The 72,089-nt window shown below is 39.7% G+C and overlaps 3 protein-coding genes and 1 long non-coding RNA gene across 5 annotated transcripts; 2 read left to right on the forward strand and 2 right to left on the reverse strand.

Moving 5' to 3' along the window:
- Positions 1-23,899: 23,899 nt before the first annotated feature.
- On the reverse strand, positions 23,900-24,978 carry LOC137733373 (LOB domain-containing protein 11-like). Its single transcript, XM_068472526.2, has 2 exons — positions 24,699-24,978; positions 23,900-24,519 (listed from the first exon to the last, which is right to left on the reverse strand). The coding sequence occupies exons 1-2, from the start codon at positions 24,879-24,881 to the stop codon at positions 24,184-24,186; spliced, it is 519 nt and encodes a 172-aa protein (XP_068328627.2). The 5' UTR covers positions 24,882-24,978; the 3' UTR covers positions 23,900-24,183.
- Positions 24,979-25,857: 879 nt separating this feature from the next.
- Positions 25,858-29,635, reverse strand: LOC137735543 (protein KINESIN LIGHT CHAIN-RELATED 1). Its single transcript, XM_068474969.2, has 3 exons — positions 28,269-29,635; positions 26,556-27,464; positions 25,858-26,264 (listed from the first exon to the last, which is right to left on the reverse strand). Exons 1-3 carry the CDS (start codon positions 28,862-28,864, stop codon positions 26,030-26,032), a joined length of 1,740 nt encoding a protein of 579 aa, XP_068331070.2. The 5' UTR covers positions 28,865-29,635; the 3' UTR covers positions 25,858-26,029.
- On the forward strand, positions 29,414-29,868 carry LOC148695873 (uncharacterized). The gene is made up of 2 exons (XR_015964015.1): positions 29,414-29,524; positions 29,634-29,868. It is a non-coding gene; the product is annotated as an uncharacterized LOC148695873 (long non-coding RNA).
- Positions 29,869-58,655: 28,787 nt separating this feature from the next.
- LAC6 (laccase 6) lies at positions 58,656-66,552 on the forward strand. Of its 2 annotated transcripts, none has more exons than XM_068472456.2 (7): positions 58,656-58,917; positions 59,072-63,793; positions 63,892-64,043; positions 64,246-64,490; positions 64,615-64,743; positions 65,058-66,002; positions 66,197-66,552. In XM_068472456.2, the coding sequence occupies exons 2-7, from the start codon at positions 63,671-63,673 to the stop codon at positions 66,325-66,327; spliced, it is 1,725 nt and encodes a 574-aa protein (XP_068328557.2). In that variant the 5' UTR covers positions 58,656-58,917; positions 59,072-63,670; the 3' UTR covers positions 66,328-66,552. The 2 variants fall into 2 exon arrangements, with proteins under 2 accessions (XP_068328557.2, XP_088552615.1); XM_088696489.1 differs by having other exon boundaries at positions 58,656-58,752.
- Positions 66,553-72,089: the final 5,537 nt, after the last annotated feature.

The following is a 72,089-nucleotide window of genomic DNA, read 5'->3' on the forward strand; positions in this document are numbered from 1 at the left end:
ATGAGCATAATCCCTTTCCCTTGAATTTCAAGATGCCTAACTTTTAGTGGGGAAGACTGCAATGTGTCCTCTAAAGATCACATCTTCAGGTTCTCTAACTACTGTGTGGCATTTAAAGATAACCCTAATTATAAGTTAAGGTTGTTTGGAAATTCGTTGGTTGATTTAGCATCTCAATGTATTCTCTGTTACCCTTCAATTCCATTGCCAACTGGGGGCAAATGGAGATGGTTTTCCACGAGCATTTTTATAGGGTGGAGCCCGAGATGATTATCAAAGATCTAGTGGAGGTCAAACAATATGAACATGAGTTGACTGAAGACTTCATGATGAGGAAGATATGGATGAGGTGCCAGTTCCCTATCAACCATGCTCGACTTATATCTATTGCTTAGAAAGCCCTAAGATTGCATTGAGGAAAAAGTTCTATGATGTTTAGTTCAGTAAGCTGCAAGATTTGGTAATGGCTACTATAAAGTATGAGAAGCTGTTAACAGAAGAGCAGCAAGGGAAACACTCATCTAAGGTGCCTCATTTCTACAAGAACAAAGCAGTAATTCACCAGTTGGAGTTTGAGGGCTCAGGGCCAGTAGAAAATGACAACAATGAAGGAGAGGGAATATAGATGTGTGTAGCAGAGATGATCACTCCCTTCAAACCTTTAATGGTGAAGGGTTTGGTCCAGCTAGTTAAAGACAAAAAAGTAGTGATGAATGACCAAGGAGGAATGAGACATTGCCCTATATTATCCTAACTCCCCAACACCAATGATATCAGAGCAAATGAGGAAGGACTAAGTAGTTGCAGTTATGCCTTTAATCAAAACACAGTTGGTATATGGAAGAAAGAGAAAAGAAGTAAGAGAGCTTAATCAAGGAGGAAGCAAAATGGGAAATAGACGCTTTAAGTGCCAAAAACAAAGAAGAAGAAGAGTTTTTGGGAGAAGAGGTAGAGCCAGCCATTTGCATGGCTGAGTGTATATATGACTTGGACTGGCCAGAGGATGTGCTCGAGGGTCTAAAGTCAATTGAATTTTTGTATATAGAGCCTGATAAACTAGCACCAGAGGTACAAGTCCCCTTAGAAACTATTAATTTAGGGACTGAGGAGGATCCAATGCCAATATAACTCGATAACTTGTTGGAAATCGAAGATCGTGCAAGAATAATTGACCTTTTACATGAATTTAAAGACTGCTTTTCGTGGCACTACACAGAGATGCCAAGTTTAGATCCCAGTTTATTAGAGCACATAATGCCTATTAAGGAAGGATACAAACCTATGAACCAAGCTCCAAGGAGAATGTCGAATGAGATATAAGAAAAGGTCAACGAAGATATCGATATGCTGGTGAAGGCATGATTTATTAGACCTGCCAAGTATGTCGAGTGATTGGCCAACATTGTACCCGTATTAAAAGCTGTAACTAATGTTGTTTGATGTTGTGTTGACTATAGAAACAATAATGAAGCCACACTTAAAGATGAATACCCCATGCCAATGGCTGACCTATCTATAGATGCAGATGTAAAACATAAAGTTTTATCTTTTATGGATGGGAATACTGGTTATAATCAAATAAAAATGGCTAAAGAGGATATACATAAAGCAGCATTTAGATGCCTCGGACATGTAGGAGCATATGAATACGTAATTATGCCATTCGGGCTAAAAAATGCTGGTGCAACCTATCAAAGAGCAATGAATACCATTTTTCATGATTTAATCGGGCATAGCATGAAGGTGTACATTGATGACATTGTGGTCAAGTCTAAAACTAAAAAGCAATACTTTAAAGACTTCAAACATGCCTTAACCAGAATGAGGACCCATAAATTGAAAATGAATCCAAAGAAATGTGCTTTTGGAATTAGATCAGGCAACTTTTTGGGATTCTTTGTTCATCAAAGAGGTGTGGAGGTAGACAAAATCAAGACTTAGGCTATTATGGAATCACATTCTGTTTGGACCCAAAATGTTATTTTGGGCCGAGATCAGAAACTTAGGCTATTATGGAATCACATTCTGTTTGGACCCAAAATGTTATTTTGGGCCGAGATCAGAAATATTCTCGCCTTGTAATACTTATTTAGAATCTTGTCATGGACCGGCCTTGTCGAGGTTGGCCGAATCCTACTACGAGGAGGATTATTTCGGATAAAAGTGAAGTAGTCGAGTCTTCACATAATAAGGAGTCTCAAAGCTAAAGACGTTGGGAATTCGAGAATGAATATGATTCATTATAAAGCTTGGTTCAGAGACCTATTGAAACTAGGATTAGCCAAATCCTAATCAGATTAGATTTGGGAGTTTTACTCCAGATACATCTCTGGTTCGGCCAGGAATAGGTTCGCTGCTATATATAGAGGGGAATGCATCATTTGAAGCCTTTTCTAATTCAACACACAAACTGCCCTGGGCAAACTCTCGCTCTACGTGAAGCCTTTCAACAACCTTGAGATTTTTATTTTCTTTTTCCGCCAACACATCTTCAGTTTGGATAAACAGCATTGTGAAGGCAACCAGCGAACATTTTCAATTTGGATAAACAGCACTGTTGCCGTAAAATTAGCCGACTGCGGAGTACATTTAGTTTAGATAAACAGCCCTGCATCAAAGCTGACTGATTACCTATCAAAGTCTCAGTCGACAAAGATTTTCAAGTTTTTGTTGGTAGAGGTCATCTCATTAGCCTTCTCGACGAAGTGAGGTGTTACAAGTTATTGGGTTTGACACATTGAACGTCGAGTTGTTCATGATTAGATATTCACAAGTAAGTTTTAAAGTTCGACATTCTGACGGCCGAACGACATTCACCATCAAGACATACATCTCTTTTGAGTGCTTGTGTCCATATAGTTTGGTGCCAGTTCAACGTGTTTATACTCTTACGAATATAATCACCATGACCGAACCCTGCACCAACGATCCTTGAACTTCGCAAGACTAGCAGCCTTGTCTTCAGTCTCTAAAGCCCGAAGGCTGAGAAGTGTTCCTTCCTCGGCTGCAGTCGCAAGATCAAGAAGTTAGCAGCACGCTCAACGCAACATCAACACATTTTACTCCCTGGCCAAGCTCGAATGACGAGTTGGCACTCCCCGCACACAACCAAATGATGCTGTTAGCTTATTAATTACTTGGTATGCGCGCTACGTAGGCTTGGTAGTTTTTAGGGTTAACATCTTGGCACGCCCAATGGAACCAAATGCTAAAAGTACGAAGTTCATGCCAATTAAGACATGGTCAGTAAAAAAGAAAGCAGTTATGGGAAAATCAACAATCGACCTACCAGTCCAGAGTCTAGGACAAAATTTACCACAGGCACAAAAACCTCTTGCTACACTTGAGGCTATAAGGTCATTGCACCGAGAAAATGAAGTTTGTCTCGGTGGACAACCTTGTAATATAGAATCCCTAACAAAACCAAACGCGTTTTCATTGAAGGGATAGTGGAATATTATGATGAAGATCGTGGTGAAGGCTTTGATCCACCGACTAAGTTGTTTCTTCGAAGACGACTTGATGAGCAGTCCCGGCAGGTTGAACAGACAGTTAACCGAGAAGTAGACAGTTTACTTGAGGTGATATGCAATAATGGTGATACACACACTAGATTGCTCGAACTATTAGTTAGTAAAGCCTACGAAGGTGGACCCGCCGATCATTCCCGACCATTTCCACCGAAGAATAACCCTTTACCAACAGTACATGCCTAGCCAGGATTTGCTCGCTTAAAATGATCGACTTGGAGAAAAGAGGGGGATCAATTAGTAAAATGGATCAATCTAACCAGAGCATGGAAACAACATCCATCAATATGACCGAAGTCTAAAAAATGATCGATTCGGCTTTAAAGAAGGGGCCGAAGTTTCCAAAATTCATTCATCCATATTCTACCTTCATGGAGAAATTCGAGTATCCTAATGGCTTCAAAATTATGGACTTCAGCCTTTTTGCCGGAGAAGGATCCTTATCATCATTAGAACACATAGCTCATTTCACTGCTCAATGTGGGGATGTTAATAGCGATTTTCATGAGCAATTCTTTCACCCAACTCTATCCAGAGTTGGTTGGAATTAGTGGAGAAATTGCATGAGTGATTCTATTGGCCAGGGATGGATGTATCAGTGTCCTCTTTAGCCAGGATGGCTTAGGCATCTGACGAATCATCAATGGAATATCTTACGAGGTTTAAATCGACCAGAAATTGGTGCCGAGTACCTCTTCCTGAAGTCGAGTTTGTTAGGATTGCTCTAAACGACCTCGATATCGAATACAAAAAGAAATTCCTGGGGGAAAACTTCCATGACATGTATGAACTAGCTCAACATGTCGAGCAATATGACTATTTACTCTGAGAGGAGAAGATTTCGAAATCCCCGTCCCAAAGAACAATTTACAAAAACCCCACGGTCAGTTTAACGTCAGTCGAAGCTGAAGAGTATGGCATTATAGACGCAACCGAGATAGTAATCGACAAACCATACATATGCAAGGCGTTAGCTCATGCCAATCCCAAAGATGCCAAAACTCACTCGCCCTAAAGAATCTACTGTAAAAAAATCAAAAGTTTATACTTTCGACATTACTAAGGTCGACGCCATTTTCGATCAATTGTTACTTGCTAAAGTTATCAAACTTTGGTCGAGGCATAATATCCCCATGGCTGAAGAACTGAAGGGAAAAATGTATTGCAAATACCATAACCCAAGCAAACAAACGACAAACAACTCCATCATTTTTTGAGACGCTATCCAAAGCTAGATCGACAATGGTAAACTTAAGTTTCCAGAAAAGAAAATGGGTTTTGACATTGATCCATCTCCTATAGCGACGATGAGCATGGTAGATGCTTGTCTACCTAGGGATAAAGGAAAAAGGAAGGTCGAGTTCATTCCAATGCGACACGTCCCAAAACAGAATTGTCGATCACGATTAAAAATCGATTTGTTCTCAAACGAGCCACCTCAAGATTTAATCGGACCGGCCGTTGTTGAATCAATGTCGAGCTCCACTGTTGAGGAAGCCAACGAGCCGACAGTCCTATGTAGTTGTTGCAAAGTAGACGTCGTTTTAGCTGAGTCAAAAGAAGAGCCATAGCTGATGACAATACCGCAAATGCCCACAACATTGGTGACATCCCAAAAACCGCTTGGAACAAGCTAATGCATAAGGTCTTCAATAGGCTTGGTCCCCAAAAGCAAAATACTAAGCCATCTTTAACTAGGCAACGCCTTGATTTTGACGCGCTGTTCTATAACTAAGATTATTACGTGCGCAGCTCTGGTAGTTTAAGTTCACCCGTGAACCAGCGCATATTCAGGCCCCCTGAGCCATGTGACCGATGTTGGTATACCTATCATTCCCCTAATGGTGTATACACTGTGCTGTTTAAGTCGCAGAAACGTTGGCGTCAAAGAATAGATTGTATGGTCAGCCGACAAGCAGCCCAGGAAACTTCGGCCCCCAAGTGGCAGCCAAAGGAAAAACCCAGCAATGACGATGAATGACAATCTCCAACTATTATGGCAGAGTTGCTTCAAGGAAAACATGTGATTAATCGTGATTTTGAAACCACAATTGAGGAATCCAAAAAGTGGATCAAACTCATTCTTTAGCCCCGGGAAATGAAAGCTCGCCTCGAATACTTCCAGAAAGAAGCCAAGAACAAGCTTTTTCCTCCACCCATACTGAAACCATTGATCAAAGTCAGATGAAATATACATCCGTCGTTCCTCGGGGAGGCTTTAGAGTGCATGCGAGAGTTTCACAGAAAGCACTCGGCTAATGACTTATACGGTTTGCCAAAAGCATACCAAGATACTATTGATCTCGTTCTAACTCGTCCAGATGCTGAACGAATCATCCAAAAAACTTCGGATCCGAGGTTAAAAGCTAGGTTCCAACATATACGCGAGGCTTGAGTCCTCGACTTTGATGTCGATCCATATACTGATATCGATACAGCCGAGCTTCATTTCTCTCTCGAGGACATTGGATATTTGTGATACCATTTTGAAGTCTTTTCAGCCGTCTCCCTTTTCGATCTTACGATCGATGAAATAGAACGTGTTGCACGATTAGATGCTTAGCTTGACACCAGAGATGCCCGTATTATGTATCAGGAGTAAGCTCATGTCACGACACAAATCCCGGACCCAGTTCCGATTTCAGATGAACTCGAGATCGATGAATGGAACGAGAAAACTCTTGCAGACATATCATAAGAACATACTCCGGCGATAACCGAGGAAGGAGAAACTAATACTCCCTATGCAAATCCAGAAGAAAAGGATCCTAAAGAAGAGGATCCAGAAGAAGAAGAAGATCATGACCCGATGGGCTCTTCCGTCCTCAACAACATGGAAATCAGTATGGTCCATGTCTTGTCTGCCAATTTTCAGCCAATCGCGTCCCAACCAATATCCAAAATCTTCGTCGACTGCAGCGCGACGATCAATATCATGCCCGTTTCCATCATGAAGGCACTACGCCGCTCTAACGACAAACTTATTCCATCAGGGATCACCATAAGTAATTTCATTGATGACAAGTCCCAGACCAAGGGGGTACTTTCGTTAAAAGTAAAAATCGCAAGTCGCAATCACATGACCGCGTTCTTCATAGTCGATTCAAAGACTGAATATAACGCATTGGTCGATCGGGAAATGATTCACCAAACAAGTTGTATTCCATCATCTTTATATCAAGTCTTCATTTTTTGGGACGGCAAATCGGTCGTGGTTCATCCGGTCGATAATCAGCCGTTCAAAGCTAACATGATGCATGCACGTTACTATGGTGACCACGTCGGTTACATCACCTTGCACGGTTTCAACGATGAAGGGCGGCCAATGCAGATTTCAATTCAGAAAGCCATTGAGGTTGGTGCCGAGACTGTACACTAGGATTCGGCGAGACTCGAGTCGGCACTAAGCTCGATGTCTAACACCAAACAGGCCGAGCGACAGGCCGCGGTTTCATCTACCATGGAATGACCGCTAGCCCATTAGTATACTATTTCCAAATAATCGAATTCAGGCGTAAACCTCGTGAAGTTTCTCGCCGAATGAGATAATGACCCCATCCTTTCCTTTGACAAAGTTTAAACTGCCCCGGTCGAGCTTGAAGACAGTCGGCCCCAAGTCAATGACCCACTAGAGGAAATAAATGTTGGAACGGCTGATGACCCTCGGCCATTATTTATTAGTGCTTTGTTACTTCAACCCATGAAAACTGACCTTTGTAAGGTACTAAATGAATTTAAAGATTGTTTTTCTTGGAGTTACCATGAGATGCATGGTCTAGATCAAATTCTCATCAAGCATAAATTATGTATCAAAGTTGCTTGTAAGCCTTTTCGCCAACCCCCTCGGCGATTCTTGATCGAAGTACAACTCGGCATAAAAGACGAACTAGTTCGACTTTTAAAAATTGGGTTTATTCGAATCGCTTGATACGTCGAATGGTTGGCGAATGTCGTACCCGCGTTAAAGAAAAGCGTCGTTTTACGCATTTGCATCGATTTTTGTAATTTGAATTTGGTAACCCCCAAAGATGAATATCTGATGCCAATATCAAATTTGTTAATTGACGTCGCAGCCAGTTATGAAATGTTGTCCTTCATGGACGGCCATGCTGGCTACAACCAAATCTTTGTTGCCGAAGCTGATGTTCACAAAACTGCCTTTCGTTACCCTGAGGCACTCAAGACTTACGAGTGGGTAGTTATGCTATTTGGCCTTATATATACTGGTGCCACATATCGACATACTATGAACACCATTTTTCATGACCTGATTGGTACAATTATAGAAGTATATATTGACGATGTGGTAGTTAAATCGAAGAGCAGCTGAACGCATCTAGATGATCTTCAACAAGTTTTCCTTTGTATGGGCCAACATAATCTTAAAATGAACCCAGCCAAGTACGTCTTTGGTGTATCAGCCGGTAACTTGGGTTTTCTTGTACACCATCATAGTATCGAGGTGGACACAAATAAGGCTCGTGCAATTATCAACGCTCCACCCCCGACGACTAAGAAGCAACTCCAGTCTTTACTCAGCAAGATAAATTTCCTCCACTGTTTCATGGCTAACTCAGTGGGAAAAAAGAAGGCGTTCTTTACGCTTTTGAAACTCAAGGATTTGGATAAGTTCAAGTGGCGCGAAGAACATCAAGTGGCTTTCATGCAAATCAAGGTTTCCCTTACAACCCCACCGGTCCTTGTACCACCTCGGTGTGGTAAACCTCTTAAGCTTTACATTTAGACGGCCGAAGAGTCTATTGGTTGCCTCCTTGCACAAGACAACGATGTCGGGCGTGAACATGCCATCTTTTATCTCAGTCGGAATCTTAATTCACCTGAAATCAATTATTCAATGTAGAAAAACTCTGCTTGGCTTTGTTTTTTGCTACGTCTAAGCTCCGGCATTACATGCTCATTTCCCTCACTCAGGTCATCGCCCATACCGATGTTATTTGGTATATGTTCACCCGACCAATGGTCAAAGGCCGAATAGGGAAATGGACAATGGCACTGTCTGAATTTAGTTTGCAATACGTGTCACATAAAGTCGTCAAATGACAAGCATTGGCCGATTTCTTAGCTCAACATCATTCTCCATATGGTTTCAGGGCCAACGACGTTGAAATCGGTATAGTGGAAACACGTGTTAATTATTGGACGATGTATTTTAATGGCTCCAGTACTTTAGCCTCGGTCGGTATAGGGATCGCCATTCAATCCTTAGATCAACAATGCTGGTATTTTTCTCTCAAGCTTGATTTTGACTGTACAAATAATCAGGCTGAATATGAAGCTTTTATCATCAGCCTCAGCGTCCTTCATGACTTGAGGGTAGCCCGCGTACTCATCCTCGGCGATTCGAAACTTGTAATTAACCAACTCAATGGAACTTTTCGTTGCATAAATTGTACTCTAGCGCTCTATCACATGGTTGCCAACTATTTTGCGGAGTCGTTCGATGGTATCACGTTCAAGCATATCTCCTGCGTTCAAAACATCGACGCAAATAAACTGGCTCAAATAGCCTCCCGAGCACAACTCCTGAGGGGCGAGCTAGGCTGGGCGGTACCTGTAGTACGACGATCACACCTAGCCTTGGCTAATCAATAAGTTCTCCAACACGACCATATGATCCGTACACGAGTCAGGCCCCTACCTTCGTTGTTAGAATGAAAGGTTTTTGTAGATGTTTGAACTATCCAAACATTACCAGACGATTGAAGAAGGTCGATTATGCGATATAGGTTCATGCCCTAAACTACATGTCATACCATAATGAGTTGTATCGAAAAGGTGAGGATGGTTTATTGTTACTATGCCTCGGCCCGTAGGAGGCTACCCAAGCAATTACACAAGTGCACGAAGGAATTTACGAGGCTCATCAATCTGGACGTAAGATGCATTGGATGCTTCGCTGACACAATTATTTCTGGCTGAGTATATTGAAGGATTGTATCAAGTCTGCAAGGGGATCTGTACAATGTCAAATTCATAGGCCTATACAGAGAGTCCTAACCGAATTACTCCACTCGATCCCCAAACTGTGGCTGTTCAGAGGATGGGCGATGGATGTAATCGGTAAAATTACACTATCTTCTGGAGTAAGAAAACATTCATGGATACTTGTGGCAACAAATTACTTCACTAAGTGGGTCGAAGCAAAATCATACGCCGAATTGACATCCAAGGAAGTTTTCAATTTTGTAGAAAAAAACATAGTGACCAGATTCGGCGTACCAGAAATGATCATAACTGACAACGACACGATCTTCATAGCTGAAAGGTTCAAAGAATATACGACAAACTTGAAAATCCAACTCGAACAATCTACGCCGTATTACCCACAAGCAAATGGACAAGCCGAAGCAAGTAATAAAGTTCTGATCGATATTCTTGAAAAAATGATAAAAGAAAAACCTGATATGTGGCATTTGACGTTAAACGAGGCTTTATGGGCATATCGGACCTCACTCTGATAAGTAACTAGGACAACCCCATATGCATTGACAAATGGGCACGACACGATGTTACCAGTCAAGCTGAGTATAAACTTGTTGCGAGTAATTGAGCAAAGTATTTTATTCAGTGCTGAATATAATCAGGCCGTGAGGCAAAAGTTAGAGGATTTAGAGGAAGCTCGGCTTGATGCTTACAATTTATTAGTAGTACAAAAAAAAATCATCGAACGAGCCTATAATCAACAAGTCAGACAAAAAATGTTCGGCGAATGAGAGTTAGTTTGGCAAACCGTGTTGCCCGTCGGAATCAAAGATCCTAGATTCGGAAAATGGTCACTGAATTGGGAATGACTGTTCATCGTCCGTAAAGTTCTTGGTAATGGGGCATACCAACTTAAAGACCGAACCTATCTAATTCATACACTACCAATCAAAGGGAAATTTTTAAAGAAATACTATCCAGTCACTTGGGAGATGCAAGAATAAAAAGTTCATTTCATTAATTTTGCAAAAGGACATACAAGTGAAGTTACAAAGGATTCCTAAAGCCAAAATCCTAAGGGGTCGAAGGAAGGAAGGCTTCAAGAGCGACCTTCAGTTCCAACCATTTTACTTTGCCCATTATGACTTCGCCTTGCCTTGTTCTTTTATCAAGCTGAAGTTGCTGTATCTACTTTGCACCAGCCGCGAAGTCTGTTAGTCGAACCCTATTCGCTTCAAAATCCTTTTCGAGTTCTGAAGTGACAACCGACCTTTGTCGTTGAAGCTTGGCAGTTTGACGTTGAAGTTCGGCAATTTGATGATCAAGGCTGGCTAGTTGCATTTTCTTTACTTTTATGGCCTCAACCTCCAGTTGACTGGCTTCATGAGGGATCTTTGCAGCCTTTAGGTCATTGTTAGCCCAGAGAGATTTTTCAAAGGTAGTAAAGTACTGCAAGGTCTGTTCCAGGATATTGGATAAATGGATGACCCTTTCGGTGCTCAGCAAGCCATTGGTTGCAAGATCATTTAGGCACTCTCTTACAGAGTCGAAGCCTTTACTTTGAAGGACTTGTGAGGCCGAAAGGGATAGGAGTTCTTGCAACTTGGCGAAGGCATTGGATTCGACCGTGGTCGTGGAAGGCTCGACCGACGCGGAAGATGGCCTAGCTACTCCAGAAGTACTCGAGAGGAGAGCGTCGAGCTCGACTTCCCATGAAGGCTGTACATGAAAAAATTTTAGAACAAAAAGGAAAATCATAAAGAAAATAGGAAAGAGAATTTGTTTTATACTTGCTGAGAGGAGACTTCGGCCATGTCATTTGGTTCATTGCTCGAACCTAGAGAGCTTAATCGCCAAGCCCAGTGTTTAAGACTGCTTCTCAATTCACGCGGCCGATGAAGGTTATCTACGTTCCACGGCCACTAAGTTGGCCAGGAAATATAGATAACACCCTTTTGCGCATAGAATTTTCGATTAAACGAGTAATTGGGCACCTGACATTTAATATTTTTTGGTTTAGAATTCAAAAGCAGGAAGTTAATAAAGGGATAATGGAGGTTCTTACGAAGGCCGAAGTACCCTCATATGGAGGAATGCCGAGATTCTGATCTTGGGGATGAATTGGCGTCTTTACCGTCGCTTCCGTCTCGATAGTAGGTACTGCTTCATGCCCCTCGTTTGCTTCGGCAGCAGGAGAGTTAACTTGGCCAGTCGTTTTGATCACTAGCTGAGGTATGATAAGTGGCAGCTTGGCCGGTTGAGGGTACTTCACTAACAAAGTTTCTTCGCTCTCATCTTCCTAGACTGAAAAAGGTTGTTCATTAGTTCAGAGGTCCAATTAAATAGAAAATTACTAGCAAAAATGGTTGTACCTCTTCTTTGACGACGATTATTGGTTTCTTTTTTGGATTTGGGGATGGGTTCTTCTCGGCCAGAGTGGCCACTTTCCCCACAGCGGTAGCTACTGGGTCGAACACAGGAGTAACAACCAGCCTCAGAATTATAGGACCTTCGACCAATGGAATGACGACTAGTTAGATCATGGCTGGAACAGTGTGGCGAACTTCAGTTGTCTGAGTCATCGGAGGATTTTGCAGTCCTCTTGCCAAGACCTCGACAACATGAGAAGGGAAAGATACGCTAGGAGTAGTTGCTCCTATTGTTTGACTTGAGATCACAAGAATCTCTCGCTTCCCTCTTTTTTGCCTTCTTTTTTATACGTTTTTGGGGTGGGGCAACGTTACCAGCCACTTCTATCTCTGGGCGAGGCCGTTTACTCGGTGTGACTAGTACAATAGTGGTGGCCATTGAAGTAGGAGAGGCCGCGAGAGCTCGAATAGTTGCAGCCTTCTTTGCAAGAGCATGCTTCTTTTTGGCTGTAACCGTCGCGACTGTGTTGGCCCGCTTTGTTGGACAACTCACTGAAAATAAACTTAAGTTAGGTTGAAAGTTTTTGAGCAAGAGATAGAAATAAATAAAGGACGTATACCTTGGGCTGCTTCTTAGATTTTGGGGCGGGAGCTTTCTTTGGATGGTCGCCAAAGACCTTTATGACAACATCCTCGACCAGTGTGCCAACGAACTCTTGGATGTATGCGTCCCACTAATCAGCAAAGGTGTTGGTGCTATGAGTTTCAAGGACGTTCGACTAAAGGCGGAATTTTGTGCACATTTTTTGAAATTCTCGCTCTGCCTCTTTACACTCTCTTCTGATGAACCATAGAGACGTTCTCGACTTAGAAGAGATTGAAAAGTGAGTAGAGGCACATGGCAACCTTGAAGGTAGCCGAGTGAGGAGGAATTGGTCTACAAACTAATTGGAGGCCTAGCGCTTTGGAAGACTTAAAATTGGGGATTTCTGGCCTCAAGGTGGCAAAATAAACTTGCAACCAGAGCTGGAAAACCCAGAGTGGGTCATTCTGGTGCGGTTCAATTTTGGAAATGGTTGCTTAGGCTAGGCAGTGCATGAGTTTGGTGAGGATGGCCGAGCTAAGAGCTAGGGCATGACCATTGGCTAGGGCTTCGACCACTGGCATGTTTTCAATCAAACACTTATTTAATTTGGTATAAGTAATAAATTTGTTGTACTAATAAAATAGGAAGGCTTCATGTTCCCCCTTTCATAAGTCTTCTTTCCCTCGGCTAGCAAAGTGTTGGATGAGAGTGTTATAGTTGAAGAAGTTCTTGTGAAGCTTCTGAACTTCTTCTTTTAGGACTTCTTGGTCGTTCTTCTTTAATGCCTCGATGGTACATTCGTTGAATAATGATTTAAAGTCCAAGTCAAATTGATACCCAGGAAGAACGACATCAACTGGAAGACCAGATGGAAAACTGCCAAGGATGGCTGATATGTCGAGCACGGTCGGGCCAATGGGGCCGAAAGGGAGTGCCATTGTGTTGGTGGCCGAGCACCAAAAACTTAAGGCTACCGTGAAAAGCTCTCGGTCCATGACAATTTCAACAATTGAGAGCTTAATGGCATTATAAATGCCGAGAGTTTTCCATTCCATGCTAAAAAACTATTCCATTCGTTCGACCCAAGCTGCCTAGGCTATAGTGGTCGAAGGCAAGGCTCCTTGAGGCCTGGCTGAATCCCACTTCGACCAATCATACCCTTGGAGTAAAGGTTTTAAGAAGTGGGTCTTGAGCATTTCGGTAATGATTTTTGGGACAACGTCCTTGAAAAGCGATCCCAAGATTTGATGGGTGTCATCTGAGTCGCCTTCAAACCGTAGGGTTTGGATAGTATTTCGATCGATGAAGTCATTGCATTTGGCGCACTTCTCAGAAAGTTTGGTAATAAAGGTGTTGGAGGCCATTGTTGAAGATTTGAGGAATTTTCTAGGACTGTCGAAGTTTTCTGGGTTTTGAAATCTTCTGGGTTGTGAGAGCAAGTGGCAAGAAAGATTCAAAAATTTTGAAAGCGTAAAGTTTGAATGAAGGAGAGTGGGGTATTTATAGCCATTTTTGGAGGAAGATCAACAATTTTATTTTAATTGGGGATGAAATCGACCAGAGGATTTGGAAATCATGATGGATATTCAAAGAATCCAGGTGAAAGGACCGAAAAATTCACGGATCGAGATGACACGATGGCATGTGACATCGAATTTAATGGTGAAAAGACGCCTTAGTGTCTATAGGTCTCAAAAAGGCTAAAAAACTGGTGGATCAAGGTTGCAATGATGACGTATGGAAGAAAGTCTAGTTATGAGGGGGCGTTTTAGTATCAAATGTCATCATTGACGATAAACATGCCAAGGAGATGATGCATGGTAGGAAGTTTGATGAGTTTGAGATTATGCAGTCATGCCTCATAAATGTGTCTAAGTGGTTGGGACTTTCAAGGTGTTTTAGGGATATGCTGAAAGATTTGTTCACTTCTTCAAGGTCAATGCTCAGCCAGGAGTTTTAGGTTGAAGATCTCAGAAGTAAGAGGGCAATGTTTGGACCCAAAATGTTATTTTGGGCCGAGGTCAGAAATATTCTTGGCCCGATAATGCTTATTTAGAATCTTGTCATGGGCCGGCCTTGTCGAGGTTGGCCAAATCTTACTACGAGGAGGATTATTTCGGATAAAAGTGAAGTAGTCGAGTCTTGGCATAATAAGAAGTCTCAAAGCTAAAGGCGTTGCGAATTCGGGAATGAACCTGATTCATTATAGAGCTTGGTTCAGAGATATATTGAAACTAGGATTGGCCAAATCCTAATTAGATTAGATTTGGGAGGTTTAGTTCGGATACATCTCTGGTTTGGCCAGAAGTAGGTTCGTTGCTATATATAGAGGGGAGTGCATCATTCGAAGCCTTCTCCAATTCAACACACAAACTGCCCTGCGCAAACTTTCGTTCTACGTGAAACCTCTCAACAACCTTGAGATTTTTATTTTTATTTTTCGCCAACACATCTTCATTTTGGATAAACAACACTATGAAGGCAACCGACGAATATCTTCAGTTTAGATAAATAGCATTATTGCCATAGAATCAGCTGACCACAAAGCACTTTCAGTTTGGATAAACAGCACTATGTCAAGGCCGACTGATTACCTATCCAAGTCTCGGTCGGCAAGGATTTTCAAGTGTTTATTGGTAAAGGTCATCTCATTAGCCTTCTCGGCGAAGTGAGGTGTTACAAGTTATTGGGCTCAGTACATTGAATGCCAAGTTATTTATGATTAGATATTCACAAGTAAGTTTTAAAGTTCGGCATTCTGATGGCCGAACGACATTCACCATCAAAACATACATCTCTTTTGAGTACTTGTGTCCATATAGTTTAGTGCCAATTCAACGTGCTTAAACTCTTACGAGTATAATCACCATGACCGAACCTGATGCTGACGATCTGCGAACTTCGTAAGACTAGCAGCCTTGTCTTCAGGCTCTAGAACTCAAAGGCTGAGATGTGTTCCTTTCTCGATCGCAATCACAAGATCAAGAAGTCAGCCGCATGCTCAACGCAACATCAACACATTTTACTCCCTAGCCAAGCTCGGCCTACAAGTTGGCACGCCCTGCACGCAACCGAATGATGTAGTTAGCTTATTAATTACTTGGCCTGCGCATCACGTAGGCTTGGTAGTTTTTAGGGTCAACACTTTATCCCACCAAAAAATTACAATTACAAAGGCTATTGGGGAATATCAACTTCTTCAGGAGATTTATTGCTAACTTGGCGGGTAAGATTCAACCGTTGACTCCTTTACTAAGACTGAAGAATCAAGAAGAGTTTGAGTAGGGCCCACAACACCAAGAGGCTTTTGATAGAGTGAAGGCCTGCCTAGCCTCTCTACCAATGCTCATGCTCTCTTATAAAGGGAAACCTTTAAAGTTCTATATTTCCGCATCTGAGAAGTTAATAGAAAGCTTGCTAGTTCAAAACAATGAAGGAGGAAATGAGCAAGCAATATATTACCTCAGTAGGATCCTTACTGAGGTAGAAACAAGATACACCCCAGATAAGAAGCTATGTTTGGCTCTATACTTTACTGCCTACAAGTTAAAACATTACATGTTGCCTTGCCACATCCATATCATTGCCAAAACTGATGTGATCAAGTATATGTTGTCAAAATCAATGCTAACTTGGAGAATTGGAAAGTGGATTCTAGCACTTTCAGAGTTTAGTCTTCAATATGCGCCTCAAATAGCAATAAAAGGGCAGGCAATTGCAGACTTCTTAGCCGAGCACCAAGAATTACAAGATGAACTTGTTAATATCCCAAGAACTTTGGAGGTGGCCAGTCTTTGGATCTTACCAAGTAAAGATCACTCGGGTAAGGAAAGATGGATCTAGAAAAAGATAAGAAGAATAACCAGCCTATGGATCACTCATTGGAGGTTATATTTTAATGGATCTTGCACCCAACATGCTACTGGAGCTGGGATTGTCATTTTTGATCCCAAGGGAGTTCACCATTGTTATTCGTTCCTTCTAGATTATCAAAATACCACCAACAATCGAGTAGAATATGAAGCACTGATAATTGCCTTGAACAAAATCCAAGAAGGGAAGAAAGTTGTTGCCTGAGCCTATAGCAATAAAGTGAAGCTGAAAACCTTAAAGGAAGGAAAGTTGGTGTGGAAGGCAATTCTACCCTTGGGAGCTCAAGTTAGAGGCTTTGGGAAATCGAGTCACACTTGGGAATGAACTTTCACCATCAACAGGGTGTTAAATTGAGGAGGCTACTACTTAGCAGATTTAAAAGGAAACTTGCAAAGGTATCTAGTTAATGCTAAGTTTTTTAAGAAGTATCAACCAACTTTGTGGAATATTAGAGATTGTTATATCGAAGAAGTCCAAACATTTTGAGAAGGATTGTAGTTAGTTTATGCATTTGCCACAGTTAAGTTTCAAAGTAAAATAAAGCAAGTTAAAGTAAAGAAGGAAGTCAGTTCATTTCATTAAGAGAGGAAGTTACAAGAACCCTAGCCTAACAACTTTACATATTTTGCCAATGTAGCTATTCTAGAATGATATGTTTGCATAATTGTAAAAATCCTGCCAGGTTCTTCTAATTACATGTTGCTGTTGGCTAGTTGGGCTTTAGAGTATTCTACTTCTTGGTTCACCTTCTTCAGTTCTTCAATTTTCTTGTAAAGTTGGCTTGAAAGGGTCATCTGCTCGGCCACCATGACACGGTCTTCCATGGCCGAGCCCTCTTCCACCAGCTGCTACAGATAAGCTAAAGTTCTGGAATGCTTCTCTTTGTAACACTTGACTCTGTTAGATGCCCACTCTGCCTGTTGGTGCTGATCCCTCAGAGCTCTCAGATTCTCAAAGAAGTTGAGGAATGACTCAAACTGAACCTTTGACACTTGTTGATCCTTGTACAGCTCAATCAAGGCCTTCTTAGCATCTTGGAGTCATTTGAGGCTGCAGGAGGCATTAAAATCCCTTTGCACCCGCGCACTGAAGATCCAGCGTTGATCTTGGAGATTTTGAGGCTCAGAGGGGTGCTTTGGGAACCTCAGCTTAGTCTTGATTTGCCTGAAATTTCTGACAAGTTTGGGCAATGAGTGAGGGCATCACTTCAGCACCCCCAGAGGCAGCTTCACTAAAGATGTAAGGAGAATACCTAGAAGTGAAGGAGGCACCAGCAGCATTTGTTTTCTTCAGTCGAGGGATGGGAATCTCGGTGATCCCAGAAGCCTTGGAAGGCTGAGGAATAGTTGCTTTGTGAGCCACGGGCCGATGAGATTGGCCTGAGCCATCGCCAGAAGCCTGTTGCAAACTAAGGAGGAATCGAGTTAAGGATTTAAGTCATGATTAAGATAAAATGAGAACAAAAGTAAGAATACTTATATACTTACGATGAAGCTTGGACTGGTGGAGAAGGCACTTTTGTCACCACGTTTGCCCTAGGAGAAGCGGGCCGGCTGGCCCGAGAAGTAGCCTTAGAAGCCCTTGGACTAGTCATTTCTGAGACCATGGCGATCTTAGGGACTATTGGCTCCCCAAAGGTTGTAGACGACTGTTTGATTTCCTCATGCACTGGAGAAGACTAAAAAGGCAAAACAAATTATAAGTGCAATTTAAGAGATGACTTATAATTAAAAAAAGATTAAGGAAATGGTACCTACTGAGTTGTTATCGTCGTCGACGTAGTGCAGCATCTCTTTAGTCTTTGGATTAAATTAGGTGGTGGGAGTCACCACCACTGCTAGAGAAAGAGTTGAAAGAGTAGGGGTTGAGCTTTGCCCGATTGCAGGTGCAGAGGCCCCAACCTTTGCCCAGAAAAGAACGAAGTTGGTCATTAGCTTCAAAATGTGGAAGATCACAAATGTGACCAAAAGTAAAATAAAATTATACCTTGGAGGGCTTGGCCCGAGAAAGGGAGAGTTACGCTGCTCGGGATGGAAAAAAAGAAGTCTCGAGCTAGGTGGTCCATTCGCCTTTAGTGTCATATTTCAAGAAAACAAGTAAAGAGTCAGTGCAAGTATTGAGAAAGCAAGTTTCAAGAATGTTAAGGGCTTAAAGAATGAGAATTATACCTTCAACTTATCGAGAATGGTATCAAGGACTGCCTGATCCTTTGGCCAGACTTCAGCGCCCTATTGCAGCTCTTTTGGAGTAGGGGCATGCCTCTTGGTTGCTGGAGGCCCTAGTTATAAGAAAGAATGAGGTGTTAGTTCGTGCCTCAAGATAAATTGAAACTGCAGCTAAGAAAAGAAGATTAAAGCTGAGATCACTTACTGGAGGTTTTTTCTTTCTTCCTGCCCGTTTCAACTTGAGGGGCAGGGGAGGATTTGGAAGCCTTAGAGGTTTGAGCTTTGGTCTTCTTGTGAGAGTTTCCTTCAGGCCAGGTAGAGCTAGGTGGGGCTGAGGCCGTTCTTCGGGCTCGGACTCGGAGGACTCCACCACGCCAATGTGCCAGAGTCTACACTTCAGGCTCAACCTCGTCTTCGGAAACCCCAAATAGCTCGGAGATGTCTCTAATGTCTCCAGCATTATGGCTGCACCCAACCTCTTGCCTCGCTGCATCAGCTGTAACCTCTTGGAGGACAAGTGCGTCAACAACTTCTTCATCTAGCCCGACATCCACTTCCTTAGTGTTGCCTTAGGCTGCAAAGATCAAAATGAAAGATGATTAGTTATTAATTACAAAAATATCATAAAGAGAGTAAAAAAGAAGAAGAAGTCAATGAGATATACCTATTAGAAGAAGCTGGTTCTTCTGATAGATCTCATCCTTCTAGTTTTCAAGCTCTTCCTTCTTCAGGTAGGAATTAAAGAAAAGCTGCCCAAAAAGGCGATCATGGGCCTCTTTGATGTCCTTTTCATATTTCTTCAACCACTTGGCCTTCCACCACGCCACGGGCTTAGGGGTGATTTTGCTTATCATCTCCAGACTATGCCGAGCCACCCGAAACGCCACCTCCGAAAGGGAACGAATCAGGTAGGAAGTTCCACAGTGCATGGAATCAAAGAATGGCACTAGGATTGCTTGCCTAGAGCCTAGCTGCCTACCGTAGAAGTTTGGGTAGTAAACTTCTAGCCCGCGTTCATAGCCTGTGTGGTCGCTTTGCACTCCCCAAGCAAGGTTCCATTGTTGGATGCAGCTTATGAACTTCTCATTGCATAAGTTATTGGCATCTTCCCCAAAGGTATCTTGGAAGATCTGGTCCAAAAACCATAGATATCTTCGCAGCACGGAGGCAGCCCACTCCGAGTCTGCCCGAGTTCAACAAACTCTGAAGAAATACAAGTGAGAATGGAGTGGTTGGTAAGGGACGCCTCGACCAAGATGTGAGCTGGAGTCACTCATCCGAGGAACTCCATGTTGGGTGCCCAGAACTCTGGGAAGCACCACTGAAGCCACAATTGGACCATCCAGGTTGGCCCTTGAGATTGGTCTTAAAAGGTTCGCCTTTAGTCATTCCATACAGAAGGCACTGTTCTAAAAATCCCCGTGTAGGCGTTAGGCGGTTGGCTACTGCCTCAATTAATGCTTAGGCATTTGAAAATTAAGAAAGGGCACCTAGACTTACTGAGGCCTTCGCCTAGATTGCCTAGGTTGCGACTCGCTTAGACAAAAAATAGATAACTTTCATTTTGCATTTTATTTATTTTTCAATAAATTGTAAGGGATACACATTATGTGCATGTTCCCCACATTTTCATTATGTTCCAATACTTCCTAATACATATGTGATTCTATTTTGTAGTTTATAATGAAATTATACATATTTTAAGTATAAATAGACATTTATTTACACGAAATATAATAGATTTACTTATATCTGCCTAGTCCGCTTAGGTGCCCGCCTAGGCCCCGCTTAACCGCCTAGGCGCTAGGCCCTAGCTCGCTGCCCGACTAGCGGCTAGCGTCTTTTAGAACCTTAACAGAAGGTGGTAGAGATGTGCAATGAGGAAATACCCCGTGGCCACATCATCGAAGAAATAGAGGGCATCTACCAAGGGGATCCACTCCAATTTCACTCATTTGGAATTGTTAGGAAACATGTGCTTGTTGAGCCAGTACAAGAGGAAATACATATGCTCCTAGTCTCTGTTTGTAGTAGAGGAGGGTAGGCTGAATGTTTTCTTTGCGAAGGGAATGAAACCCGCGAAGGATGTCCCATAGTTTTTGAAGTTTGAGGGAGTATACTCCAGGTGGGTGATGGACTCAGAGGCACCCGAGGCTTCAATGGTCAGGCAAGAAAACAAAGACCAGTCGTGGGTGAAGTCCACGCACCGGCCCGAGGGCCTTAGCCCGAAGACTTAAGCCATATCCAGGATAGTTGGGACATGAGACCCATTTGAAAGTTGAATATGTTGATCCATTGTTCCAAAAGAGAAAAGTTGTGGTCAGGAGCTCGGGCTTGGCTATCACCGTGACCTTATAAAGCATAATAAGCTCGTAGAAGCCATTGTTCATCCACTTTTTCTTCTAGATGGGCTCGAGCTCATCTACCTATTGTGACTAAGCCTCATCCTTCATTAGTGGGAAACCTCTACGATGATTGGACAATTTGGAAGCCGAGATACCAAACTCGGCAGAGTAAGGATTGGGAGTGAACCAGTTGGCTGAGGGTATGTTGGTCTCCATTGCAATCGGCACTCAGGCTGTTCAGGTTGGTCTTAGAGAATGGACACCACATTCCTCGAAGAAAATTGAGAAGTGCAGGCTTGCTCGAGAACGATAAAGGTCGTTGAGTTTGCGACGCATAGTGTTAATCCCTTCACCAGACTCACATGCAAGACGACTTTTGGGTGCCATAGTTAGTTTTGGGTATGGATTGAGAAAAATCGAGAGTAGAAAGCAAAGAAAAGCTGCGAAGGCAGGAGAATTCTGGAAAATCTGGGAATTTTGAAAGCTCGAAGAATAAGAATTGCTAAAGGTATTTGGCCGAGAGGTTTAAATGGAAGTTATATAGTAGGTAGTTAGTTAACATTGCAAATCGTGGGTTAGTGCAAATGTTTATTAAAAAAAAGGCTGTTTAAATGGTGCAAGTCCCGAGGTAAAGCGTGTGGCTGGTGTTTAATCCTTATTAATGTCTCGATTGGCAGACTTAACAATGATTAAAGCGGGCACTGATTGGGTTAATATTTAAACATTAGGCTTAAGTATTTGGGGAAGCCCAAAGGCGCCAAAACAAGTCGAACTTGCTCGAAGCCCAGCCATGAAGCCTGATTCAAGCTGAAGTCTTCTTAGTTAAGGTGTAGGCCATGTACCTATGAACTAAGTGACAAATGACAGATACGAATTCACTATTAGCCAAAAAGCACTTTCTAGTGGCATTACAAGTAATTACAAGATGACTCACTACCTTTGAGGACTTTCGACCAAGAACAAAACCAAGACAGTTGGGCCAAACTACCTATAAAAGGAGAAAGAGACAACAAAGATAAGGACACTCAACTAATCAAACAAACAACATACAAAATCTGCTCTCAAGTCAGATTCGCACCCAGAAAAGTCGAAACTCGCCCAGATTTAATCCTTTTAGTAATAGTTCCCTTAGAAAAACTATCTTTTGTCTAGCGTAAAAGCTCTGCTACCTTCGTTTAGTGTTGTAGTATTGATTTCCTCATGTAAAACCTGTTTACCATACATCCCTTTTAGCTTACAACCTTTGTAAACTCACAGAGAAGTGGTTGCAAGAAGTTCAACCTTGCTCGACAGGGTGAAATCTTGCCCGAGTCTCTTTGTTCGTCCTTTAAATTAGTAAATATGTCGCTTAAATGTACTTTTCAGCATATATTCAAGTTATTTCCAATTGTTTTCTAACTAAATGTCCCATTTACATTTGAAGATGGTTAACTTGATAAGCCTATCTTCATTAAGAACAAATTGTGTTTAAAGAAATGGTTTGAAGGGCTCTGGACTCCTTTTTTTTTGGATATACAAGATTATGAACTAAAAGTCCTTGTTTATAAGGCAAGAAAAAGAACTTAATGCGGACTTAATCTATTCGGGACAATCCTTTGATAACAAGAAGTCTAAGTAACTTGGGGCATAAGTAGTTGACTTAAATCACATCTATCTAACATCTGGTATACTGAGATAACAGTGGCACGCCAAGATCCCTGTTAGTTTTGATTATGAGCCTAAGGCCTACACCTAAGTCCCCACAAAGACACCTTTCAAAACTAACTTCAAACTCTTCTTGCAGCACACCAGGCAGTGAGAACTTGACCAACAACCAACACCAAGTGCCAACACCCCAAGGGAGCTGTGGTAGAGGGGAAATCCTTTGCCTCGAACAAAAATCTTAACAATGTTAACTTTCAGTTCATTTTCTCAATAACCAAACACTAAAACAACCTTCAACCATCACGCACCTTTAGACGTCGTTGAGTCATAAGAGAAAACCCAAACACAATTCTCAACTGCGGCAGCAAGCTCGTTGATCGAGTGCGTGGCCGGGGACTAAGAGACAGCTTCGATTGCCGATGAGAGATCGCCAGAAAGCTCGAATACCGACCGAAAAATGGGTCCGATGAGGGTTTCAGTGTCGGAGAGTGGGGAGGGGAATTAGGAGATTACTAGTAGGGAGGAGGCTCCATAGGTGACCCGGTCCAGAAAGTCCGGGAGCTAGTCGATGGTAGATCCCAGTGGGTCGGATAGGGTCGGGGCGGGAGGCATCGGGTCAGATTTGAGGATTTGAGAGGGAGGTGGTGGGTAAGGTCCATGGTGGTGGTAGGGGTTGGGGAGGCGGAAGGTGTGTCTAAGTCCGGCATTGGGTTTTTGGGGTTCGATGAACGAGTGGGCGAGTGAAAATAGAAAGAAAAGGGAAGAAGGAAGAGAGCAAACGTTGATTGTGGCGTGAAAGTAACGATGTCATGCAAGCAAAAACGACAGTTGAAAATCTGCAATTTGCAACAACATTTCAACCAAGCAAAATTACTAAAATGGCCTTCGTGTCCAATTCGAATCCAACTTAAAGTATATTGAAAAATGTATCAAATTCAAATATTCATTCATAAAATTAAAAAGAAAACGTTACTTTCGCTGAAAGCATCACTTTTCATTCGATTTGCATAGGTTAAGCATGACAATAGCGTTCATACTAACGTTGTTACCCATTACATTCAAATGGGTAAGGTTGAATCATGTCATTTTTTCTTGAAGTTTTCCAATTACTGATTAGCTTACTCTAAACCCTAAGCTCTAAAACTTCATACGAGGTTTTATTTTTGTATATACCAAGGATTTAATTAGTTTACCTCTAGAAATTACTTTTTCTTTGATTCAATCCATGTTCCTCATTTGCTCCTTTGAGGACTTTGATTGGAAATTTGAGTACCAAAGTGTATTTCCAGTCTTCCATGCCCATCTTACTTTGAAAATGTGTTGGAAAAGCCATCAACTTAACAGATTGGCATATTGTTAGGCAAATGCAGTTTTCAGTCTCATGTTTGTACGTTCTTTTCCAATAGAACCAATATCAACAAGCTGTTTTTAGTCAACAAATTGGTTAACACCAAGAAAATGGAATCCCATTGAATACTACTGTTCTTGTTAAGCACTCAATTTCCCGAACAAGAAGTCTTGAGTTCAATTTTCCTTGCAATCAAAGTTCTAAAATTGGTTCTCCTTTCCACATTATTGGTTGTACATAAAAATAAAGGGCTTTACATATTATACAGGCATAATTGCATATACATATATATTTCACAAACTTCTCTATTGTCGACGCCCCTTAGTACCTGATTTTCACTACACCAGACATTTTCTATGCTATCAATCAAGTTTGTCAGTTCATATGCGCTCTTGCCGCCGTTCATCCCTGGGCTCTAAATCCCATACAGTATCCTCTTGCACTTTGGAACTTTCACCAAACATTGGGTCATGCATGTCGGAGAACAAATCAAGGGAATGAACATTGTTCATAAGAATGCCCTGCAACTCGTCTCTGTGTTGTTGCAACTCCAAGACTTGAGATTTTATTGTTTCCAATTGGGATCTGAGTTCTTCAATCATCTTCTGCAAATGAAAAATAGCTGCAGTGCTGCCATAGACGGGGTCTCTAATTCTTGCTGTTGCTTCGTAAACTATAGATTTTACTGCATCTTCCCTTCTTGTCTCTTCCACCATCTATCACAAAAAAGATTAAAAAATGAACACATCTTTTGACTATTTAGTTCGTGCAAACAATTGTCGTCCATGAAATTTGAGCTTCCTCGACCAAAGAAAGTAGAGACTCGGTGCTACTAGACCAAATGCAGATAATCATAATTAGATACCATAAAAGTACATGAGCAAGCTCTACTGACCTGAATCATTTTGATGACATTGCTAGCACCAAAAACTCTATGGACACCAGCAAACTTGTCAATCTCCTCAATTGGGAAATATGGTGCAAGTGAGCAGTTGATGTCACATCTTCGGCGTAGCATCCGGCAGGCTGCACACGGTTGATGAACCCTAGCGTGCATTGGCGTTATTCGGGCGTCCATTTTTCGGTAGTTCAATCGATCTGTATGTTCATTTGAAGCTGTCCCAGTTTGTGTATATATAGAGAGAAGAGAGCTTAACAGTTCAACAAGATATTGACAGGAACGTAACAGGTTGTTTGTTGGGTGCAAAAATTCAAAGGTTACATGAAGACAGTTTAAGCTAATCATGGTTGAAAATTGTGATACCTCACTGTTGGGACAGTGGACCTAACAGTGAACCCATACGTTACTTGTCGGAAAATGATAATCACACACTATTTTTCATTTTCTACATATCTCTCTTTATTTCTGATCGTACAGTTAAATAGATCAAATTAAAGCAACGAAGATGATTAAACAAGGGCAAGTAGAGGGAGAAAAATAGTTTGTGATTATCATTTCTCTATTTTTTAATTTCATTAAGAAAAGTCATGTTTGGTAATACTCAACTTTTTTATTTTATTTATTTATTTTTTTTCTAACCGGTTTTCCTACCAGATTTTTTTTAATTAAGTTCTGGAAGCACGCCAAATACTGCAGCATTCTTGAAGAAAATTATGTTTACATTTTCCAAAAAAAATAAGGGTCATAACTAAATACTCTTAAGAATCAACTTCTATGTCTTTTTGGACTACGGTTAGACTACAACCACACAAGAAAGTTCCTTGAAATTGGACATTTGGACCTTCAACCAGTCCATTTAGTTCTGGTATTCACCTAAAAGCCAACCCTACCTTGTCGAGAGACTCTGGCATATAACTGGAGATATATCTGTGTTCCTATAGCACTCATTACGTGACAAGTGGGATTTTATCTCCAATGACACCCGAGTTTTTCTCGAGTCTTGAGTCTTGAGCAGTGGGAACTCACATGTAGTGACAAATTCAACCATGATCGTAAGAAAGGAATAATCTGTAACTTAAATGAAATTCTCCTACTTTATTTGCAGCAGAGGAAACAATAACGAAAAACAGCACAACAAAAAGGTGCAAACGCATGACACAAATAATACTCAAAATTAAAGAAGCATCCAGGAAACAAAGTGAATCAGCAAAAGAAATACAACTGAAAAGCAAGTGGAAATTGAATAGCTTAACTATTCTAACACAGCGATATCTACAAAAATTGCAGCAAGGGAAGCAAGAGCCGGGGAAGAGATGTGTTCTCGGTCAAGTTTCGTATCCAAATCCAGACTGCCTCTTCGATCCTTCCTCCTTCGTCCTTTGGGAGTTGGAATGGAGGAGATTTTCAAGTGATTTTCCTTTTCTGTTCCTAGCCCTTCCTGCTTCTTTCAAGAGATGAGCTAGCCTTTTCTTCTCGTCGTCAAAATCTGGATTTGCCGTACCAAGCTTCTCTTCCTTCACCTTTAAGACATGCTCTAATATCTCAATTGCAGCTTCTACTCTGTAATAAATGAGAAGTTCAAGTTCAAAGGAAGAACTCAACTATATCAGCTTCTACAGAACTCAAACATCTAAGCTATTTGGATCAAAAATGTTTTTGTATAAATAATAACTTGCCATCAAACGAGACAAAATTTATTGTAAATATTAAAGGTGAGACGGTCCCAAGTCCCCACTCGGACATAGATGTCCACCTAAATACTTCTGTATCAAATCAAATAACAGAGAAGCCAAAGTATTTACAAAGCTTAAGAAATCTTTGTAGCTTAAATGGATGTCAAAGATGAGTTACCTTCCCATGGCATCATAAGTTGCTGCAAGGTTGCTATATACTCCAAGCGTATCGGGATGACAAAGGCCACACTCCTGCTCCAGTATCTCCTTTGCTTCTTCAAAAAGTTGAGCGGCCTCATCTAACTTGTACAACTGCACACTAGCCAACCCCATCTGGTTCAACACAACACCAAAATAGGCGGATTTCCTCTCCCCGCTAGCCCGAAGCTTTGATAGAGCACTCTCAAAAGACCTCCAAGCCTCCCCATACCTCCCGACCATGTAGAAGATAACACCCATCTGTGCTTCTATTCCCGCGATAGTGCTCCTCTGTGCAGGTGTATCATCTAATGACTTCATTGCCTTCTGCAAGAGATTCAGTGCCTCCTCAGGCTCGTTGACATCTTCATAGATGGCTGCGATTTCAGTCAAACCGCTAGCAAGTTCCTCAGATGTGATTCCAGGCGTAGGTTTTGCATATATCCTCAAAGCATTCTCACAGTAGGATTTAGACTCTCTTAACTTCCCTGTCTTGTAATACAGGTCAGCAAGGCGAATAAAGACTGATGCTACTGAAGGGTGATTTTCGCCCCTCATGCATTTCAAGACAGTAAGTGCCTTCTGGTAGGAGAAAACAGCGTCATCAAAGCGGCAAAGAGACAAGTAAATATCGCCAATGCCCATGTCAATAGTGGCAACCTCATTGTCCTGTCCATTGGCAATCATTATCATGCTTGCAAGGACAAGGTGCTCAAGTGCAGATTCGGAATCTCCTTTTGCCTCATAAATGAGAGCCATGAGGCGCCGGTCAGCAGCCTCTTCAACAGATGCAGGCGAGTTACGCTCCCTGCGAATTTCAAGCGTCTTCTTACAGTAGTGCTCTGCCTCATCAAATTGCATTACTTGGACATGTGCTTCTGCTAGGTACCTGCCATTTCCAATGTCATTTCACAAGCAAGGCAGTTATGTTTGTGTTTCCAGCAACTTTTTACAGTGCTTAAAATTCCAATTTTTTTGGTTTTGTTAAGAGAATTTTACATTGCATAGGCAAGTTCTAAGAGGATAAATCTATCAATACACATAACACAAAGAAATTTTTGCCCACATCCATAAGTTATCAACGCAATGTAAGTGGTTGATAGCCGTTGATTCATGCCACATCCTACACTATCGATCAATTGTTAGCAATCACCACTATCAACCTATGAGAAATGCTAAGAGCAGTCACCACGGGCGAGTGAACAACTCCACCGTAATACATGTACCAACGGTTGTGAGTTGTTCAGACATGCCTACATATGTATCAACCGCTGGAAGTCGCCCACTCGCACGCGTGGGAGACTAACCAAAGCACAATGTACATCCTACACTAATCAATTATTCAACAATATTGTAAAATTAACATTGAAAAGCAGACATTCCAATGCACCAACCAAATAACAATACTTGGCTGCTGAAAATTCAATAGTGACTCTTGCTTTTATCTAATTAGATTTGAATATGTGTCCAAATAATTGAAATTGTAAACACAAATTGGACATATATTCAAATTTGATTTGACGAAAGCAGGAATGGCTGCTGAATTTTCAGTAGCTAAGTATTATTCCTAACAAAATCCACCCAAATCATGTGGGCCCACAACTAATGGCGCAATGTAGCAGTTTACAGCATCACTAGCTAAAATGAGCCTGTAGAACTGAACAAACAGATAAAGAGAGAAGCTTTTCTTTACCTGCAAGTTTCTGCAACTCTCGAATCCGACTCACCCAGAGTCTCCTTTTGGATCTTCAAACCCGACCCGTAACATAAAATAGACTGCTCAAGCTGTCCCATCATCGAATACGTGTCACCCAGCTGCATGTACCCCGAGAACTTTGCCAGCGCATGGTCCGCTCCATTTTCCGGATCTGACACCTCAATGGACTGTTCCAAGACCCGCACCGCCTCCTCAAACCGGCCCAAATTACAATATATTGCCGCCACAACGTGCAAGCTCATAGCCAGGCCAAGACCAGGACCCGAACACCGCTCAAATGACTTGGACGCTCGAATGGCGTAGTCCAAGGCCTTGTTCGGGTTCTCACCCGACCCGATAGTGTCCCGGGCGAGCTTCAGCAAAAAGGGACCCAGATCCGGGTTGTCGAGCGAGGTCTCGTCGATGGGTAGCTTCTCTGGGGCCCTTTTTATGGCGGGTCTGGTCCGTGTGGTCGTAAGTGATGGGGTTTTGGTGCCATTGGAGTGCTCTGTTCTGTGGGTCGGGTCGGGTACGAAAATAGGCGGCGAAGGTGCTCCAAGAAGCGAGCTTTTGGGTGAGACTAAGCCTGGCATGGCTGAAAAACTGAGATACCCAGAACCCAATTCGATAAATTCAAGCTGAAAATCGGTATATTTCAAGTACCCACAACTTAATTTAGCAGAATTTTAACAAATGTGGAGAGAAATAGCTGCGGAAATGAAGAATTTCAATTGTGTTTCTGTTTCTGGATTACACAGAAGTAGGGATAAGGTGTAGGTGAAAACTTGAATTTGGTTCAGTGTTGCAGAGAGGAGAGAGAGTTAATGAGGGTAGGGATGTAGAGTTGCTTGGAAGAGACACCTAATGATGGAGGAATTGGGGTTGGAGTGCTTTAATTTGATGATCAGCTTTAAAACGAAAAAGGAGAAAGGGGACCAGCGGAGATACGAAATCCATTGCAGTATTTTCCTTTTTTCCTTTTTCTTCACTTCGTTCAGCGCTGTCTTTCTTTGCTTTGCTTCTTTTGTAATTTTCCTCCGCTCTGCTGACTGCAAGAGAGAGAGAGAGAGAGAGTTGGAGAAGGCCGAGCTTTGCAGCCACCAACCGCAACCTCCCCAACAACCCTAGCTTTGCAGCCACCAACCCCAACCTCCCTCACCATTCATGTCAGCTGCAAATGCTCACCGGCGGCAAAGATTTCTTTTGTTTTCATCGCTCTCTCGTCCTTTCTCTCGTCGGCAAAGTCGTATCAGGTTTCGTAATTGTCACTTTGCATCGTTTCATATCTCCGCCTTTCTCCTTGTCGTCGCGTCGTTTCCGATTTTAACTGTAGGAGCAATCGATTATATATCCTCCTTGCAGAGATCACGATCTAATGCGGGGTCGAAAGAGAGAACAAGGACAAGGAGTGACAGATAGAGAATGGAAAGGAAGCATAGCCTGCGGAGAAGTGACGGTGGCGATAGGCTCGTATGGTTGTCGGAATTTTATTTCACTCTTGGTGTCTGTAAATCTTTTTTTCATAGTGTTTTAATTAATTTTATGAAAAGTTAATTGATTAAGGGCTTAAAACTTAATAAATTGTCATTCCAAATTAGTTTCAATCTTTTTACACATTTCAACTAAGTATCCAATGTCACGTTTCGATCCTGATATACGTCTAAGATTGACACGTGATGACACCAAATTCTTGTTTATCTATCATGTTTCACCTTCGAGACATGACCAAAACACAATCAATGATTTAACCAAGCATTCATTTCCATTTATTTCGTGGTTAATCTTAGCGTTAGACTGCCTACGTACCCTAAGAAGGGATCAAGCCATTCATAGTTCACCATTCACTACACTTCGACATTTATTACAATACGTTCAAGCAGAAAAGCATAGCCTTCCTCAATCAATTATTAGAACTTGACAAGCATGAAATTACTAGGTTTAGGGCTACATAACAAACTCACATGACATTCAAGATTTCCATTCCATCCATCATATAAATCACTATGTTTTCAACATGACACCTCAATCCACAACATGTAACATATCAAAGAACCAACGAAGCACAATATTATTATCAAGTCACATTGATCAACTAATCTAATCATAATAATAACAATCATATCCAACATCATTCCACAATCATGTCAATTAATCAATTCCATGAATCAAAGATGCACGATATTAACATCTAACTACGTTAATCAATCAATGAAATAACATATCATTTCACGAATTAAATAAAGAACTCTACATAATTCCCTACTTGGATTATAAGTAATAACATGGTAAATCTAATTTATATTCACAAGGTCTATTGTGGTTAATCCCCATTCACTCGAATATAGGGTTCCAGACTAACTTTATGGAAATAAGCAAGGGCAAGGATTCCAGACCACTCAACATAATCCAACTAAAATATGGCACCTATCAAAATGTTCCAAGTAAAACTAATCCTCATCACCCCTAGAATGTGTATGGTCCCCCATTGTGGATATACCAATCAGCACCCTCCATGTACCACTACTACATGGTTCAGTATGTTCAACACACAGCCCACCCCTACCTCAACCCTTATGAGTTAACACGTAGGCATCTGCACTATCAACTTCTCATGGCCACCAACTAACATGTCACACAAGCATATAAGTTCTATAGAATACTTCGAAAAGGATTCTACGCTTACATTGTCATAGTAGTTATCTTATATGTCATTCATATTATCAAGAAGATAAATACACATATATATTGCAACAAGGTGTCACATACACAGAAAACCGAGGTATATATATTATCTGAGATAGCTCACTAACCAATATAGACCCACTAAGCCCTATTGAGTCTCTAGTAATACTAATTTTAGTATTTAAGAACAAATAAGAACACTTTAAGCAAAACCAACCCTAGTAAATCAATCAGGAAGATCCACCCATCGGATTTTCAATCTGTAAGTTCCTAAGGTCCTCAAATAATATGTACAAATCCATACTAAAATATGGTGACGATCTAACGGTCGGTTCATCGTTTACTATAAAGGCCAAAGGGCGGCAATCTACGAAACTAGGCTTAAACAACGAAATCACAACAAACAACTGTCAAAATTGAATTCAGAATATTGAATTTAGCATAGAAAGACGAAGTTGGCCCATTGACCATGCGCTGCTGTATGCGGCGATCTCCGGCGAACGGAAACCCAATTTTTCGACTAACTCCAAAAATTACCTAATTTTACAAAATTGTAGAATACAACAAGGGAAAAACTTTCATACCTGGGCCAAAGTCCAATTCGGCTAGGAAGTGGCTTGAAACTGCCTCGATCCGCCAGAAACACTAGAATGGATGATCGTCAAATCGACGTCATCTGGACTCCGATGCCTCGAACCATGGGTGGGTCTTGCTCCTGAGTTCGAGGAGAGACAAGTGGAGGTGGTAGTGAGCATCGGGAAAAGCCAGAACGACAAGATCGCCGTCGTGAGTGCCGGAGAAGACGATGTTCATTCTTCGTGAAATCGTAGTAACCAAAAGCCATCAAGTTTGGGTGGAAATGGAAGCTAGGATGACGCCAAGTTAATTAATGGTGGTGGTTCCCGGTGATTCGATGGAGAAATGTCGTGAAAGGTGTTGAGCACCTATTTTACTACTTATTTTACACCAAAAGCTACATTTTCTTACGATGTATTTGATTTAAATGAAAGGAATTACATGGTTTTGTGTTCTCTAGCTAGATTAACAAGATGAAAAAAATTATATTGGATCTCATTGGTTATTATAGAATTAAATGGGTCAAGTATGATTCTTTCTCAATATTTTGTTTAAGTAAATTGACCATTTGTGCTTCCAGCATGTTTAAGATGATCATATGCTTTTCTTTTTGGGTTTCATAATAATATATCTATTTCATTTAAATGTTATGCAGATGATAAAGTAAAGCAAGTGCCATTATCCTTTCAATTGTACGGACAGAAGAAATAAAAGGGGTTGTATTTGTCTCTACCAAGGGTTAGCCGCACCAAATTAGAAGAAAGGTCACCTACTGAAATCAGCTACCAAGGCGTGGGTCTTCGACAAGATCATAAATTTGGATATATGGCTGCTCAGTTTGTTTGATTGGTGAGGAGTTTGACTGTGCGTATAACTGAAGAAGGCAACAGAGTGGAGTGAAGGCGTTATTAAATTGAGAAATCAATGGAGGTGTTTAATCATACATAGTGGCTGGCAAAAAGTTTCATCCTTTTGTTTTCTCTTTTATTGTCCACAATAAATGGGCTATAAATGTTCGGTTACGAAAAAGGAATGAAACAAAAAGGGAAGGCATAGCAAAAAGGAGAATAAGGTAGTGCGGCAAAGCAAAGGATTTTTTTTAGGCTTTGCTAAATTTAGTTTTCTCTTTATGAATTCAATAATATTTTCGATTATGTTCCAGAACTAATTTCTTTTTGCTAGGGCTACGATGTAGCCTAACTATGAATTCTTAATTTTTCAGTTTAATTGTTAATGAATTTTCATTCAATTTGAGTATCATTTTACTGTGCTTATGTGCTTGATTTTAATCTTGGTGATTGGCCACCACTTTGGTTTGAGTTGAGTGTACGTGATGCGAGTTAACTTAGATGCCATGTTGTTAATTCAGTTTTAGCGTCCTGCAAATGGTACCATGAATTCCTTGATGTAGATTCCATACACTAGGTTTCACGCGGTCTCTTAAGTAGTTCTCAAATCGTTAATGAACTCGTGTGTGTGCCATAGATTGTTAGCACATATGAGTATACATAGTAATCTAGATGCCATGGATACTATATGAATTAGAGGAACTAAACTATCAATTTGAATGATTACTCTTAACAATTAACTGTGGGAATTGAGTTGGATTGGTTATAGTGACTCAGATACTCTAGTGTTTTTCACAATTGATTTATAATTTGATTTCTTTGTTGTTCTTGTCATTTATTTAAGCTCATTTGATTTTTGTTTACGTTTACAATTTCAAAGTTCTTTCTCAAATCATTAATTTTTCCAGTTCAATTCAAGTGCAATACAAATTAAGTTAGATAATTAGAATTATTTCAATCTTAGTTGGAATGATCTTGTGCTTGCCTACTATACTACTTTACGATTCGTACACTTGTGAGCATTAAAATTTGGACTTAATTGGGTTGATTTTAGGGCTGGAAAAAAATCCCAAAAATCCCAAACCAAACCGAAAAAATCCCGATCCCAAACCAAAAAAATCCCAAACCAAAATTCCCGAAAATTTCGGTATGTCATCCCGAACCAAACCGAAATTTTCGGTATGGGATTCGGGATTACATCTCCATTTTTTCGGTATTCCCATACCGAATAGAAATAAATATTATATATATATTATTTTTTAATTATAAGAGAATTATTTTTTAATTAATGGTATTGGTAGCCACTAGTGTGATTAATCTTTGTCTCAACTAAATAACTAATGTTTGTTTGTTCAATTTGTTTGTTTCTATATTCCAGTTGTCTCAACTAATGTGATTAATCTTTGGATATTAGTTTCCTGCATACCTAGCCACTAGTGTGATTAATATGTAGATATTAGTTTCCTGCATACCTAGGCAAATCAAGGAAACAAAGGAGCAAAGACCATTATGCATGCATGAACATATCAGTATACATATATTGTATATATATACACGGACAAGGTGGGTACAGGGCATGCAATTAGTTGAGCTCAAATTTTTTTCTTTTGTTTTCGAGTACACAATATAGTTGTTCTTTCAGACATGGGCGCCGCCAAAATTTTCATTTAATTACAACTATGTGGAGGAGGAATCAAAGTTGGAATGTGGGGTGAGATGGCATTAGCCCAAAAACTTTGTGCACAAATGGGTAGTGGGTAGATTGAAACTTAATTTTAGCCCAAAAACACAATATGTCAAATTTTAGCCCAAAAACATAATATGTCAAATTTTAGTCCAAAAGCCCAAAAACATTTCGGGATTCCCGATTTGTCCCGAAATCCCGAAATTATTTCGGGATTCCCGAAAATTGGGATTCCCGAAAATTTGGTTTGGGATTGGTATTGAATTTGGGATTCCCAAAAATTTCGGTATGGGAATCGGGACAAGGGTTTCGGTATGGGATCCCATACCGAACCACCCCTAGTTGATTTTGGTTAATCTAATTTTGGCAACATAAGGCATCAGAATTTTCTGGCAAAACTGGGTTGGGTCACTCGGGTCGAAGGGGTCCGGGTTGGGTGGTCTCTCTCTCTCTCTCTCTCTCTCTCTCATTTTCCTCCTTTCCCTCCTTCTGATTGGTCCCTCTCTCTCCCTGATTTCTCTCTTTTTCTCCCTCTCTTCCACTGCCATCCGGCAAATTCTAGTCTTTCTTTCCTTTTTTGTTTTATTTATTAAATATGAAAATTCAAACTTTGTAACTAAATAATTAAAATTCTATTATTAACAAAAATATAGTTAATAAAATCTAATAGATACGAAATACGTAAACTAAATAATGAAATTCTAGGGATAAATTTCACATCCAAGCTACTGAAAATGTTGCATCCGTTAACCCCCATTTAAATTTCTTATTAACTAGAGCTTACTTTGGCTCCAACATCAATAGAAGGACATAGAAGCATGGCTTCCATCAAGTCACCCTTTTCAGGCCATCACCTTTAAACCCAATGCACAATCACAAACTGCACCTTACAACTCAAATTGCCAACATTGAGAAGAAGGTCATGGAGATTGCTAAAATAGTATGGACTACTATGAGGATAGCCAAATCCCATTCAATAAAAAGGCAGACCAGTAAAAATAAGAAAACCCTAATTTTTATCCTGCACAGGCAGAAAGTCCTTGCTGCCGTCAACATGACTACCTCTCCAATGGCCACATGGGTAACCACCCTAAGAAAACCAACTCCGCATTGAATTCGACAAAGGTATCGCATCACAAAATTTTTCAACCCGCAACAAAGAGATATCTCTTCAACCAAATATCTTCACTAAAACCGCCACAAGGAGAAGAGTCACAAGATCTGAACCACCAGGACATGCCCCAACAAGTTGTACAAAAAACCAAAACAAAAGTAAATAATCGTAATGATTAATATACTTAACTATATTATTGTCTTGAATGATGTTGGAAACAGATGGGTACTACAATTAACCAAATGAACCACTTCAAATTTGTCCTTCAATCAAAATATTGGGATGCAAAAAGCTAACCTATACATTGACAGTATAATTCTTGCTCTTGAAACATTGAGTTTCTATATATTGATTGTATCATCAGATACATACACAAAGATCAATTCTTACCTAAAGTCTAGCAGAGTGACTAGCTAACATGATAGCTTAAGCTAGATTTATCAGAGAGAAAATTGGAATGTGAGTCAGTGAAACTCAATTAACAATAATTTCTCAAGGAAACAAACACGAAAAACCCCAACATATGCAACAACATATGTTAAAACTTCCGTGAGCTTTACGAAATCCAATGCACTACGAATCAGTACCATTCTGGAATATAAAACATGATTATAAAAACATTTTCTTTCAAAAAAGCACAACTTTCTATCTAAAGTACAATAGGTTGGACTGGCCCAACCCAACACTACCACGGTGGGCCTAAGTCAAGTGGGCCTAAAGCTGCTTGGTTTTTTAAGGCCGAGACTCGAGCCTTAGCATAGTACACCTAGCGATTTCTTGCAAGAATAGAAGATGAACAAAATTAAAGTTGTTATAGCATTAATCATTCAATCTTACCAAGAGATTAATATAAAGGAGTGATTGAAAGAAACAATGAATAGAAAAAAATTAAATCAAAATAAAAGCCTCCCTAACCAACGTCCGCTAAAGCAAAAGTTTGCAAATTTAACGGAAATTATGACACTTATAACAAACAAAAACTTAAATGGAAAAAATATCTGTATCAAAACTTGGGGTCAAGAAAAGAGTTCTTGCTGCCTTTACTTTTATTAAGTGAGAAATATTCAACCTACTTAATTTAAAAGCCTAAAGTCATACTAATTAAATAGTTAGCTGATGTGTTCATGATGACTGTAGAAATTCTCGTACACAACTGACACGTTGACGATACAACTCACAACTCTTTTAAAGAGATGGATGCGCTTGATTTGGTGTCAAGCTTGAAGCTTGTCAAGTCGGAGACGATGACTCCTAGGAAACACTCTCACTAGTGAGAAAAAATTATTGGGGCCGCTGAAGAACAAAATGAGATGTTCTTACACAAAACGTTTAAAGTCATGCTCTCCACTCCCAAAAATCAAGCAGTTTTATGTCACATTGAGTCTTGACTTTAGGCCCACTATGTTTGTATTGGGTCAGGCCAACCCAATCTATTGTACAAGGTAAAATTTGACTTGGATCATTTGGTTAATTGTAGTACCCACCTGTTTCTGACATCATTCAAACAATAGTTTAATTAAGCTTTAATAACTGTAAGAATCAAGCAATTCTAAACATAAATTAAATGACTTAAATAAACATGACATTAACAAAAGTGAAACTCGATTCTCCGCCAAGACAGTTCTATGTGATGATCGACACATGAAGCGATGTGTTGTGGGTTTCATACTCATAATACAGTGTTTCCCCTCAGTATACTGCGCTCGGAGAAGTACATTTTTGCTCATCTTTTTTATAGCAAATTTAACTTTTCTTGGCTAAACCCTGTCAACTATTTGTTGGAATACTACTAGCCGTTTGACATCAATACATTTATTATGGCATCTTAATTCTCTCCTAATAATATTAAAGATGGTTTCCAATCAAGATTCAATTCTAGCCGTTATGGTTGGAGGCCTCAATCAACGATTTTTATTATGGTGATTACTCTTGCAATTTATCATCTTTATTGCTCCAAAGTTTTAATTGCCAAATGCTAACCATATATCTTTCTTTTCCAATGTCTTCGAGAGACAGTCCTATATGTACGTACTTGTTAATCTTTATGGAAAAGTATGAAGATGACAATCGTTTCCTTTCTTTCTTCTCCTATCTTTTTAATTCATCATTCTTGTAAACTTTATTATATTCTTCACTCCCTCCATACCAAAAGAACGAATCGAGTTGTTCACCCGATTCAAGTATTGCTAGTGCACAGTTACTAAGATCATAAGTTGTTGTATCTTGGAGGGTAGGATGTCATAACCTGCTACACTAAGACATTGTCTTTGAGGAGCGAAATCTACTCTTAAGGATAATGATTACACGCCTCAACCTACAAAGTTGTTCTAATCAAGAACGGACGAAGAGCATTCTTTACCTACAAAAGATATGTATTTTATCTTCTTCTTTTTTTAATTTTATTTAATAAATTATGGAAATAGAATTGTGATATATACTAATATTAATTTTATGTGATCTGTTGTAGGAGAAGTAACATTCATATCCCCAATATTTCCAACACTGTGATTCAACTAAACAAATTTTCCATACTAGCTAAAGCTAAAATACCCCTAACAAAATTTCTATGTGACTTTTAGGAGCTCTTTGTGTATAAAAATAAACATTAGGTTGCATGAGTTAGAAAAATAAAAGGTTTTTCTTATGAGCTACCGTTAAAATGCGAGATAATATTGCAGCATAAAGATGTTTACAGGGACTGTCCCCTCAAAAGTGACAGTACTGAGGGATGTCATATTTGGAGGAGAAAAAAGGCTTCCAATTCCCTTGGTAGCAATGTTGTGTTAATTATCCCACCTAATATATGCATGTTACAAATTCCGTCCAATTTCTACAATCCTGCCAACTCATCCACCGCTCGGCTAGTTTTTTATCCGAAAAATCTGCAAAGTTTTTTATCCGAAATATTTGCAAAGTTGGTTGAGGAACAAAATGCTCATATCAGATAAATCAGTGCAGCTATAATCTAAAATATTCAAGCGAAGATGAGACAGCCAAGTATTATATATAAAATGAATTATATTTTGATAGGCTCATTCTCATGTTAAAATTGAGTCTTCAACGACCGTTGTTTTCTAGTGAGCTATCTTAACCTTTATTTTTGTTTTTTTAAATTGACATTAAAAGAAAAAAAAAATGATCTAGAATATTTTCATGTTGTTGTTGTTGTTTTTTATTTTTTTATTTTTTATTTTTTATAAAGCTTAATTATTATTGGTTTGATGATTATATGGGTTGGAAACAGGTGTGGCATCTCTATGTTAGGGCTTTAGAGGGGACTGTAGGTTCAATCAATAATATTTTGATTCGAGCCAAGAAAGAATATATGTTAGATAACAATTCTCATTGCATGTCAATTAGTTGGTTTGTTAATCAATTATTTAGTCAATTAAGTATGTTGGAATCAAATTCGCACATCGCTGTGAATGCATGAATGGTGTTCACAAATTTGAGCAACCTACAAAATAGTAAATAACTGTGAGCAAGCCTAAAACCATGGGGGGGTGTGCCGGCCAAAGGCTTTTCGACAATCGAGTTAGTGAATGATTTTAAACTTAAGCACTGAGCTCGAGTGTTCGGATTGCACTACCAAAGATGAACCCTAGATGGGTATATTTATACCATTGGAAGGAGAATTTTTAGGATAGAATCCTTGTTCTAAACCAGGAGAATCCTAAAGGATATCTATGAGTAGATATTGCATCCTCTTAGGAGTTGTGATTCCTTGTGGTGCATGTCAATTCCTAGATTGTAGGAACTCCAAGATTTATAGAATTTGATTGAGTCTATATCCGGATCAGATCGCGTGTCTTGCGAAGAAACAAGTATGGTCATCTAGCAAAGTCGCTAGGACTCCACCTATTGCTTCGAACAAGGTAATGGTAGCACCACTGCTTCGTCTCATACAGCTCCACTCAGAGCTGGTGAGTTCATGACCGGACTTCTAGGTAACTGTATTCGGATCAGCCTTACTCTGGCTCTGGGAAATCACAGTCCCACAAAGTAGTTGAATGGCTGTACTATATCTACCATCAAGTAGTTAAGTGGTTGTAATATATCTATCTTTAGCAAGCAAAATATATAGATGTGGATGTGAAAAAGAAAGACGTGTTTTCTCTCTCTCTCTAGAAACCCAAATCCAAAGCTTTTTTCTCCGACTTCAACTTTCAACCGTCGTCCCTTGCACTTGCTCGGGGTAGGCGGCAACCGTTAATTCCTCCTCTCATTCTTCCCTCCATCTTCCTTCCTTAAATGCTTTGCATTTTTCTTTTTTGTTTTCCTCCCCTCTCACTTCCTTTGCTCAATCCCCTCCCTGCATCAATCTCTTCCTCTCCTTTTTGTAGTCTCCGTTTTTAGTTTTATTCCCTGTTTTCTCTGAGTTTATCTCAGTTTTCCCTGAGCCTGGTCTCAATTATCCCCTGAGCCTGTCTCGTATCTAGGCTTCATGCCCCTTATCCTGCATCTTTTGCCTACTTTTACTACTTTCTATCTTTGAACTTTCTGTCCTCCCTCCTCCTTAGTTGTTTATCCCTATCCCACCATGTACTCAAATATGGGGGTTTGATCATGAATAGGATACCAAATCTACTACCCTTCTTCACTTCCCTTTCACCCAACCAGTATGCCTATGCCGGATCCCTATCGAGGCCAAGCATTGGGTATTTTACATATCCCCTTAGCCTCGCTCTTTACACATATGATACTTTGTGTTGTATATATTTATAGGGGCTCATGAAGGGGACTTAGATTTGGTGTCTACTTTTTCGGTTCGGAGTTTGCCGTCCTTCAAGGATGTGACGGCAACGACGATGTGGTATTTGCTGATGGAGATTAGGGTTTTTTATTGTCTATTTTCTGCTGCCTTCGAGCCTATGCTTGTGTGGGCCTTCTATTGTATCTTGGGTTGCTGCTCTCATTTTGTTTGGGCCTTTTACTTTTCCTGTAGTTGTTTATCTAGTATTTTTTGGAACTTGTACTAGTTTTTATCATAATGAAAGTTAACTTTGTGATAAAAAAAATTAAAAAAAAGCAAGTTAAATATAATGATTCGTATGGTTTGTTGGTAAGAAATCGCACGGTAAGTATAATTTGCATTAGTTGACAACAATATGTTTTGTCAAAACCATTAAAGTGACACTAATAATTAAAACAATTGTCTTAGTGTATATAATACAATTACACATAGATAAACGAAAACAAACGTAATAAACAATTCTCTCAAAGAGATGAAAATTTCAATCTTAAATACAACAAGTTGGGTCGGCTTGACTCAGCACGAGCACAATTGCCCTAAAATCACCGTCGTTATCGTAAGGGACAACTCGTAGTGTATTATCTAATTGTTTGTAATGATATGAATGTGATGGCACTCTATACTCATACTTTGGTGAGACTTCGGGGCCAAGTTATGATTACATTCCCCTTGTCATAAAGTATGTCTCCATCCTTAAACTTTCTTTTATTTTTTCTTTCTTTTATTTAATTGTAAATTTATATGGATTTTGTTGTCAAACTGTGTAAATTATCCCAACTAATCTAAGCATGTTACTGGTTCCATTCAACTTCTGCGATCGTTCTAACTCATCCACTCCTGGGCTAGTTTTGTTCCATAAAATTCTGCAAAGTTGGTTTAGGAACTGAATGCTCACATCAGATAAATCATTGCAGTTATAATCTAAAATATGAAGGTGGAGATGAGACAGCCAGGCATTATATATCAGATAAATTACATTTTGATATGATTCTGGCTTAATCTCGTGTTAAAATTAAGTCTTCAGCTCTCGTTATTTTCAAGTTAGCTATTTAACGTTTCTTTTTCAAACAATTGACATTAAGAGAAAAAAAAGTTGGTTGAGAATTTTTTTTTTCTTGTTGTTTATTTTTCCATTAAAGCTTAGTTATTATTATTTTGATGATCATATTGGTTCGAAATAGATGTGGTATCTCTGTGTCCAGACTTTTGGAGGGGATTATAGCTTCAATCAACTGAATATTTGGATTCAGCCAAGGGTGGATGTATGTCATATCATAGTTGTCCTCTTGAGGGGCAACTTCCAATGTGTTCTCCATTGTTTAAAGGGAGAGAGCAAAGGATGTGGTATACTCATTCTTGTTCAAATTTTAGAGACCAGTATCGTTGTACCCCTGTTGTGCGGACAAAGTATGTCTCTCAATTTAAAATTTATTTTATTTGATTGAAAATTTGAGATAGGATGTTTGATTTGCCAATAATCTATTAATTAGTCCACTTGTCTTCTTGTCACTACATGTCAATTAGTTGGGTTTGTTAATCAATTATTTAGTCCATTAAGTAATTGAGTGGTGGTATTATATCTACCTTGAGTAAGTGAAATATAATAATTCGTATGATTTGTTGGTAAGATCGCACACTAAGTATAATCTGCATTATTTGATGACAATATGTTTTGTCAAAACTATTAAAGTGACACTAGTAATTAAAACAATGGTGCTAAAGTATATGATACAACTACGTATAGATTGTTGGAGAACAATTTAGAAACAATAAATAACAGAAATATAGAACCGAAATACTTATACTTTATTATTCAAAAATACTTGCAATACAGAATGCAATTACACAATAAATACAAACAATTAAAATGATACTAACTTGAATGAATTGAAGGTAGAGGCTAGCGAAAACGCTATGTCCTTCGAACAGTATTTCCGTCCCACTCGTGTGCTTGTGGTTCTACAACGTCTGCTCGACCAGGATACAACTACCTAATTCTACAACCCGCACTGGATTATAGAACTCTAGCGAATTGCTTTGTGTGTTTACTCTCTGGAAATTTTGTACGGAAGACAAGGGGGAAGAAAAAGATGATTTTTGATGGAACTGAGGACTCCAGTTATATAGGCTCTTTCATACCTCTTCATACACCTTTTGGATGTATCTGAAGCAATACAACTCTTTCCAAAGAGATACACCTCTTTCCAAAGAGTTGTGTCTATTAATCAAAACATTTTTAATTAATTTAATTAAAAACTTAATTCGAAATTAAAACTAATTGATCAGATTAATTTTAATTCCTTGGCCCCAAGTGCCCCCTTGTCTTGATTAATTAATATTAATATTATAGTATAATCATCAAGCTTAATCCACACAACCATAAGTGACACACCCCGACCGAGATCAGGGCATGCTGGCCGTCACGTGAAGGTGACGTAGCCATGTGCGCGTGCGGAAGCTATTAAGAAGGTAATATAAAAGTACGAATAATTAAAAACCTAATAACATACAAAGTACTAGTGTATGTGAGACACAATTCAGAGCAAGTCTACAACAGTCCAAAAGGAAAGATACGACATATTTACACCCGAAGGTGACCCTACAATGGTGAGTGTCTGTCAGAAATGCCGGGACGCCCTCTGGGATAAACCACTGAACCTTCTAGACCACTAGAACCTGGAGGGGCGCAAAACAAAAGCGTGAGTGGGCAAAAACAAAGTTCTTTGAAAACTCTTTAGCAAAATACATTCTAACCCCTCGCCGTAAAACCTGTATACTTCCCAGAAAATGAACATATATACGTATGTATAGATATGTCAATCATGCTCCCTGATATGCCATTCATGCTCGAGAATATGCCATTCATGCTTGAGAATATGCCACAACAAAATCTCATAATCAAATATAAATGCTCAAGCGTAATTCACATCAATAACATAATCTGGCAGCCGGGAGTCACCTAACGTGACATGTACCGCTGCATATAGAGCTCCAATCTCAACTCAATATCTGAATCTGCACACAAGTCGGAGCCACCTAACGTGGTCTGTACGACAAGACTGGGTGTAATATAAATACGCTCTAGTGCTACGATCACGTGAAGACTATGCGAATAATCGCGGGTCACCTACGAGTCGGAACCACCTAATGTGGTCTGCACGACAAGGCTTGCACCTAACTTGGATCCAAGGCGAGCGTGTGGTGCTGGTGAACATACACGTGAAGGACTCTGCCCCTCTCTGGGCGGGAGCACTAACACCGGGGGTGCAGATTATGAGCTCTCTACGCATTTCAGACTACTATTGCATAATAAACAGGAATGCATAACCACATGAATACCGCTTACCTGGCACTTACCTGTGCGTCCACAGCACCAAATACACATTTATAAATGTATGCCAATTACCAATGCACGTGATAATGCGTAAACGTCATTCATATGATGCATGGCATAAAACAAATAACCTTTTCTATTCTATTTCTGGGAATTTAGAGGTATATAGGTATATACGGAAAACAAAAGCCCACTCACTGATAATTAGAAGGGTCGTAGCCCCCCTGCCTCGAGTGCGTACGCTCGTCCTCGGAATAGGAATCACCTATACGCGACAAAGTTACGAAAACATTAATTTAAAACCACCTAAGCAACTTCTCGTAATAACTTCTCATACATTGCTCAAATTGGACAAATGAATATACCAACGTGACCTACACAACCTCAGGATCACGCCCATATTTTTAGAAAAATTTTTGGACCACGCACGCGCCCCCACGCGCCGGCCAAGGCACGGACCTACGCGCCCCCCACGCGCGGCCACGTGACCTGCACACTGACGGTGTCAACAGACGCCGTCAGGAATATTCCGTTAACTGACGGAATATTCCGTCAAATCTAACCAGATTCCGTTACTGCCGTTAGGAATATTTCGTTAGACTTAACGGAATATTCTCCTTTCTTCTCCGGCGAGACGCCGGCGCCGGCGACGGCGCCGGAAAACTGGGTAATTTTCAAACTAAGTTTTCTCCTTCGTTTTTCAACCATTTTTCACGTTCTTTATACCAAAATGAAGCTTAGGACTAGTAGAATCACGTTGGACTACTTTTAAGGCCTAAAAATCAAGGAATCTCACCTGCAAGAACGATCCAAGTTCGGCCAACTTCGAACCTAGCCTTCCCGACGTCCAAACTCAACCAACGAACCACTCCGAGGCTCCTTGGGACCTCACAAACACATCTACAAGCTTAGAAATTCCAAAAACACACTAGTTTAGGTTTGCATGAACAGTGTTTCAAATCGGCCATTGTTGAAACGACGTGAAAACGTTAGATTTCTTACCTGGAAATGGTACCACTGGACTCCTCTCAGCTCCACGAACACGATGGTGGTCTTGGTTTCTCGATTGGTGAAGATTTGAGTAGGTTTGTATGTGTGGTCCGTGTGTTGAAGGAAGAAGAAGAAGAACTCGGGGAGAGTGAGAGAGAGAGAGAGAGAGAGACAGAGAAGAGACAGGAATGAGGGAAAAGAGGGAGGGAATCCCGGGAGAGTGAAACGAGGTGTATGAGTGTGTGTGTGGTCCTACTACACCACACAACACAAAACTACACGTAGAAACAACTAGGGGGATAAAATTGTAAATTCACGCGTACGTTTTAAAAATCCCGGAACGGGATGTTACAACCTACCCACCTTAATAGAATTTCGTCCCGAAATTCAAAACAACCACATATAACCCCTAGTGATCGAAAAACAATCTAGGATACAAATCCCTCATCCTATTTTCTGTCTCCCATGTCGCTTCTTCAACCGAATGATTCCTCCACAAAACTTTCACCAAATTCACCGTTTTGTTCCTCAGAACCTTCTCTTTCCAATCTAAGATCGTTAACGGTTCCTCGTCGTACGTCAAATCTGGATTTATCTCTAACGGTTGAGGAGGTATCACATGCAATGGATCAGCAACATAATGTCGGAGCATAGACACGTGAAAAACGTTATGCACTTTAGCCAACTCCAGAGGCAACTCCAACCTGTAAGCTACCTCACCAACTCTTTCTGTGACTATGTACGGTCCGATGTACCTGGGACTTAACTTCCCCTTCTTTCCAAACCGCACAACACCTCTCCACGGTGAAAGCTTTAGAAATACCCAATCTCCGACCTCATACGTTCTGTCCGTAGCATGTCGATCTGCTAAACTTTTCTGCCTGTCCTGAGCTGCTTTCAGGTTAGACCTAATTACCTGAACATTTTGAGTAGTCTCCTCGACAATCTCCGGACCTACCAAGACTCTTTCGCCAACTTCTGACCAACATAACGGAGTGCGACAAGATCTACCATACAAAGCTTCAAATGGCGCCATGCCAACGCTCGAATGGAAACTGTTGTTGTAAGCAAATTCCATCAAATCTAACCGCTGGTGCCAAGCATCACTGAACTGTAACACTGATGCTCGCAGCATATCTTCCAAGGTCTGAATAGTTCTCTCGGACTGTCCGTCCGTCTGTGGATGATATGCCGTACTGTAGAGTAGTCTCGTACCCAAAGCTTCTTGAAAAGCTACCCAAAACTTCGATGTGAATCGTGGATCACGATCTGAGACGATACTTACAGGGACACCATGGTATTTCACAACCTTTGAGATAAACAATTCTGCTAACCGGCTCAAAGAATACTTCTCTCTTACTGGAATAAAATGTGCTGACTTAGTGAGCCGATCAACGATCACCCAAATGCCATCAAAGCCATTATGTGTATGCGGTAACTTGTACACAAAATCCATAGTGATATTTTCCCATTTCCACTCTGGAACGGGAAGTGGCTGCAACAATCCAAACGGCTTCTTTCTTTCAGCTTTAACCTGCTGACAAACAGCACACCTGCTCACATACTCAGCTATCTCCCTTTTTATACCCGGCCAATAGTAAAATGGTCGAATAGTATGATACATTTTAGTTGCCCCTGGGTGCATGGCATAAGCCGAGATATGTGCTTCATCAAGAATTTCCTTCTTCAAATCCGCATTACTAGGCACGAACATTCTACCCTCTAACATCAACATGCCATCAGAATCACGAACTCTGAGATCTCGCCTCCTTCCTTGATCTCGAGCTCGAATTAGTTCTTGAATCTGTTCATCAGCTACCTGAGCTTCAAGCACCCGATCAACCAAGATTGGCCTAACTTGAAAATTAGCAAGTAATGCTACTTCTCGATCTTCTGCTTCTAACCTTACTCCCGTAGCACGCAAGTCCACCAAAAGAGGAATACGACTAGCGTACAACGCATTGATACGGCCATGTGACTTCCTGCTAAGTGCATCGGCTACTACGTTCGCACGACCAGGATGATAGTCAATCGTGCAATCGTAATCGCTGAGCAACTCTAACCACCTCCGTTGACGAAGATTAAGTTCCTTCTGGGTGAAGAGATACTGAAGACTCTTGTGATCTGTGAAGATCCTACACTTCTCTCCGTAAAGATAATGTCTCCACAACTTCAACGCAAAGATGATAGCAGCCAACTCCAAATCATGTGTAGGGTAATTCATTTCATGGGTTTTCAACTGCCGCGAAGCATAAGCAATCACCCTACCATGCTGCATCAATACACATCCCAGACCATTCAAGGAAGCATCGCTATAAACCTCGAAATCACCACTATCGTCCGGGAGTGTCAAAACAGGTGCATGAGTGAGACAATGCTTCAATTGCTGGAAACTCTGTTCACACTTATCATTCCACTCGAACTTAACGTCTTTCCTTGTTAACCTCGTCAGTGGCAAGGCAATTACCGAAAAATCCTTAACGAATCTCCGATAATATCCCGCCAAACCAATGAAACTTCTCACCTCAGTGACGGTTCGTGGTTGCTCCCAACTCTCCACAGCTGCAACCTTTTGAGGATCAACAAGAATACCTTGAGCAGAAATGATGTGCCCCAAAAATGCAACTTGATCTAACCAGAACTGGCACTTGCTGAACTTAGCATACAATTGGTGTTCTCTCAACCTCTTCAACACCAAAGTAAGATGTCTAACATGCTCTGCTTTGGACTTAGAATACACCAGAATATCGTCAATGAAGACAATGACAAATCTATCCAGGTAAGGCTGGAATACCCGGTTCATTAAATCCATAAAAGCTGCTGGTGCATTCGTCAACCCAAATGGCATAACCAGAAACTCGTAATGACCGTAACGAGTCCTGAACGCCGTCTTAGGAACATCATCCCTACTAATCTTCAGCTGATAGTACCCAGACCTCAAGTCTATCTTAGAAAATACACAAGCACCTCTCAGCTGATCAAACAAATCGTCGATACGAGGCAATGGATAACGGTTTTTAATCGTCACCCGATTCAATTGCCTGTAGTCGATACATAGCCTCAAAGTTCCATCTTTCTTTTTCACAAACAACACTGGAGCGCCCCAAGGTGAAATACTAGGCTGAATAAATCCCTTATCTACTAATTCCTGTAACTGCACTTTCAATTCCCTTAACTCAGCAGGAGCCATACGATAAGGAGTTAAAGAAATAGGATTGGTACCTGGAAGCAACTCAACATTGAAATCCACATCTCGATCTGGGGGTAAACCAGGTAAATCTTCAGGAAAAACATCAGGGAAGTGTCTAACCACTCTCACATCCTCAATTCTGCTTGGAACGGTCTCCTCTAGCACCACATGAGCTAGATACCCCTGACAACCTTTAGTCAACAACTTCTTCGCTCGCAAAGCCGAAATAACACCATGTCTTACTCCACTCGGCTCACCCACAAAAGTAACCTCAGGTAATCCAGGACGGTGAAACGTAACTACTTTCCCGTAACAATCAATGTTGGCACGATAGAAGTGCAACCAATCGTTGCCCAAAATCACATCAAAATCGACAATATCTAACGGAATAAGATCCGCGGGCATAACAACACCCTCTACTATCACTGGACATCCTGGGTACATACAATCTACAACACATCTCTCTCCTCTAGGCATAGCGAACTCTAAATCGTACCCTAGAGGTGTGGGGCGAGGTTGCGTTACTTGAGCAAATGTATGAGAAATAACGGAATGTGTAGCTCCACAATCAATTAAGACTCTAGCAAAATAACCAATAATGTTTAACGTACCCATTATCAAGTCCGGGTTGTTCTGAGCATCCTGCAGGGAAATATTGTGAATACGTCCCTGGCCCTGCTGTCGTCCGCCACGACCTCTGCTCGCTTGAACACCGCGACCTTGAGCTCCACGCCCCTGACTGGGCTGACCCATCTGTCTCGAAGACCCTGCGCTACTAGTGGCAATCTCACCCTGTTGATACTGTCCTCCTTGGTACCATTGAGAACCACCAACTGGAGCTGGAGGATACGGCATGTAGTTGCTGGGATATGAGGGATAACCACCTTGTGAATACGGGTCCTGGGGGTACTGATACGGTCCCGGGGCATAGGGAACAACATCACCCTGATAGTGGTAAGCACCACCTCTACCTGCTTGACCATAATTACTCGGACCCTGGATTTGCCGAATTGGTGCAGGTGGCGGCATAAAGGTCTGCTGCGGCTTCTGCTGCTGACCCTGGGGACAATTCACAGCTATATGTCCCATCTGTCCACACGTGAAACAAACACCGCTGCCACGCCTGCATTCGCCGAAATGTCGGTTATTACATCTACGGCAAAATGGAACTCGGTTTCGACCACCATCACCTTGTCTCTGGCCTCGAGCACCTCCATAAAACCTACCTCCACGTCCCTGTCCAGAGGCACTGAAACCACCACTAGACGAACTCGAACTGGCACCACCCCTTTTGAAGTTCTGAGTTTGGCGAGGCCCAAGCGACACTTGACTTTTCCCTTTGTCATCTTTCTTTTCATCACTGTCACTCGACATATTCTCTGAGTCCTCTATCCTCAACAGTATCTCATAGAACTCCTGGTAGGACTCACAGTGAGTAGTAGTGGCCATAGAACGCCATCTCTTCTTAGTGCCCAAGCGAAAACGACGAAGCATCTCCGCCTGATTACCAGCGACATCGGGATAGTAACGAGACAAATCAGTGAACTTACGATAGTACTCGTTAGCCGTCATCTTTCGCTGTTTCAATTCAGTGAATTCCTGTTTCTTACGGTCGATATACTCAGGGGGTACAAATCTCCTTTGAAACACGTCCTTGAAAACATTCCAATCGGTCCTCTGAGCTGGAGTCAACCTACGAAGTTCTTGTTCCCACCAAGCTGCAGACTCCATCTCCAGAAACCAAGAGGTTGTCTCAACCCACCTTTCCATCGGAAGGTTCCCCTGGTTATGTAACACACGGAAAGTCTTCTCTATGTGTTCCAACCAACGCTCTGCGCCTTCGTGACCCTCATTACCTTTAAACTTATCCAACTTCAGGTTATACATAGTCTCCAGAGGAGTCCTCTGGGGAGGGTGCATCACTGTTTGAAGGGCTGTAGCAATCACTTCCCCCAACTGAGTAAGATCAGGGAAACTAGACTCATCTGAGCGACGTGGTTCCCGACGAGGCGGCATGATTCTGACAGAAGACACCAACTATTAGAATACTCACAAAGACACAGGACTGCCAAACCTGGGCTCTGATACCAAGCTGACACACCCCGACCGAGATCAGGGCATGCTGGCCGTCACGTGAAGGTGACGTAGCCATGTGCGCGTGCGGAAGCTATTAAGAAGGTAATATAAAAGTACGAATAATTAAAAACCTAATAACATACAAAGTACTAGTGTATGTGAGACACAATTCAGAGCAAGTCTACAACAGTCCAAAAGGAAAGATACGACATATTTACACCCGAAGGTGACCCTACAATGGTGAGTGTCTGTCAGAAATGCCGGGACGCCCTCTGGGATAAACCACTGAACCTTCTAGACCACTAGAACCTGGAGGGGCGCAAAACAAAAGCGTGAGTGGGCAAAAACAAAGTTCTTTGAAAACTCTTTAGCAAAATACATTCTAACCCCTCGCCGTAAAACCTGTATACTTCCCAGAAAATGAACATATATACGTATGTATAGATATGTCAATCATGCTCCCTGATATGCCATTCATGCTCGAGAATATGCCATTCATGCTTGAGAATATGCCACAACAAAATCTCATAATCAAATATAAATGCTCAAGCGTAATTCACATCAATAACATAATCTGGCAGCCGGGAGTCACCTAACGTGACATGTACCGCTGCATATAGAGCTCCAATCTCAACTCAATATCTGAATCTGCACACAAGTCGGAGCCACCTAACGTGGTCTGTACGACAAGACTGGGTGTAATATAAATACGCTCTAGTGCTACGATCACGTGAAGACTATGCGAATAATCGCGGGTCACCTACGAGTCGGAACCACCTAATGTGGTCTGCACGACAAGGCTTGCACCTAACTTGGATCCAAGGCGAGCGTGTGGTGCTGGTGAACATACACGTGAAGGACTCTGCCCCTCTCTGGGCGGGAGCACTAACACCGGGGGTGCAGATTATGAGCTCTCTACGCATTTCAGACTACTATTGCATAATAAACAGGAATGCATAACCACATGAATACCGCTTACCTGGCACTTACCTGTGCGTCCACAGCACCAAATACACATTTATAAATGTATGCCAATTACCAATGCACGTGATAATGCGTAAACGTCATTCATATGATGCATGGCATAAAACAAATAACCTTTTCTATTCTATTTCTGGGAATTTAGAGGTATATAGGTATATACGGAAAACAAAAGCCCACTCACTGATAATTAGAAGGGTCGTAGCCCCCCTGCCTCGAGTGCGTACGCTCGTCCTCGGAATAGGAATCACCTATACGCGACAAAGTTACGAAAACATTAATTTAAAACCACCTAAGCAACTTCTCGTAATAACTTCTCATACATTGCTCAAATTGGACAAATGAATATACCAACGTGACCTACACAACCTCAGGATCACGCCCATATTTTTAGAAAAATTTTTGGACCACGCACGCGCCCCCACGCGCCGGCCAAGGCACGGACCTACGCGCCCCCCACGCGCGGCCACGTGACCTGCACACTGACGGTGTCAACAGACGCCGTCAGGAATATTCCGTTAACTGACGGAATATTCCGTCAAATCTAACCAGATTCCGTTACTGCCGTTAGGAATATTTCGTTAGACTTAACGGAATATTCTCCTTTCTTCTCCGGCGAGACGCCGGCGCCGGCGACGGCGCCGGAAAACTGGGTAATTTTCAAACTAAGTTTTCTCCTTCGTTTTTCAACCATTTTTCACGTTCTTTATACCAAAATGAAGCTTAGGACTAGTAGAATCACGTTGGACTACTTTTAAGGCCTAAAAATCAAGGAATCTCACCTGCAAGAACGATCCAAGTTCGGCCAACTTCGAACCTAGCCTTCCCGACGTCCAAACTCAACCAACGAACCACTCCGAGGCTCCTTGGGACCTCACAAACACATCTACAAGCTTAGAAATTCCAAAAACACACTAGTTTAGGTTTGCATGAACAGTGTTTCAAATCGGCCATTGTTGAAACGACGTGAAAACGTTAGATTTCTTACCTGGAAATGGTACCACTGGACTCCTCTCAGCTCCACGAACACGATGGTGGTCTTGGTTTCTCGATTGGTGAAGATTTGAGTAGGTTTGTATGTGTGGTCCGTGTGTTGAAGGAAGAAGAAGAAGAACTCGGGGAGAGTGAGAGAGAGAGAGAGAGAGAGACAGAGAAGAGACAGGAATGAGGGAAAAGAGGGAGGGAATCCTGGGAGAGTGAAACGAGGTGTATGAGTGTGTGTGTGGTCCTACTACACCACACAACACAAAACTACACGTAGAAACAACTAGGGGGATAAAATTGTAAATTCACGCGTACGTTTTAAAAATCCCGGAACGGGATGTTACAATAAGACCCAAGCTTTTAATCCCTTTCCAAATGGTCCAAGTTCTAATTACTAAGAAAAAGGAATAAGCCTATATAAAGGCTAGTGAAAAAATACTGTTGACCAATGTGGAACAAGAGGTCTCAAACTCCTACATAGATAAATAAAATCAAACATAACAAACATCGTCTTAAAGAGATGAAAATTTCAGTTTAAGTACAACGAGTCAGGTTGGTTTGACTCGGCACGAGCACAACTGGCCTAAAGTCACAGTTGTCATCGTAGAAGATAAATCGTAGTATTTAGATGATTTTTTGCTCTTGTTTCGATAGCTGAAAGGCATATACGACGCTCGATTATGAGATTGAGAACCCAATTAAGTCTTGAAAATAATGGATTTAATACCAGACAAAGATAGATTATTTTTTTTGATGAAGGACAAAGATAGATTATAGTGGTTGTATGCTTGCAGTTTTTTTGTATATATGGGAAGATTCTTATTTTTTCTTCCTCGAATTCCCAATTAAACTTATATTTTGAAGCATAACATTGTATTACTTTGTTTTTAGCGTATTTTTCTGGGTTAACTATTCACAGTTTGATGGCGTGTGGGGGGCTTGGTATATTAAATATAGAAATAAATAGACATACTGAGTATTTTCTAAACTTCGATTTTGAATAAAAGGAAAGAAAAAACACCACATTATCAAAACCTGAGAAATTTTTAAATCACAAAACTAGAGAAGAAAGAAGACGATGAGAACCTCGTACTCGTCACAAAGAGAATGGCACGTGTTGTGTTCTTTTGTCAGAGTAGAGAACAGTAGCCTAGTCAGGAAAACCTTAAAGGTGGGTGAATTTTAAATAGCTATAAGATTAAAAGATAATGAGAAAACTCATATAAAAATAACACTCCTTAGTGTTCATAGGTATTCACAAAACATTCTACTATAATTCCAATTGCCTCGATGAGTTTTCATAGTGTGAAATCTTCTCATAATCACATCATTGCCAATACTATCGAATATATCTTTCTGGATATATATTACCATGCTCACAGATTGATTAATTTTCTGTTTGTGTAATTCCCAATAACTTTTTTAAAATATTATAAATGTATTAAATAATGAAAGAAGAGAAAAAGGTAAAAATAAACTCTACCACGTTGGGACTCTTCGGTCAACTAACAGATAGGGATTAAATTGTTTAGTGGCCACAAGGTTTGATCTCCAAGAATAATTCAAATCGGTAATAAACTATAATGTAATATATATATACTATTTTAATAAGCATTATTAAAACCTTAGAAGGGTTAAATGACCGGGTATTTATCAAATATAGCAAAAAAATTAACCTTTAATTTCGAAAATGTCAATTTTTATAAAAAATTTCAAATATATCCCAATCTCACTTAAGTAGACCCAAATACCCTCAAATTTAATATCCAGTTAACTAAAAAAAATCAAAACCCTATTAGATGAAGAATTAGAGAAAACCCTAGAGCTAAGAAATGGTGGAGATCTGTGCATAGGAGAGTGAAGGCATTAGTTGCTGGTAGGAAATGGTGGAGGCTTGTGCAGCCATAAACGACGGTGAGTGTAAATGGTTCATTTTTTTTTTTTTTTTTTTTTTTTGCATTGTTCCCTGTTTATGTTTTCTCTTTGCTTTTGTAGTTTTTCTTCAATTGAATATTTATGAAAGAATGAACTGTCAATCTTTGTAATGTTATTTATCTTAAGTTTTCATTGGTACGAAGCAATCTCTTTAGAATCTCTAAATCTTTGATTGTAATTGTTTCATATTGACATATATGCATTTCGTCATATACTGAGAATCTTCTATATATGAAAGCAGTTCGTGCATCACAGTTTTGTCTCTTATTGGTCCTTGTGAATGCAATTATATATTTCTATAATTACTTGTTTGGCAAGGGTTCATGTTCCCTGTTAATACTGTACATAATAAACCTCCTCTTTGAATCTTCAACAATCATCGGCTTGGTTCTTAGCTAAAAAAATTATAAAATTCGTACTGTATAAATTGTATCCCTGTCGAGCCGCGAATGAGTCAAGAAGTTTTAAGTCTAACAATTGGTTAATCTTAGTGAGAGATTATAGCACAAGAAGTTTTTAAGTCTAACAATTAGTTATTCATACAAATTGAGGGTAATTTTGTTTATTTACATGAGATTTTGGATATATATATATACACACACGCACATATACATATACATATATATATATATCTTTAATCTTTAATATTAATATTAGAAAGACAGAAGTCAAGTGTGGTGTCTCAAGACTTCACCAAAAAATTTTGGACTAAAAAGCCCCTGAAACAAAAAAAAAAGTTACAACTAACAATATATATGAAAGCTTTTAAAAAAACTGATGTTTTTAAAACTAAGGGTTAATTTTTTATTATATTTGATAAATACTCTAAATGGCCACCCTAATAACAAGGTGGCTCCACCCCTGGCCGAGAAAAAGAAAGAACAAGAGGTCAGGATTTGGTGCCTTTTTTGGTTTTGGCTTAAGATAGTTGTCCTATGTGTTGATAGTAGTGTTTGTAAGTTAGTGTTACAGTTTACTGCATTAATGCCCATAGTTGAATCCTTGTGATGTACTTATATTGAATTTTGTGCGTCTGATTGTAGATCAGGTTCTGAAGAACAAATTTGTGGTATCTGATATATGCCGTTTGCGGTTGGGATGGGCTACCTACAATTGTAAGATTAAAAACTCTTCTCGATCTTATTCCCCGTGGACCTTAATTTGGACAAATATCAAGGCTAACTCACTAATTAATTTATTTTGTCGTTTCTAATTCTCTTTCCAGGCTCGGTGCCTGTAAATGTTTCTATAGCTTTACATGAGAACATCAGAGAGGGAGCAGCTCATCTGAAGACCGGCTGTTTAAGCTGCTAAATATTGAGAACGTACTTCTCTTAATGCATTTGTTTATCTTATATATATGTGAGACCCCATAAAAATGTGGGTAGTTTATTAAGGAGCGATGCCAATCGAAATGGTATTTTATTTTTGGGATAATTTGATATAGATCCAATTTTGTGAGCCATTACTATAATTAGTCCACTGCATTGAAATAGGTCCAATAATTGATATTCCACGTAAGCTTATTTATAATTTGTACCATATTTATCCCTTAGACTTATAAATTGTAGTAAATATTCAAAATTTCTTAATTATATGATTATTTGTGGTTTAACTAATCCCTTAATTGTAGGATTAGTTATAGCAATAAAATCTCAACCCCCAGTCCGTTTCATCCCTCCTTTTTTTTTCCTTCTTCTAAACAATTCCCTTTGTTAGATCATGGAATCAATCATCATCTTTCTTCTCTCATCTTTCATGGGTGATATTTTGTGTTCCTCCCTCCAAATTCCTTCATGACAATTTCAGTTTTTACATAGCTTTCACAATTTTTTTACATATTCGTTCGGCAATACAGTATCAATTGTAAGCAATAATACAGTATCATGCATTTATATTTGCTCTATGATATTTTTGTGCGTATCATAAAGGTAACCTGAAACTTGGTATTTGTTCCTTTTTTTTGTTTAGTATTTGTTCCTTTAATGGAGGTATATTATATCATATTTCTATTCTAATGTTCTGCCATGGAGGTTCAACATTTTTCTTCCTATACAATAGGTAGTTTATTTTTATTTTGTTGGTAGATTATATCTATTTTGTAGGTATAAAGCATTTTTCTTCCTATACAATAGGTAGTTTATTTTTGTTTTGTAGGTAGATTACATCTGTTTTGTTGGTATAAAGTATTTTTCTTCCTATACAATAGGTAGTTACTAAATTATATCGGTTTTGTAGGTAAACATCATTAGGTGGTTACTAGATAATATTTTAGTCAGTATTTAAATATTCAAAATTAAAAACTGAATAAATGATACAAACATTAAAGAATTTAAATATTTTTATCTAAAAGGGCAAAATTGGTATAAAAATATGTAATTGGATAACTGGACTTAGTTAAAAAACTACCTTTGTTTTTGGACCTAGATTTAAAAGCCCCATTTTTTTTACAAAGGATAGCATTTGAGTTAAATTGCTATTTGTTAGGAATATGGGTGAGGTTCGAACTCGAATTAAATTGCATATGTATAATTATTTTTAGCCACTGCTTAAAGCGCCATTTACATATTTAAAATGTATTAGTTATTTTAAGACATATGTAATAATATCACCTAAACTTTTAATGAATTTTTTATGAAATTTTTAATGAATTATTCAGTTGATCAGAAAGTACAAAATATTTACATAATTAACGCGTAAAAATGCATATGAAATTGGTATTAATTATCATGCCACCTCCACCCATCGTCCTCACTGGTATCACCGCCACAACCACCACCACTATTATCTCTCGCATATATACTAATGACTCTAGATACAAATTAAGTTTCGGGATGGGGCTAAAGGGGCATCTAAAGGAGCTTCGTTTTGGGCTAGCCGCAACATGCTTGGCCCCGATTTTCTAGCATGCCGCTGAGATGCGGAGCCGTGAAGGGAAGGTTTAGATCCGACAACTAAAATAGGTGTGCCGCTGCTAGCTTTGAGCAGAGGTTGAAGGGATGGTTTGTGAGAAAGAGGAGTAAACGAAGAAGATGAAAGAGGATGAGTTTTGGGTTGAAAGAGGAGGATTGCAGGACATGGATTAAAATTGAAAAGACCAAAACGGCAAAGAACGCTGGAAAAACAAGTCGTGGCCTATCAAATCGACAGTTATGGGCGACGAAAGAACAGGCCAAAGGCATAATAAGGAGTTTGTCGCCGACCCGGCATCGACATGGAACTTTGGGTGTGTGCAAGAAAGAAAATGGGGAAGCTCCGGCTAGTTTTTTTTTATTTTTAACAGAAACAAAATGTAATATAATTCCATTAACCAAAAAAAAATCATTTACTTTTAATCGAAAAGAAAATATTAATTTACGTAACGCCCCGTTTAACGGACAAATCACACAACGTAGCATAAAAAGAGGAACTCCATTTTCCCTTTATTCCCATAACTCCATTGTCTTCCACTCTTCCTCCCCTCACTCTGATCAACTGCTCTTCTCCCTTTCACTGAGACTTTATACTCGATCAGTCTGAATCGTCGAATCAAATCGATCCAACGATGGAGACCAACAACTGCATGTCCGTGCTGTCGTGTGTGGGCACCAACGTCGCCTTCGCCTTCTTCGCCTCACTGGAACGCTGCTCCTGCATCAATCTCAACACTGCCGATTTTGACGACGACAATCACAACATCACCAACGACGACCACCGCGCTCTTTTCCTCTCCTCCTCCTCCTCCAGGCCAACAGCCGGGTCCCACCAAGACCAGCCCATCAAGCGCGCTGCCACCACCACCCACCACTGCCTCAGCGACGGCGTTTCAGCTTGATACAACCACTCACTCGCAGCGGCTCTCACGTACGGTGAATATTACAAGAAGAAATTTATGTGCTTTATGCTTTCTGGGTTATCTGTAATTTGTGTCTCGTGCGAATTGGAATTGTATTCGGATTTGGTATGGCACTTTTGGAAGTGAAATGAATTTGGGAATTTTTGATGAGTTTTTGGAGGAGAAATGCTATTTCCAGAGCTGAAGTTGTTCCTTCCGTGTCAATGTACATCCTTTTCATGCGTAAGGTACTACCACTTTATGCAACTGGAGTGCTCTGGAAGCAGCAAATTTAGCTTTGGACAATAGCATTTCCTTCTGTGAAGTAAAAATTAATTTTTTTTATTTAGATAAAGAATTCTTTGAATTCTCGAACTGATACCAGCATCTGAATTCTATGTCAGCATTGTTCTCTCTCTCATGCTAACATCAGTTGAGGTTTTGCTGTGTAACGTATAGTTTGGTCAGACTAGCTAATGTCACTTTAGCTTGAAAAAAATGTGAGTGATTCCTCAGTTCCACACTTGAGTAGGTGGATTTTATTTGATATTTTACGGACTTATAGTGATTGGAGCTTGATGTTTTACTTGTTTCTGAATTCCTTTGTGTAATAAGTGGTTGTTGCTTCTCAGTTTATCAAAGTGTTATTGTATGAGTTGGAAAATGTGGAAAGTTTTCGCATTCTTCTTATGTTTCTTGTCATTTGAACCAAGAATTTGCATCACAAACCAAACATTTCATGGATATGTCTATATATATGTATATATATGCATTGTAATCGACTTTGCTTTCGGATGTTTGGACGATGCTCTCATTTTGTTGAACTAGTGTGCCTTTTTGTGTTTTGTTGTTGTTCATTTTGGGGACCATAGATAATTTTCTAACAATTAGAGACCAGAAGATTAGAAAGAAAGCACTTTGCCATGTTACTGAATTTGCAACATTTGCTGACAAAAGGAAATGGCTGACTAGGGTTCTTTAATTCCTTCTTTCTCCCTTTATACGTATCTAGCAAAACTCATATCTTTATGCTCAATTAATGATTGCAATTCTATGTCGCAACAGACGACAAAAATTGATTGTCGAGTTAGAGCTAACTGATATGGTGTCTGTTTTTGTAATTAGAAGATCTAGCATCAATGCTCGTCACCCTTCCGTTAATGCAAGATTTTCAGTGTCATGTGCGACAAAATTCGTTAAAATGTATTAATCTTTGTTTCCTTAAGAGCCAAATTTCAATCTTTGTGTGAGAAGACTGATAGAGTCTAGTATTTGATCTGAGTTTTTCACATGACTCTAAGTCTTCAATTTCCAACCTTTGTATGCACATAACTTTATCATCAGATATGGTATGAATTTATTATGTTCCCTTTACTGATGAAATCAAACATCGTTGAACAACGGATCCCTCTTCAAGCATCAGCATCCAAAACATAACTAAAGAGGAAGGGAATCAAATATCAGGAGTACCGGAAGTCCTATGTGCCAAGTGTTCACTTGCAAATTTGGTGCTTTCAGAGGTATGATTTTATTGTCTGGTTGAAATAAGATGCTGTATCATAAAATGGCATGTTTGGTTCGGGAGGATTGTTTAACTAGCACACTGACCAGAAAGAACAATTCACAAAAAACATCAAAAGAAAAACGGGAAAAATAACGAAAGCAGCTTGGATATGCAGAACATGGTAGGAAATTGTTTCATTCAGGTCATCATCTACATTACATCAGATCATAGATTTGTCATTCACTCATTTGCAGATAGCGCAGTTGCAACTAACGAAAAAACATCAAAATTTGCGCAGTCCATAATCTAATTGCTACTTATCTTCTTCTCTCCAGCAAATCAGCATCAAGATGCACCGCTGTATTATATACAGCCTCGCTCGCTTCCCGTTCAAGACTCTACCTCTTTGAGCCTGAACCTTGCACCCCTTCCGCAGAGGAAAAGGCAGGCACCCCATCCGTGTGAGTTTCTCTGAAAGAACTATCAAAACCTAAAACTGTGTTTTGGAGATTGTTCACACTTTGCTGATAGTATAAACTGACTGCTCTCACATTTAGAAGTGCTTAGTGTGGGAGGGTACGAAAAGTTAGTTACAAAATTTTGTCTTCCAGTGCAGCAAGTTACTGTAAATTTTTTGCAAGTTTGGGGGTTGGAGCATGTGGCTTCCCTTGGGAGTTCCGCAAGGAGCCAAAACCCAATTTTCTGGATTCAACCATTTTTTTTCACAGCAGTGGCAGTTTCATGGGAGGGGAGTTTCTGCTTAGCTGTCTGTTCAACCAGTTGAACCAAGATTTTTAACTATTGGGAAGCTACTTAATGCTTATAAGTAAATGACTTATCTCATAAGCAGTTTTAGAGCTTTGGAACAAGTGCTTTTAATTTCCTTCAGTGAGCATTAATTATATATATGATTTTACAAGCCACCCAAGAGAGTTGGAGATGGGAGATTCTTCTATGAGCCAACTTTAGTTTACATGCTTGATGGTGTTGATTTTGCGGCTATAGTAGCAGTAGTCATTCCAACGTGGGATAGAACTTTCTGGGATGGTTGCGGGATGTGAGTGGGCGGTTGGCCGGTTGTATAGTGATTGTCAACTGACCAGTCGCATCCCGCTAGTATCCTGCATAGGAGAAAACCTAGAAACATTTGCATGCTCAAGTTACTATTTAGAACCTGACACCATCACACACAGTGAAGTGATGCAGCGTGTAGGTTTGAAGGTATCATGTGTTAGTACTTTTATGCGCAAACGAAGTGAATTCTAACAAAGTATCAAATATCAATATCATTGGCGAAGCGAATAAACAAACAATCTAAAAAATAAGAACACAAGAGATTTAACGTGGTTCTGTGTAAAGCTTATGTACATGGTCGAAGCACATCGATAAATTTCACTAAACAAATGGAGATAACAAAAGAGTTTAAATTCTTACAACTCAAATCCCACAAATTACAAACTCTAAATCAAATGAGTAGAGAATAAAAAAATAACGGAGAAGATTCCTCTAAATTGCTCTCTAACCCACAAATTCACAAATTGACTCTCACCAAATTGCCACATGAATGAGCCACATAAAATAAACTACCCTACTGTCCTGTTTATAAAGCATAGGACTTAGGTTTACATATGAATCCTAATAGGAAGTAAATCCAAATCCTAATCAAATAGGTAATTAACAAAATCTCACCAAGCAAGGAAACCAACCAAGAAGTCAAAATCCAAATCCAAATAGGACACTAAAAAAGAAATAGGTAACACATACCTAATTTTGATAACGCAAAACCCAACAATCTCCACCTCGGCAAGAAATCAGTGAACTTCCAAAAAAAAAAACTTCAAACTAGGATACCAAAAATACAAACGCAAAAGTGATCACCAAATTCTTCAAAGAACAGATCTCCACCTAGACTTAAAAAAAAAAAAAAAAAAAAAATTCAAAAGTCTTCAAACTTGAAATTTCCTCCAACGCCATCTCCAACAAATTCTATTACGAAACCTAACAAATACAAACCAAAATCCAAACAAAAGCTTGAACAAACGAACCAAAAGTGCAAATGGCACTCCCCAAAAAGCTTGAGTACCAAGCTCCACCTCCTCACATAACCTTTAGAGAAGTTTAGAAAAACAATCTTCTACAATGCTTGCCTCAACACTAGCAGAAGACTTATCAAACGGCTTCTTTTTGCCCTTGAGTTTAGGGCAATCTATTTTCTAATGACCCCCCTTATGACAATAGCTACAACTGTTTTTTTCAAGTTTGCCCTTTTCCTTATTCCTTCCTTGAATTACCAAAGCTCCATCTTGTGTGTCAAACACCTTATTCTTTAACTCTTTAGAATTCAAAGCGGCCTTAACATCTTCCAAACTAAGACTTTCTCTACCGAATAGCATGGTATCAACAAAGTGTTCATATGAAGGAGATAAAGAACACAACAAAGTTATTGCATAATCCTCATCACTAATTTGGTCGTCCACAGTTTCAAATCCATCATAAGTTTATTGAATTCATCAACATGCTTATGAATTAACGTACCTTCATCCATTTGAAGAGTATGCAAACTTTTCTTCAAATTCAACCATTTAACAAGGGATTTGGTCATATACAAGCTCTCTAATTTGAGTCACAACTTTGGTGCAGATTTGATGTTACTAACTTCATGCAAGACTTCATTAGATAAAGTCAACAAGATTGCTCCAAGTGCCCACTCCATAACGTCTTTGTTTTCCTCATCAGTCAATGAATTAGCAAAGCCTTCACACCCTTCAGCATTTTCAAAAGCTCTTGTTGAACTAACAAAGCACACATCTTTAATTACCAAATACCAAAGTCATTCCCATCGAACTTTTTGATATCAACTTTCACCGATGACATAAAAGGCTTCATAGTGACTACCAAGCAAAGCCTAAGTTGAAACCTAGGCTCTGATACCACTCGTTGTACTTTTATGAGCAAACAGAAGCGAATTCTAACAAAGTACTAAATATCAAAGTCGTAGGTGAAAGCGAAGAAACAAACAATCTCAAAAATAAGAACACAAGATGTTTAATGTGGTTCGGCATAAAGCCTATGTCTACAGGCAAAGCACGGTGAGGAATTTCACTAAACAAATGGAGATAACAAAAGAGTATTTTTAAACTCTTACAACCCAAATCCCACAAATTATAAACTCTAAACTAAACAAGTAGAGAACCTAAAACTTACAGAGAATATTCTCCTAAATTGCTCTCTAACTCACAAGTTCACAAATTGACTCTTACCAAATTGCTAGTAAACTAACTCTAATGTCCTATTTATAGAGCATAGGACTTAGGTTTACATAGGAATCCTAATAGAAAGTAAATTCAAATCCTATTCAAATAGGTAATTAAGAAAATATCTCCGCCAACTACAAAAACCAATTAAGAAATTAAAATCCAAATCCAAATAAGACACTAAAACAAAATTGGTAACACATACTTAATTTCAAGACGTAAAACCCAACATCGTGGCATGGCATATTGGCATGCATTCGACACTATTATGGGTTGCTGAAATTTTGTCGTGTGTAGAATTAATTTTTCAAATGGATTTTTTTATTTTTTTATTTTTTTATTTTTTATCTTTTAACTTTTGGGTGCACCATCGACGTCAAAGAACGTGACGTGTTTTGCATTAGAATCAGTGAAGGGGTGTGTGAACGGTGAGAAAAAATGTGTATAAATATCATCTCTCTATACATAATAGTTGCAAGAATTAACAGATATGAGCATAATAAGTTGGTTAGACCTGCTCTAACAAAAAGGAAAAGTCTTAAGATTTAATTAAACCATTTTAAAGATGAAAAAAAATTAGGGGGTTTTGTAGCGCAAGAATTTTGTTTCACACATAACTAAGAACTTCGAAGTTTTATATTTGATTCTTCATTTTCTGTTCCCCTAGTATATTATTGCCAAAAGTTACATATAGCATGGGAAATAAATCTTTGCCTCACTGTCTTTAATTTTGTCACGAAAGGTGGGGTTGGGATGCGAAGGCGTGCAGCTGCAACTATGCTTACCATTGAGTAGAAGAGCATGTCTAACTAAAAGCATAACAAATTTCTGTTTTACTTTACTCTATTTGCCTATAGCAAAATATAAAGTTTCATACACATAAAGACACAAATTGCTGTTTGACTTTACCGTAATTAAAAATGGTAACTAGTTACAGGTAGCACAACCCACAAAACCGAACCAAACCAAATCAAACCGTGCTAGTTCAAGTTTAACAGCATGTATAGGTCGCTTATACCTTTGAAAGAACCCTAGTCACATTAACTTTTTGCACATTACAATTGCAGAATTCAAAAGGTGATTCAGAGAGAAACTATAAGACAGTTACTGATAAAGTAAAATGATCGAATATAAAACACAAACAGAAAGGGAGCTGTTAGCATGCAGGTGTGTCTATTTTCCTCAGTCAAATGACATGATTTCATGAAAAAGGATATTGACACAGGTAAAAGAAAAGTAAAGTGTTCTCTGTACATCTCTTTTCTCCGGTCCCTTGCATGTTTTTATTTATTTGTGACATTTACAATTAAAGAAACCAAAAGAGAATCAATAGATAAAAATAAACAAGGGCATACATAATGAGAAAATGGGCGTCCGGAAATAACTCCCAAAGTAGAAACTGTTTTGGATTGAGAACATTAGGAGTCATACTCAATAATCACATCCCCAACATCTTATTATTTCCATTCCATGTTAGAGGAATCATGAAAGCTGACAAACATGCAAAAAAAGAAAAGAAGGAAACCCTACTTTTTCCTCTCTTCCAATCAATTTTTTATTTTTTTATTATTTTTTAATTTTTGATCACAAAAGAAAACAAAATTCTGAAAAAGTATAAAAATAGTATCTTGGATTCAGTCTTCCAGTTCAAGTCTCTGTGTGTTTTCAGCAATTGTGCAAATGACAAACGTTTTCTCCACTTGGTTTACACAATGGCTAAGCTTGTTGTTAATTTTTGCTTACAATTTTCATGTAATGGCACAATGGCCTAGTGGAGGATCAACCAGGTTCTATGATTTCAAGGTCTCTTGTAACTTCTTTGATGTATATTTTTCCAATTTCTCGCGAGTTTCTTTTTGTTGACGAATGTACATACTCAATCTGATCATTTCGATTTTCAGGTACAAACCAAAAGAGTTACTAGACTGTGCAACACCAAGGACATCGTGACCATCAATGGAATGTTCCCGGGGCCATCTGTATATGCTCAAGAAGATGACAGAATCGTAGTCAAAGTAACCAATGAGACACCTTACAATACCACAATTCACTGGTAAGTACGTACACAATCCTCGTTGAGTATATTTTTTTGTTACACTGGCCATTTCGAACTCTAGACCTAGCATTTTTCTGCCCATCACCTACCCACCCTCATCACTAGGATAGTGGTTTCATTGAGTATATTTTGTTAACAACTTAATAGCAATGTTTTCCTTTAATTTCCTATTAATTGTTTCTAATTACTTTTCTAATAGGCACGGCGTCAGGCAGAAGCTATCGTGCTGGTTTGATGGACCTTCATACATAACCCAGTGTCCAATTCAAGCTGGCCGGAGTTTTACATATGAGTTTACAATGGTGAAGCAGAAGGGCACCTTTTTTTGGCATGCTCATGTTTCATGGCTTAGGGCAACTGTTTACGGTGCCCTTTTGGTGTACCCAAAAACTGGGGTTCCCTACCCATTTAAAGTCCCTCATGAAGAGCACACCTTAATTCTAGGTAGCAAAGTGAATTCTTCTTCTTCTTCTTATTATTATTTACATTTTAAAAGTGATCATTTGGGTTAATTATTATGCTACGGAAGTTTGGGTTAATTTTGATTATTACTTGGGAAAAATACTAGGGGAGTATTGGATGCAGGATGTTGTGGAACTTGAGCTTAACACTACAGCAAGTGGAGGGCCTCCTACACCTGCAAATGCATATACAATCAATGGCCAACCAGGCCCCAACTACAACTGCTCCAACAATGGTAACAAAGTTAAATTCAAAACAATGTTAAAAATGTATAATATTTACCGTGTTTCTCAAAGACTTGTCAGCAATGTGATTGATAAACATGTTCCAAATAATGAAACCATAGTTCATTCGTTTATATCATCTATTTGTTTTTCTTACTATATTACATACATAATATAAAAAACGTGATTAACAGATCAGCAATGTGATCAATAAATGTGATACAAATAGTTTAAATTTTATAATATAAAATGCTACATTTTTCACTAATCTTCTTGTTTGTCACCTAATTGTTTTCCTTGACATGTGCTTTTGTGATTGTTTCAGATGTATACCACATTGATGTGGTATCAGGGAAGACGTACTTGCTAAGGCTAATACATGCAGGTTTAAACATGGAGAACTTCTTTGCCATAGCCAATCACAATCTGACAATTGTCGAAGCGGATGGAGAGTACACAAAACCATTCACTACGGACCGTGTGATGCTTGGGCCAGGCCAAACAATGAGCGTTCTGGTCAACGCTGACCAATCTCTAGGAAGATATTCCATGGCAATGGGACCTTACATGTCCGCCAAGGGAGTCAAATTCCAAAACATTTCATCCATTGCTTACTTCCAGTATTTAGGTGCTGTCCCTAATACCTTATCTTTGCCTGCTAAACTACCCGTCTTCAATGATAATCTTGCCGTTAAGACGGTTATGGACGGATTAAGGAGCCTGACCAATTGTGTTAATGTGCCAAAACAAATTGACACTGAACTCTTTGTCACCATTGGATTGAATGTTCAAAAGTGTCGATCCAAGACACCCGAAAAAAATTGTCGAGGCCTTAATAACGGGGTTATGGCAGCGTCGATGAATAATATAAGCTTCGTTAAGCCAAAAACGTCACTTTTGGAAGCGTATTATAAGAAGATTAATGGCTCTTTCACTGAGGATTTTCCTAGGGTACCCCTCAAGTACTATGACTTTGTCAATGGGGCGCCTAATAACGTTCCTAATAATACACAAGCACTGAATGGGACTAGGGCATTGGTCCTTGAATATGGTACTAGAGTGCAACTCATCATGCAGGATACTGGGACAGTCACTACTGAGAACCACCCAATTCATCTTCATGGCTACAGCTTCTATGTTGTTGGGTATGGGAGTGGGAATTTCGATCTGAAAACTGCAAACTTCAACCTGGTTGACCCGCCTTATATGAACACAATCGGAGTCCCAGTGGGCGGATGGGCTGCTATACGTTTCGTTGCCGATAATCCTGGTAAGTAGTGTTCAATTTCTATATCAGTACTAATTCATTATGCTAGCGTCAGTCGAGCGTGGGCACGTGATGTATCACAACCTTTGGTTGAGAATGCCTGTGCTAGAGTCACATCCGACCCACCTCCGACCGAGGCTATATCATTTTGACAAGAAAAAGATTGATTATTAGTGACAGTTTGATTGTAAATGCAGGGGTTTGGTTTATGCATTGTCACCTTGACATACATCAGTCATGGGGTTTAGGGACGGTACTTGTCGTGACTAATGGTCAAGGAGAGCTTGAGACCCTTCCTCATCCTCCTGCGGACTTGCCTCAGTGCTAGAGTAAAGTTTCCTTGAATTTTAATAAGAAACTGACACAGAAGAGGGTTTTAATCAATCTTTGTTTCCAATTAATCAAGATAATTCTTTGTGTGGGGTGGGGGGAGGGGTTGTAAACGAGTTTAATCAAATTAAACTATTATTTCCTTTTCACTCAGTACTAAGCGTGGTATAGTGTAATTTCCCTTTACTTGTTAGTATAAAGTTTTGTTTAAATTTTGTAGAAAGCGAGGTCGATATCAAACACGGCCACTTTTGTTTTTTAATAAATTAATAAAAAACACTTTTGGAGTATCTACTCAACCAAAATTTGTCATTGTCAAAATAATTGTCCCATCCAGTTCATTTAGATATTGATTTCGGAAAAAAATTTCTTGAGACTTTTAGTAAAAGAGAGATTATATTCACACACCCCAAATTACTTTTCCCACACCTTTTTAATTTTTTAATATTTTCTACACACTACTAACACTTGATAGAAAAATACTAAAAAATTAAAAGGGTATGTAAGAAGTTATTTAGTGTGTGTGAATACAATCTCCCTTGGTAAAATTGCAACGTTCCTATATTAGAGCAGCTTAAACGATCAAGAATATTCGTGTCAATAAAGAGTATTGCTTATATACGTATCCATTAAGAAAAAGGACTTTGTACTTTGTCTTGTCATGAGTATATTTCTTGACATATTCATTCTTGACGATTTAAGCCGTAATGAGATCAACTATAGAAGTTAGTTGACATTGACAACTAAATGAAAACTCTAAAAGCAAAATAAATAAAAAACTCGCCAAAATAACCATTAAACTTCGCGATGAGCAACAAATTTGCATTTTCAAGACAACGGGAGTCTAGTCGACCTCCGCCTTGGCCTAACTCTCTAGCCTCAGCTCGTCTCTAACCTTCTCAAAACCTTCCTGGTAATTCTTGGCCTTTACCTCCTCAACAGTAGTCAAATCAATGTACCAAATTATTTTTGCCTCATGAGTGGCATTCGAAGCTTGTTGTTTGGCATGCGCGCTCTTAAGTTCTTCCAATAGGGATAGCAATCGCCGTTTCACCTCTATCCTCACTACTGTTTCTAGGCCCGCAATCCGTTCAAGCTCATGGATCCATCTTACTTGTCGGAATAGGGCGACCGTTGTCCACACATTAGCATAATATACGAGGAACATTAGGGGGAATTGACACACATCAACAAAGAGAATGGAGGAAAGAAATTTAGGTACCTCATAACGACTCCTGTAGCACTGGTTAGTGACATCTTCAAAAAAAGTGCAAGCTCATTTGAAATCGGCAGGAGAAATTGCAGCTCCAAGCAGCACCCGAGCATAATTAATGTTTTGAAGACCACTAGCATCAGAAGGAAGAGCAATTCAATCAATTAAAGGCCGGATCACAAGAGGAGGATGAACCGTTCACTCTGACCTCGATGGAGCAATCAGCGGAAGACTATCATACCAGGATGGTTCAACTACAAGCACTTGTAGCGGAAGGGCAGAAGTTGATGTCGAGGCAACAGAAAACGCAACGCCTTCGTCTGGTACGGGCGGAAAACTTGGTGAAGGAACCAAAGGAGGAAAGTGGTGTTCCGGCTCTAACAATCAGGGCAACATCATAGGTAAATGTGGAGGAGACGAAGTAGGCAGCTCATCCGTTGTGGATAGTGGGGCAAGTGCATTAATGATTGATGGCCCCAAAGTAGCAACACACCTTTTTCTTCAAATGAGGTATCTTCCTCTTCTCTAAGACCTTCAGAATGGGTGCCCCTAAACAATAGTTGGGTTTGAAGATTCGCAACCAATGAACGAGAAGAATAACTGTCAGGATGCTTGCGCTTCTTTAGAATAGGTGACAGGGTCGTTGCTGATTTGAAAGAATGAGTCATTCTATTAGCACTACAAGCATCAACCCACTACAACTCCTTTATGGGGAATCTTGGACAGTGGAGGACGTCTATATATTTCCCACGATTGTTGAAGCGCTCATTGAAAAATAGCCACTTCTAGTTGCGGTAAACGACTAATATGTCTTTGTACTAATCTTTGTTGTGGCAAGGGATGTCCTGTATGTATGTCTCTCAAGGGAGACTAGCTTTGGCCGCAAAATAATAATGGTCATCCAAACTCGGTCTGATGTTGTGCATCATTCTAAACTCGGGTGTATCCAACTCAGCCCCGAACCACTGATTCAACAACTCAAAACAAGTACGCAGCCTGAAGGTAGTAGGAGAAATGTTGCAGATGGTTATGTTATAACACAACAAAATGCCTTTCATAAAAGCAGAAAGAGGAAAACGAAGACCCAGGTCTAAGAACCAGAGGTAGATCTTAGTACAGGGATGATATGGGTCTGATGACGGCGAAAAATAAGTAAAGATATCCTGGCTAGGTTCCTACTAACCGTTGCAATCGTTCAAAATGTCACGATGCTCTTTAACGAAAGATTCACCTTCTTCTTGATTACGAACTCTCGTCAAAGGGAGATTGTAGGGAGAAACCCTATTCGATTTAGATTTCTTGCTCGAAGACGCCATAAGGAAGTTCAAAGGGAAGAAAGGCTTTTGAAATAGGTACAAATAAAAAGTTGGAGCTTTTTTTTTACAATGAACACCTTGAAGGTTTGTAGTAACGTGAAGAAGTAAGATCCGAGGATATACATGTGTCATTTAGTGAAATCATTTAACCATTGAATTCAGAACGACTTGTCTTGGGATTAATCGCTTTGATAGTTAGGATAAACAAAGGATATCATAAAAGATTTTTCATTTCTCGTGCGTGAACATCGGAAGTAACGCTTCGTCATTACGAACATTAGGGAACGCTACACGAAGGTGCACGTCTGAATCTGAACTGTTGCCACATTAGCATTAGAGGTCACCTCGCATTCATGAAGACCAAACAATACGTATTCCAACTTACTTCGAAAAGCATGGCCTTTGGATAACAATCCATTCTCAAGGGGAACAGGTTACCTCTTAGGTGGATAGTTAGGGGAAATTATGTGACCATGACTAGAGTAAGTCTAATCCGAATGCTGTTACCTCAAAAGTCCAGTCATGGATTCACCAGCTCTAGGTGGAGCTGTATCAGACGGAGCAGGGTGCCACCATCACTCTACTTTGGGGCATTAGGGAAAGTCCTACCGACTCCATTGGATAACTATGCTTGTTCCACAATACATGCGATTTGACCTGGATATGGACACAATAAGATCCTATAAGTTTTGGAGTCTCTACAATCTAGGGATAAGTATGCGTTGTAAATAATCACAACTCCTAAGAGGATACAATATCTACTTATTAGATTTCATTTGGGATTGTTTTGGCTTAGAACAAGGATCCTAAAAAGGTATCTCTCCTACAGTATAAATACATCGACCTAAGGTTCATCTACGGTAACACAATCTATACACTTCAATTATCTTGCTCACTGCTTGAGTCTAAAATCATTTACTAACTTGACCATCGGAGAGCCTTTGGCCTGCACACCCCCCAGTCTAAGGCTTGCTCATGGTTATTTTACTGTTTTGTAGGTTGCTTAGGTTTACATGGATTTGTGCTCAACCTCCGCTCACAGATGCACGAATTTGGTTCCAACAATTTTCAAAACCAAATCCCACAAAATTTGTAATGCAACAGCAAAAAATCTGCAATTGTTCCATTTTCAAAACTAGGTCCAACCCCCAAAATTCGATACAAAAAAGAAAAAAAAAATTGTTGTGCATCTGAAACTAAAACGCATAACAGTCGTTTTAGTGCCTTTAGAAGCCAAATCCCGCCATGGGTGTTGTAGATTGCATGATTTGTTCGTGGGAGGTTTTGTCAGCGGCAAGTAGGATGAGCTTGAAATCAACGATGGGGATTGATGTGGAGGACAAATCAAACACAAAACCTAGTCTAAACTCCCAATCACAACCTTTCCCCATCTCCTACCATGAAGCCAATCACACATGTACCTCACCCCCAACCATCGTGCAACGTTATCCCAACCCCTTTTGGCTTCAATTGAATATGTTGCCCTCTTATATATACTTGTACTGCCTACAACCTCTGCATTAAGAGGGAAAGAAAGGAAGTGAAGTTATGAGAGGAAGTGACCGGGCCAAAGAGGGTGTGGTCGTCTGCAGTCAAAGTTGTGAGAGGTAGAAGATGTTGGTTTTCTTATAAAATGTAATGGTAGAAGACAAGTTGGGTGAAAAATTAATTAGGTTTTTAAAATCTAAAACAACTACAAAATAATATTTTTATAATATAATATTTGTTTCTTTTATTATATAAAAGTGAATTAAAATGATAAAAAAATAATGTGGGTCGTAAAAGTATTTTAGTCTAGCCTTAGTATGACATTGCATTAAACACTTCATTATTCTTATCTTGCTTAGTCCAAGTCGAACTTAGTCCCTAAGCTAGTCCAGTCCAAGATAGTCTAGTGCAACAAATATACCATAAAAGCATTCATGAATTAATTCAATTACTGGTATTGGTGGTGTGAGTGTGACCGTGTGAGAACCGTGAGATGAAGGTTACTTAGCACATAAGCGAGTGAGAACTAGCTATTAGTGAAATAGCATCCTCACATTCCTACACTACTAAATTAAACAGTTTTCGTGACGAGGAAGATTTTGTCGCGCAAATCATTATTAGGTCGCATAAAAACTTTGGCGACCAGAAAATCGTCGCGCGTATTTTGTGGCACAAAGGTGATGAAAAAAGACATTGTGGGATGAACAATTTCAAACTCGTTGCACAAAAAATAATGGCGCAACGCTTTACTACTCGTCGCGCTTAAAGTTATACGGTCAAAGGTTTTCGTCGTACGATATAAAAAGGTGCAAGTGTGACTAGTTTGTCTCGATGACTGGCCGGTGTCGCGCAATTGTAATTTTTATTAAAATAAATAAATAGAATAAAGGGAAAATTAAAAAAAAAAAAAAAAAAAAAAAAGATTTCATACTAATGACAAAAAAAAAAGCAAATTAATGAATAAAAAAACATTTTTTATTTATAATATAAATAAAAATGTACATACAAATATAAAGTTTTAAAAGAAAGCAGGAACAAAACTATGAAAAAAAAGTGGAAAAATCTATAGGAATGTCGTTCGAAGGATCTTGCTATTGGTTGGGGATAGGGTTAGAGGTCGACAGGCCTGATTGTTGTGCTTGCTTAATGTGGAAGGGCTGTGAGGGCGACGGTGCAGAAAAACCGAGGAGATGTATTCCGGAGGAACTAATAGCTTGTATAAGCATCGACATTTGAAACTTGTACGATGCTAGCTCACTCCTTAGGCCAGCGACTTCTTACGTCAAAGTCGTAACTTGGCCCTTTCACTGCGAGGATGACGAGGCTCTACCCTCCCATCGCCTGGCATTTCCCATCCCCTACAATAAGTCCCTGCCCTCCGATCGAAAGTCTGGTCCAACGTCTCTGTCATGATGTGAAACCCTGCATCCTCAGGGAGATCCACAAACTTAATTGGCGTGTCCGAGGGAAGTTATGAGGCAGACTCTTGAAGCACCGACTCACTCTTCTCCACCATAGTCGCCTGTGAAAAAAAACATAGATTATTAATAGAAAACAATTTGAAATAATTGATATAAATGTTGAATGCATAAGAAATTACTTACATGAAGAGACTCGGTCAACTCATCCCCAGGCCGAACATAAACCTCAGCAAAGATGTCGAACTCCGGAAATTTTGAACCCTCCTGAAATCGAAAAAGATGAGGAAAATGTTAGTAAGAAAAAAAAAATATTAGTGACATT

The sequence above is a fragment of the Pyrus communis genome, chromosome 7 (assembly GCF_041283825.1).
Source record: "Pyrus communis isolate YQ-2024b chromosome 7, ASM4128382v1, whole genome shotgun sequence".
Taxonomy (NCBI): Eukaryota; Viridiplantae; Streptophyta; class Magnoliopsida; order Rosales; family Rosaceae; genus Pyrus; species Pyrus communis.

What these genes read in the sequence shown, in the direction of transcription:
- LOC137733373 (XM_068472526.2), bottom strand. Translation starts at nt 24,881, where the DNA reads ATGGACGCCCGAATAACGCCAATGCACGCTAGGGTTCATCAACCGTGT. An exon ending in ATGTCATCAAAATGATTCAG is followed by an intron (nt 24,520 to 24,698) that starts GTCAGTAGAGCT and finishes TTTTTGTGATAG; the next exon opens with ATGGTGGAAGAGACAAGAAG.
- LOC137735543 (XM_068474969.2), bottom strand. Translation starts at nt 28,864, where the DNA reads ATGCCAGGCTTAGTCTCACCCAAAAGCTCGCTTCTTGGAGCACCTTCG. An exon ending in AGAGTTGCAGAAACTTGCAG is followed by an intron (nt 27,465 to 28,268) that starts GTAAAGAAAAGC and finishes TGGAAATGGCAG; the next exon opens with GTACCTAGCAGAAGCACATG. An exon ending in ACTTATGATGCCATGGGAAG is followed by an intron (nt 26,265 to 26,555) that starts GTAACTCATCTT and finishes CATTTATTACAG; the next exon opens with AGTAGAAGCTGCAATTGAGA.
- LAC6 (XM_068472456.2), top strand. Translation starts at nt 63,671, where the DNA reads ATGACAAACGTTTTCTCCACTTGGTTTACACAATGGCTAAGCTTGTTG. An exon ending in CTACAACTGCTCCAACAATG is followed by an intron (nt 64,744 to 65,057) that starts GTAACAAAGTTA and finishes TGATTGTTTCAG; the next exon opens with ATGTATACCACATTGATGTG. An exon ending in TTTCGTTGCCGATAATCCTG is followed by an intron (nt 66,003 to 66,196) that starts GTAAGTAGTGTT and finishes TTGTAAATGCAG; the next exon opens with GGGTTTGGTTTATGCATTGT.